We start from the raw sequence: 72,089 nt of genomic DNA on the forward strand, positions 1-72,089 counted from the left end.
AAGTAGATGATGAGGTATCCATGTGATGAAGAAGGATGGTGGTGTGGTAACAATAGCTGCCGGTGGAAACAGCTTAGGATCCGCTCAAGTGGTGCTCTGCACAATGAGATGCAAAGTATGCTACATGCTGAAGAATGCTCATGCAGCAGGTGCCACTTGGACAGTGTCGCTCATGGGAAAATTGTTCACTTGCCCAAGTGCCCTAGTACAAAGATGATGAAATCATGCAATGCAAAGGGTAAGATACAACAGGGGGGAGAAGCCGATATCGAAGACAAAGTGCTGAAGCCTGTAGAATACCAAGAAGGGTAGGAACCCCCTCTCAACCTGGATGTAGATGCTGAAGAAGGAAGAGGAGCCTGATGTCGGTCTTCGTGTGGTGCCAAGAACCATAAGGAATGAAGAGAAGGAGGAAGCATCCCAGCTGGAAGAGCTAGGTAGAAGTCACCGCCATGATAGCATCAAGAGAGATGCTGCATGATCCGCCTCGGGAGGGGAAGCCTCCATGCTGGTAGAAGAGCAAAACTCCAAGGATGATGAAACCATGAAGGAACGGCGCACATCCCAAGTCTCTAGCCCAGGGAGGACTGGGCAAATCTACATGTTAGCCCTGCACTGAAAACAAAACCTGCAAAGAAGATCAAAGTCTGCAATCACAGAGGTCGGTAGTGAGATGCTCCAAAAACAAAACTAAACTAAAATGAAAAGCTAATTGAAGGAACAAGTGCAAAGATGCAAATGTGTATGTGTGTGTGGGTAAATGCAGCGGAAGACTTAAAATGTAGAGACAAAAATCCTATGGGCCCGACTCTAAGAGTGCGAAAAATGAATGCTAGACTGACCTAGGGTATCCGAAAGGACCTAGAAACATGCTAGTCTAAGAAGGTGGCCACCATCGTGTACGTCCAGTAGCAGGGCTCTGCCAAGGGAATGCCTGATGAGGTGGGGAGGAAGGTGAGATAGATGCATGAAGTGCAACGGGATAGGAACCTGCAGACCAATCAACCAATCCTTCAGGAGTAGAGAAGGATGGCGGCTAAGGCTGTCCGGGTGCCACATGTCCAGCAGTCGCTGTGGGGGCTAGAGGAGCAGATGGGGCAGCAGCGGAAGGCTAGCCCCACTGGACTGTAAAGTCGTAGTAATCTGCTGAGGCTTTTTAGGTGGAAGACCTTGGGCCTTGGAGCGACATTCCTCGTCCACATGGCCTGCTCTCTGGCAGTGTGTGCAAAACCGGTTTTTCTTAGGGAGTTGCTGCCAGATAGGTCTTGATTCTTTGGTTCCATCGGAGGAAGAGGAGTCACCCTTTGATTGGCTTGCCTTCGCATCTAGCGAGTTCTTGCCACTGGTGGTTTTCCCTCCCGAAGAAGAAGCAACCAACCCCCTCTGCTCTGAATAAGGCTGTGATGAGGATTTCTTGTGAACTTGATCATGCAGCCTTGCGTAACGCAAGAACTGGCACTCAAACTCGTAGAAGGTTGGCAATCGAGGTTGGGAGATGATGTGTTGAATGAAATTGAAGTATTTTGCAGGCAACTTATTCAAGAAGAATGTAACCTGATCGTCATCTGACTTTGGAGAGCCAATAGTAGCGAACTCGCAAGTAACCGTCTATAGTCAGCCAACTTGACTTTCAGATCATCCCCTTCCTTAAGAGAGAACTCTTGAAGCTCAAAGTCGAGATTGATGCGCTGAGTACGATCACGAGCCGCATAGCGGTCGAGAAGGTGACCCCAACGCTCTGACGCGAGCGGGAAGTGCTGCAACTGAGAGTGAAACTCAGGAAGCAATCCCTGCATCAGCTCAACATTGGCTGTAGCATTGCGGACTCTCCATTGACGGATGTAGTCAGGGTGTGTTAAGAAGACTGCTAGGGTTTGCACTGAACACATAGAGTGTATGACTACGATAGAAACACAAAGACACAAAGGGCAAAACTCAAACCCTAAACTCAAACACAAACAGAAGAAGGGAAAGAGAGAACACAACTCTGAAGTGAATGAATGATGTAAATGAATGTAAGAGTGTACAGTGTGCTCAAGGGCAGAGCAATGTCGGAGTGTGACGTCCATCGAAGACGGATCCCAAGTCTGTGATCACCAGTCGGAGTGTAGGAGTGCTGAATAGTGAATGGCAGCAGGCTGGTCACCAAAACGCAGCAGTCTGGAGGCTGGAAACTGGTAAACGCAGCAATGTACCACCGATCGGGGGCTGGAAACTGTGCACAGTCTGCTGTAAACAGCAGGCTGAATTAGTGTCTGAGAGTGTCAGGACCTGCAATGCTGAAAACGCAGGCTGGCTGACCCTGGAGATGATGGACAGCAGGCTGAACAGTAGTCTGGGACAGTTTGGAGTAGTCACCAGCAGTTGAGAGCTGTCGCCTACAGCAATGGACAGGCTGAAGATGATATGGCTGCAGTCGATGATGGTTGGACAGCAGATGGAGGCGGGCTGCAGGCTGGAAACTGAGCGTCAGCAGCGGCAGAGGGTGTGTGGGCTGGTGTAACCTGCAAAACAAGGATGATTGCTGAATGGGGGTAGCCTATCTATTTATATATGTGGAAGGGCTCCCCAAAAATTAGGGTTTCCACTAAACTTTCTCGAACCGCTCCCCGATTTAGGGTTTCCACTGAAGTCTCTCGAACCGCTCCCCGATTTAGGGTTTCCACTGAAGTCTCTCGAACCGCTCCCCGTTTTAGGGTTTTACTCTAAAAGAGCATTTTTAGTGTGTTTTGGGGCTGTTTAAGAGGCTAATCAGCAAAATGCATATTTTAGCTCAACACCCCCTCTCAGGCCCAAAATTGAGCCGAAAGGTTAGGCCAGCCATTGTGATGTTTATCTACCCCAAGGCGTCCCACCCCAAAGCAGCCAAGGCATCAGACAAAGGGTGCACATCGGTTGCCCAGTGGCCTACCAAGACTACAGAGGCGATGGTTATCTTACCAAGGGAATCCAAGTAGTCACCTCAGAGAGGACATGGCATCGGACAAAGGGTGCACGTCGACTGCCTAGTGGCCTATCAAGCCCTACAAAGGCGGATGGAACCACATTGAACTTTGTGTGTGTTTTTTTTTTTTGGTTGAATAAGTCTGGTAAATTTTATGGAATGCGGTTGATTGAGTAATAGTGACCCAGAAGACGAGAGTAGGGAGGGTACACCCAACACATTACAAAACAGTACAAGCTAACCCATCCACTCAGGGTGTTAATGACGAGGAAAAGTAGGTGATGAGGTATCCATGTAATGAAAAAGGATGGTGGTGTGATAACAACAGCCGTCGGTGGAAACAGCTTAGGATCCGCTCAAGTGGTGCTCTGCACAATGAGATGCAAAGTATGCTACATGCTGAAGAATGCTCATGCAGCAGGTGCCACTTGGACAGTGTCTCTCATGGGGAAATTGTTCACTTGCCCAAGCGCCCTAGTACAAAGATGATGAAATTATGCAATGCAAAGGGTAATGTATAATAGGGGGGAGAAGCCGATGTGGAAGACAAAGTGCTGAAGCCTGTAGAATACCAAGAAGGGTAGGAACCCTCTCTCAACCTGGATGTAGATGCCGAAGAAGGAAGAGGAGCCTGATGTTGGTCTTTGTATGGTGCCGAGAACCATAAGGAATGAAGAGGAGGAGGAAGCATCCCAGTTGGAAAAGCTAGGTAGAAGTCACCGCCATGATAGCATCAAGAGAGATGCTACACGATCCGCCTCAGGAGGGAAAGCCTCCATGCTGGTAGAAGAGCAAAACTCCAAGGATGATGAAACCATGAAGGAACGGCGCACATCCCAAGTTTCTAGCCCAGGTAGGACTGGGCAAACCTGCATGTTAGCCCTACACTGAAAACAAAACCTGCAAAGGACATCAAAGTTTGCAATCATAGAGGTCAGTAGTGAGATGCTCCAAAAACAAAACAAAACTAAAATGAAAAGCTAACTAAAAAAACAAGTGCAAGATGGAAATGTGTATGTGTGTGTGAGTAAATGCAGCGGAAGACTTAAAATGTAGAGATAAAAATCCTATGGGCCCGACTCTAAGAGAGTGAAAAATGAATGTTAGATTGACCTAGGGTATCCGAAAGGATCTAGAGACATGCTAGTCTAAGAAGGTGGCCACCATCGTGTACGTCCAATAGCACGGCTCTGCCAAGGGAACGCCTGACGAGGTGGGGAGGAAGGTGAGATAGATGCATGAAGTGCAACAGGATCGGAACCTACAGACCAATCAACCAGTCCCTCAAGGCTAGTGAAAGAGATGGGGTGCTGAGGCTGTACTCGAGCCACATGTCCTGCAGCAACAACGGGTGCTGAAGGAGCAGATAAAGCAGGAGCAAAAGGGTAGCCCCACTGGACTGTGGAGTCGCAACGGTCTGCTGAGGCTTTTTAGGTGGAAGACCTTGGGCCTTGGAGCGACACTCCTCATCCACATGGCTTGCTCTCTGGCAGTGTGTGCAAAACCAGTTTTTCTTAGGGAGTTGTTGCCAGAGAGGTCTTGATTCTTTGGTTCCATCTGAGGAAGAGGAGTCATCCTTTAATTGGCTTGCCTTCACATCTAGCGAGTTCTTGCCACTGGTGGTTTTCCCTCCTGAAGAAGAGGCAACCAACCCCCTCTGCTCTGAATAAGGCTGTGATGAGGATTTCTTGTGACTTGATCATGCAGCCTCGCGTAACGCACGAACTGGCACTCAAACTCATAGAAGGTTGGCAATCGAGGTTGGGAGATGATGTGTTGAATGAAATTGAAGTATTTTACGGGCAACTTATTCAAGAAGAATGTAACCTGATCATCATCTGACTTTGGAGAGCTAGTAGTGGCGAACTTGGTAAGTAACCGCCTATAGTCAACCAGCTTGACTTTCAGATCATCGCCTTCCTTAAGAGAGAACTCTTGAAGCTCAAAGTCAAGATTGATGCGCTGAGTACGATCACGAGCCGCATAGCGGTCGAGAAGGTGACTCCAACGCTCTGACGCGAGCGGGAAGTGCTGCAACTAAGAGTGAAACTCAGGAAGCAATAACTGCATCAGCTCAACATTGGCTGTAGCATTGCGGACTCTCCATTGACGGATGTAGTCAGGGTGAGCTAGTCGAGGGTCCGGCATAGGCTCTAGACCAATGACGAGATCCCAAAGACCCTGTGACTCAAGCACTTGTTGCATGAAATTCGACCAAGTAGTGAAATTTGACCCGTTAAAATGTGTCGTATCCGTGAAGGCATTCTTGGCCGTTGCAACAGGAGTGGTAGTGCTCGGAGATGGATAGTGTGAAAAAGTGTAGTGGGGGTAGCATGGGGGAGTGGAGTACACTTGGGAATGGGCCCTAGAGTGCCCACCAGGCATGCGGGTAGTGTGCAAGGTGGATCCATAGGTAGGGATGGGCTGACTAGGCATGGGCATGGTAGCCACATGAGGAACCCAAGGAGGTGGGATGGAAACACGGGGAGCAGAAGATGGGAATCCCTGCGTAGGTGTAACCCAAGGAGAGTGTGAAGACTCACCATAAGCTGAGGATGGAAACCCCTGCGTATGAGTGGTCATGGGAGATATGAAGCTGGGGATAGTGAGGGGGATGCCCATCACAGTCGACCCAGGAGTTATGGGTGTGCTCATTTGCTGAAAGGCAAGAGGCACTGTGTTAAAGGGTGGCATTCCCCCTAACGAAGTACTATGGTGCAAAGAGGTAGAGAATGGGGTGGAGAAGGAAAAGGTGCTAGGAGCGGAGATGGAAGATCCAACCCCTAGGGTGTGTGATGAAGATGTGGAGTGTAATCCAAGATTTTGGAAAGATGATGAGAGATGATCAAGGTGTGATATAGAAGAGGGTGGGATGGGAGGGAAGTGAGAAGTGTGTGTGATATGCTCAAATGAAACAGAAGCTGTAGATGTACCTGAATTCCGTCTGCTTCGTGAGCCCCCTCTATTGAAGTTCACATACGCAAAGCCATCCGGATCCTGTCCCTCAAAAAAAGAAACATGCGAGGGTTTTGATTCATGCAACACAAAAGAATTGTACAAACCTGACATTGAACCTCGCTGAGATGATGAAGATGGATCGCCAGACGTTTCGAATGCCGTATGTCCTCCATGATCGGAGAGGTGGCCGGCCTCACCAACCGGTCTGGATGTGGTGGCAAAACTGGTAGAAGGGGTGTAAACATCACCATACTTGTTGCGATAGTACTCCTCAAAGTCCTCCTCTGTCATGTTAGTGAAATCTGGTGAAGGTGGAGTGTCGTCCTCCTCACCGAGTCCATAATGCCATCTCAGGGCCTCCAATGATGGAGAAGCCTGATAAGACATCATAGGAACTGGAGAAGAAGGTGTCTAGGACATTGTGATTCGGTTACGAGTTGTATTGTGTGCCTCGCACAAAGACTAGCTCTCAACAATATCTGCAGGATACTCTTTACAAGAGCATCGGCTCTAATACCATGTTAAGAAGACTGCTAGGGTTTGCACTGAGGGGACACAGAGTGTACAACCAAGACAGAAACACAAAGACACAGACACAGACACAGAGGGCAAAACTCAAACCCTAAACGCAAAACTCAAAACTCAAACACAAAAACTCAAACACAAACAGAAGAAGGGAGAGAGAGAACACAACTCTGAAGTGAATGAATGTTGTAAATGAATGTAAGAGTGTACTGTGTGCTCAAGGGCAGAGCAATGTCGGAGTGTGATGTCCACCGAAGACGGATCCCAAGTCTGTGACCACCAGTCGGAGAGTAGGAGTGCTAAATAGTGAATGGCAACAGGCTGGTCACCAAAACGCAGCAGTCTGGAGGCTGAAAACTGGTAAACGCAGCAGTGTACCACCGATCGGGGGCTGGAAACTGTGCACAGTTTGCTGTAAACAGAAGGCTGAAACAATGTCTGAGAGTGTCAGGGCCTGCAATGCTGAAAACGCAGGCTGGCTGACCCTGGAGATGATGGACAACAGGCTGAACAACAGTCTGGGACAGTTTGGAGCAGTTGCCAACAGCTGAGAGCTGTCGCCTATAGCAATGGACAGGTTGAAGATGATGTGGCTACAGTCGATGATGGCTGGACAGCAGATGGAGGCGGGCTGCAGGCTGGACGCGCCAACAGCAGCAGAGGGTGTGTGGGCTGGTGTAACCTGCAAAACAAGGATGATCACTGAATGGGGGCAGCCTGTCTATTTATAGATGTGGAAGGGCGTCCCAAAAATTAGGGTTTCCACTAAACTTTCTCGAACCGCTCCCCATTTTAGGGTTTCCACTGAACTCTCTCGAACCGCTCCCCGTTTTAGGGTTTTACTCTAAAAAAGCATTTTAGTGTGTTTTGGGGTTGTTTAAGAGGCTAATCAGCAAGTAATGCATATTATAGCTCAATACCCCCCAGTGAGGATCACATCCCTTGCCCCCCCCAGTTCGCGCCCGTGCCAGTATGCGCCCCCAAATCGCGGCCCGTTTTTTTCTTTCGCCTCTTTGTTTCGGACATCTGTCTCCGCCTCTGGCCGCCCACGCGACGAGCCAGCTCGCCCGCTTGGCGCCTCCCCCCTCCTATCTAACCAGGCGTGACAACCCCCCCCTCCCCCCCTCCGTCCGCCCAGGCAAGACTTTCCCCTCTCCCTGCCCAGACATTTCGCTGTCCCCCCCCCCCCTCCAAGGCTACCTTTCGCTCCAATTCTCCCCCCTTTGGCGCGCTCCCCCCATCCCCAACCCCGGACCCATCCGCGGTGGATCAAAAACAACAGTTTCTCTTCCCCCCTCCCCCCTCTCCCCCCCGCCCCCTCTCGCCATTGATCCCCCCACCCTCTAGTTGCTCCCTCTATCTGCAGCAACTCTCCCCCCCTCCCCCCCCCCTCCAGGTAGCACTGCGACGTGATTGGTAGTTCTCTCAAAAGGGACGCACAATGGAAACCTTTGGTTAGACGTCGGCGCACTCTGCGAGTGCCCCCCAGTCAAACACCTTGTGCGCAGTCCTCTCTCACGAGTAGCTCTTAGTCATCCGAGCTAAGGAGCTGCAGCTAATGGAAACAGTGATTTATGGTTAGATAGTAGGACATTCCCTAGCCAAGGCCCAGCTTCGGGAATGGCTTTACTCCACGTTGCGCATTGGCACAACGCAGATCGTGGAGGCGGCTCTATTGGGCCAAGGGATCTTCATGGTCCGGCTCAGCTCAGCGGACACAGCTCACGAGTTGCTCACCAATGCACCATATGCGTCCACGAAAGGGGTCATATACATGGTCCCTTGATACAGTGGCTTTACTATGGAGGCGTTTGCACTCCACAACAGGTTTCTTCGGCACTCAATCACCCTTCTTTTCCTCGGCCTGGTGATTGAGTATCGCCAATTGGTGGAAGACTTTGGACGACTCTTCGGCACTATTCTTCCCGCATCTTTCGCGGATGCAGTGAGAGCAGCAAGAGTCCCAAAGGTACGGATGGTAGTGAAAGAGGTCAAGAATATCCCACAATTCCTAGAGATAAAGGCAAGCAGGCATTCCTTTAGGCAGCAGGTCATTGTGATTGGGCAACTAGGGCAATGCCTGCGCTACCACAATTTTGGGCACCAGGCAGCAGTTTGTATGCGTTTCGATGCCAAGGCGGCTCCGCCGACAGGCCCGTAGGTGAACGCCAACGGCTTCACTTGGGTCCAGAGACGACAGTGTTAGAGATCACAGCGAGGCAGGTCAGGCAGGTGCAGTCGGACTTCTACAGCAGTGTGCAGTCGGACTGCACGGCCGGACTGCCACGTGGCAGTCCGACCTGTGCAGGCAGTCGGCTGCATTAAATGCAGCCGACAGGCAGTTTTCTGGCGCCCTATTTTCCCAGATTTCTGGCTATAAATAGCCGACATCTCCAGCAGTCTCCTACACTTCTCTGCTCACAGATTACAGACCGGTGACACGCGCAGATTCTGTCTCTGTTCGCAGATTTCAGACAGGAGACAGTGCAGACTGCAGCAGACTTCGAGGTGAACAGCAGGTTGCATCGTCGAGGTGGAGACACGCAGTCCAGCGCACTGCACCCGTGTATATATCTGCATATCTTTGTATTCAGCACACTTTATATAGCAGATCTTCATCTCCCACTGTCTCTTTCTCTCTCTTCTCTCTCTGGCAGAATCAACCTGAAGAGGAGTTTCTATCGTGACACAAATTTGCGTTTTTTGCGTTTGAGGGCAGACAGGAGGGCTGCGCCTTGGAACAAGGCTGAAGCGAGTGTGGGCGCACAGGAAAGGAGTCCAGGTGGTGGATTTGCTGCTGTTTACTGCTGTTTGACGCGGAGGAAGTTTGAGTTTTCAGCCTACAAGTGCAGGTTTTGCTTTTTCATCGCCTCCGGCGGGTGAAGAAGTTTCAGGACGCGGAAGAGCCTTAGCAGGCTGAGTTTTCACAGTCAGAGGGGGCTGCTTTTGCGTTTGTGAAGGCATTACAGGTGAAGATGTCTACAGAGATTGACTTGGAGTTCCAGTCGATTATGGACCGGAAGGTGCCTGTCTTATCGGGTCTTCCTGCAGATCAGAAGCTCGACGGCGACAACTACCTCATTTGGCGCGTCATGATGTTGGCCATCCTTGAGCCCTATGATTTGGCGGAGCTTGTACAGGAGGAGATCGACTAGCCCTCGGTAAGAGATGAGTCCAAACTCTCTTCCGATGCTCATGCGGAGTTGGCCAAGGCTCAGTCTCATTGGGACAAATTGAATGCCAGGATTCGTTCCTTTCTTTTTCTATCATCTACTACAGCCGTGATCGCTCACATCAAGCACTTGACGGTGGCTCGGGAGATATGGCTGGAGCTTGATCAGATGTACAATCGAATGACCCTTATGAAGCGGGTTTCTTTGGAGGTACAGATGTGGACCTTGTCCGTAGACAAGTCTTCTTCGCTGCGGGAGCACATTAACAAGCTAAGGCAGCTTCAGATGTAGATTCAGAATGCAGGGAAGCCGATTTCCTCCGAAGACATGGCGATCACACTTTTGTCCCAGTTGCCGCCACGATTCGGTACATTTTACTCTGCCCTTATTGCTTCGGGGCGAGAGTCTACTCTTCGGTGGGAAGAGTTGATTCCTATGGTCTTGGACCAACAGGAACAGTTAAAGAGACAGAATGCTTCCAAGTCGGAGGCGCTGATAGGTCAAGCCTCTCAGAAGAAGGGGAAGGACCAAAAGAAGAAGGGGGATAACAAGTCCAAGAAGGACACCAACAAGAAGGACACCAAGGATTCTGGAGCGGTGGCTGCACTCTCATCAGCTGCATTTCTTCATCTAGCTGTCATTGAGGACACTTCACCGAATGCTTCTGATGCTGCGATGACGGCTCCCCAGGCTCGAGAGTGAATCGTTGATAGTGGTGTCTCCCGGCATATGACTCCTTCATCAGATGGTGTTGCCCAGTTGCGACCCTCGCGTGGGCAGATTCTCATTGGAGATAGCTCTTTAGTATCTATTGCAGGTCGGGGTAAGATGCAGCTTATTCCAGATGGACGAGGTGGTACCCATACCGCAGAGGTTTTGCATGTACCAGGCTTAGGGTACCATCTCCTGTCAGTTCATAAGATTTGCTCCCTTGTCCTTTTGGTGGAGTTTGACAGTACGACGGTGCGAGTCCTTGATCGTGGATCGAGGAAGGTTCTATTATCCGGATATGAGGAGAAGGGCATTTATAAATTGAAGTCTTCCACCGCCCTCTCTACTCTTCTTCTTACCTCTCAGTCACAGTCAGAGTTATGGCATGCTCGGTTTGGTCACCTGAACTATGATTATCTTCGGAGGGCGTCACGTGGACAGCTTGTTCGAGGGTTGCCGGATATAGTGGTGAGCCAGCAGCCATGTGTCTCCTGCATTCGGGGGAAGTAGCATAGGGATGCCATTTCCCACACAGCTTCATGGCGGTCTACTTCACCGATGGAGCTTGTATCTACGGATCTATGTGGCCCAATGAGGAATGAGTCCTTGCGTGGGAGCTCGTACTTCATGCTGATCGTAGATGACTACAGCAGGATGACATGGGCCTATTTTTTGGCATTAAAGTCAGAAGCTTTCTCACACTTCAAGGATTGGCTTCTCTTTGAGGAGAACCGATCGGGCCGGAAGTTGAAGACCTTGCGCTCCGACAAGGGCGGTGAATTTGTTTCTAATGAGTTTGCTTGGTTTTGTGCAGATAAAGGTATTCACTAGGAGTTTGCCAATACCAACACTCCTCAAGAAAATGGCATTCTTGAACGGAAGAACCGCAGTGTGATCGAGATGGCGCGCACCATGATGGAGCACCGACAGACCCCTCAGGTTCTGTGGGCCGAGGCTGTGGCTACTGCAGTCCACATCCTTAATCGATCCCCTACTTCGGCCGTGGAAGGGATGACCCCGTTTGAGGCTTACTTTGGGACGAAGCCAGATGTTTCTTACTTTAGGGTCTTTGGGTGTGATGCCTATGTTCACATTCCCAAGGCTCACCGTGATAAATTTAAAGCAGCTTCCCGCAGACAGGTATTTGTTGGCTACAACTCCCAGTCCCAAGGCTATCGATTGTATGATCCCGTCAAGCGGGATGTGTACACTAGCCGCGATGTGCGGTTTGTGGAGGTTCCGGCTATATCAACGGGTGAGGAGCATCCCGTTCTTGGAGATCCAGGGGAGAGTTGGGCTCCTACTACAGTTCCACTGGAGCCCGTGCCTTTTGATTATGATTCTGGTTCTGACATAGAGTCTACTGTTCCACCGGATGCCCCTGTGGAGTTACCACCGGTGGATATTCCAAAATCTTCTGCTGATGGAGAGAGACGAGGGGAGGTTCGGCCTCCTCCTCGCTGGGCCCGTGACACACTTCGTGATTCAGGGATCGAGGGGGTTCCTGAGGAGTGGGGACCGCAGGATGGTCCGCGGCGGTCACGGCGGCACCAGGCACATTCTATGGAGCTTGTTTGCTCTAACTATTGTTTGATGACCCGTGTTATGCAGGATCGAGAGCCCACCTCCGTGAAGGAGGCTTTACAGTCCGCACCATGGAAGAAAGCTATTGAAGCCGAGTTGGAGGCTATTGAGAGGAATGGCACTTGGTCACTCGTGCCCCGCCCCCCGAATAAGAAGGTGATTGGCGTCAAGTGGGTCTTCAAGACCAAATACCTTAGCGATGGTTCGTTGGATAAGCACAAGGCTCGCCTTGTTGCTAAAGGTTTTGCACAGCGCCCAGGGATTGACTGTCATGATACTTTTGCCCCCACAGCTCGTATGGCGACCATTAGAGTTGTTCTTGCCTTGGCTGGCCATAGGAGATGGCCTGTTTACCAGTTGGATGTGAAGTCGGCCTTCCTCAATGGTGATTTGAAGGAGGAGATCTATGTTGAGCAGCCTCCTGGCTTTGGATCTTCAAATGGGAAAGTCTACAGGTTGAAGAAGGCCTTGTATGGCCTCAAGCAGGCTCCGCGTGCATGGAACGAGAAGATTGATTCATTCCTCCAGTCTCAGTTGGGATATCGGCGTTCCAAGGCCGATCCGCAGCTTTATGTTCACACTTCCGAGGATGGTTGTGTGCTTTTTGTATTATATGTTGATGATTTGATTGTCACAGGTGATGATGCACAGCAGGTCCAAGAGACGAAGTCAGCTTTACATCGGACGTTCGAGATGACGGACTTGGGTCTACTCCATTTCTTTTTGGGCCATGAGATTTATCAGTCTTAGAGGGGGATCTTCATCTCTCAACAGAGATATGTATAGGAGCTCTTGGTGTCTTTTGAGATGGAGGATTGTCGGGCCCTTTCTACTTCTATGGATCCGAACTGGAAGGCCACTTCCCATTTAGCTTCTCCTATGGCGGATGCTTCCCGCTATCGTCAGTTGATTGGGTCCTTGATTTGGCTTCTCAACACTAGGGTTGATCTTTGTTTTGCTGTTGGGCTCTTGGCAGGGTTCATGAGTGAACCTAAGACGGTGCATTGGCAGGCTGCTCAGAGGATACTTCGGTATTTGAGGGGGACGTTTGATTTAGGGATTCATTACCCCGCAGGGACAGATGGTTCAGATCTTGTACTTGCAGGTTGGAGCGACTCGGATTGGGCCGGTGATGTGGACCACAGGCGGTCTACTACAAGTTACTGTTTTACCTTGGGTGCAGGTGTTATCTCATGGAGTAGCAAGAAGCAGCCCACGGTAGCCCTTTCGTCTACTGAGGCGGAGTATCGGGCCGCCTCTTCCACCACATGTGAGGCTGTGTGGCTTCGGAGATTATTGGAGGAGCTTGGGTGCCCCCAGACTCGTCCTACTTTGCTGCAATGTGACAATGAGAGTTGCATTGCCTTGGCACGGAACCCTGTTTTTCATGCCAGGACGAAGCACATAGAGATCCAGTACCACTTCATCAGAGAGAAGCTTCTGGATGAGACCATCACTATGGAGTACTGCAAGACGGAGGACAATCTTGCGGATTTGTTTACGAAGGCACTTCCCCAGGCTCTACTTCGGAGACATTCCAGATCCCTCAGGCTTCTGCCCTGCCCAGGCTCTGAGAGGGGGTGTTAGAGATCACAGCCAGGCAGGTCAGGCAGGTGCAGTCGGACTTCTACAGCAGTGTGCAGTCGGACTGCACAGTCGGACTGCCACGTGGCAGTCCGACCTGTGCAGGCAGTCGGCTGCATTTAATGCAGCCGACAGGCAGTTTTCTGGCGCCCTATTTTCCCAGATTTCTGGCTATAAATAGCCGACATCTCCAGCAGTCTCCTACACTTCTCTGCTCGCAGATTACAGACCAGTGACACACGCAGATTCCGTCTCTGTTCGTAGATTTCAGACAGGAGACAGTGCAGACTGCAGCGGACTTCGAGGTGAACAGCAGGTTGCATCGTCGAGGTGGAGACACGCAGTCCAGCGCACTGCGCCCGTGTATATATCTGCATATCTTTGTATTCAGCACACTTTATACAGCAGATCTTCATCTTCCACTGTCTCTTTCTCTCTCTTCTCTCTCTGCGTTCTCTCTCTCTCAGTCCTACGCTTCCGCACCGCTGCACTCTGACAGACAGAGGGGGAGACGGCAAGGGGGGGGCGCAGCCAGCTCATTAGACCTAGCCTCGTTAGCAGGGTACATGCAAGCGTGTGACGCCCCCTCAGCAGAGCACTCCACAGCCCCCCCCCCCCCCAATCCGTTCCACCCGGCAGGACCGTAGCCCTCCACATCCTCCACCCGTGCCACAGACCGCCCCGCCTGAGTCCCCTCACCCACCCACTTGCCATGCATCTCCGTGCATCCCATGATCCTCTTTCCCCCCACCACCCCCCGTGATCCGCACCCGGCTCAGGTGACCCCCCCCCAGACCCACCCCCCCTCCTCCCACAGGGGGTGATGAGCCACACACACCTACCTCCTCCACGTACTAGCAGTCTTCCCCCTCCTACACAGCCACCAGCTCATCCGCCCTTGCCACCCGCCATACTTTCCCGAGACAGGCACAGTTGTTGCCACAAGAGTTCTTCCGCAGTGGCCCATGGTTCTACTTGAGAGTTGCGAAGCGCGGAGAGTTCCCACTACCTCTAGAGGTGGGGATCTTCGTGGTTCGTAAGTCAAGGAGGGACAAGGTCCACCTACTAGCACCACTGAATGGACCAAACTACGCCTTTTTTCTTCAGGCCTCTCACTTAGGGGAATGGACGACCACACATTGAGGAGTTGAAGAGTCAGGTGGCGGATCACATCTCCCAGTGGATGGGAGATGAAGGATTAGCATTGTTTGCACAAAAGTGGCATGGTTGCATGATGGACATTAACTGGTGGGCTGGTGCCGAGGTCCCACACTTGAGCATTATCTTTAGAGCCCCCCCACAGTGGAGAGCTCCAAGGGACGTGATCGAGTGGCCCCCGGCACAAGCGGCCCATTTCTACCAGTGTACAGAGTCGCGCTTCTCAGCATGGCTGATAGATGCACTAATAGTGCCACCTGGTGCATCTATCACCCCTATTGTTCGGCCAAGGGCCACCATGGGGGACTGGAGTTCAGCGTCCAGACCGGCAGCAAAGTGCACTTGCATGCCTCATAGTCTCTCCTCCTCATCAGCAGCATCCACATCGAAAGATGCCTCTTCAGTCAGTCACAGGTTTCCCCATGAGCTTACACCTTGCATCTTGGAATGTGAATAGTCTCCACTACAGTGGGACACGTGGTTCCAAGAAGTTGATTGTTCGGTAGGAGGTGCACCCTGCCCTTGTTGGACGAATTGACATCTTGCTTCTACAGGAGCACAAGCTCACCCCCACCCAGGCCTAGCGGGTTGGGAAGGTACTTCCGAGCAGCTCGCACAATTACTGGGAGCACGCCATAGGTGCCCACGACAGAAATGGAGGCGTATGCACCTCTATTGGCTCGAGTCTCACCGCCTGTGTACGAGATCACAGGACGATAGTGGCAGGAAGGGTTCTATGGATCAGACTGGATATTGGGGACTCGTGCATTGGAGTCCTCGATGTCTATGCCCCTACGGAGGTTAGGGCATACAGCAGGTTCTGGGTGATCGCAGATGGACTCCCAGAGGTGGACTCCTAGATCCTTGGAGGAGATTTCAACAACCTGGAGGCTTTGGAGGACCAACAGGGTAGAGGCAAAAACTAATAGGGCATGGCTGGGGAAGAGCTGGAGGCATGAGAGGTCTTTTTGCTTGCAGTCGGAGCACGTGATGCGTGGAGAGATCTTGCCTTCCACAGGAGGGAGAGGTCTTTGGACTTCTCTTGGGGATACAGGCGACTAGGTGGAGTCTTGTTGGAGCGGCTGGATAGGTTTTATGTGGGAGAGTGGGGCGGCTCTCATGGAGGCCAGATTGAGCGGTTGGTAGGCACCACGTTGTCCGATCATTGCCCGGTTCTCTTGACACTTGACCCCCCAGCATGCCCTAGACACGATCCTGTCGAATCCCTGACTCGATCTATAGGAGGGAGGAGGTGACGAGACAGATAGAGCATATTTGGACCAAAGAGTGGGACAGGAGGGACCGGATAGTAGAGGAGGTTGCAGAGGTCCTAGCCGAGTCGAGCAGAATCTGCCAAGAGGCAGCCATACAGAGCAGGCAGTAGCGCTGGGAGGAGGAGAGAGCACTCCGGTAGGACCTTGTAGCCACGCATAGATTATTGCAGGAGGCACCAGGGGATCCCACCCTCCTGTTAGAGATCACAGCTTGATCAGGGGCAGCAGGGCAGGTACAGCCAGTACGGTGGGTGGCAGCAGTGCAGTCGGACAGGGAGTCGGACTGCACAGTCGGACTGCCACGTGGCAGTCCGACCAGTGCAGTCAGTCGGCTGCATCCGACAGGCTATTTTCTGGCACCCTATTTTTTGGCAGATTCTGGCTATAAATAGCTGACATACCCAGCAGTCTCCCACACTTCTCTGCTCGCAGATTACAGACCGGTGACACGCGCAGATTCCGTCTCTGTTCGCAGATTTCAGACAGCAGACAGTGCAGACTGCAGCGGACTTCGAGGTGAACAGCAGGTTGCATCGTCGAGGTGAAGACACGCAGTCCAGCGCACTGCGCCCGTGTATATATCTGCATATCTTTGTATTCGGCACACTTTATATAGCAGATCTTCATCTTCCACTGTCTCTTCTCTCTCTGCGTTCTCTCTCTCTCAGTCCTACGCTTCCGCACCGCTGCACTCTGACATGGTATCAGAGCAGTGTTAGAGGGCTGACTGAGCGCAGAATCAACCTGAAGAGGAGTTTCCATCGCGACACAAATTTGCGTTTTTTGCGTTTAAGGGCAGACAGGAGGGCTGCGCCTTGGAACAAGGCTGAAGCGAGTGTGGGCGCGCAGGAAAGGAGTCCAGGTGGTGGATTTGCTGCTGTTTACTGCTGTTTGACGCGGAGGAAGTTTGAGTTTTCAGCCTACAAGTGTAGATTTTGCTTTTTCATCGCCTCCGGCGGGTGAAGAAGGTTCAGGACGCGGAAGAGCCTTAGCAGGCTGAGTTTTCACAGTCAGAGGGGGCTGCTTTTGCGTTTGTGAAGGCATTACAGGTGAAGATGTCTATAAAGATTGACTTGGAGTTCTAGTCGATTATGGACCGGAAGGTGCCTGTCTTACCGGCTCTTCCTGCAGATCAGAAGCTCGACGGCGACAACTACCGCATTTGGTGCGTCATGATGTTGGCCATCCTTGAGTCCTATGATTTGGCGGAGCTGGTACAGGAGGAGATCGACCGGCCCTCGGTAAGAGATGAGTCCAAACTCTCTTCCGATGCTCGTGCGGAGTTGGCTAAGGCTCAGTCTCATTGGGACAAACTGAATACCAGGATTCGTTCCTTTCTTTTTCTATCATGTACTACAGCCATGATCGCTCACATCGAGCACTTGACAGTGGCTCGGGAGATATGGCTGGAGCTTGATCAAATGTACAATCGAATGACCCTTATGAAGCGGGTTTCTTTGGAGGTACAGATGCGGACCTTGTCCGTAAACAAGTCTTCTTCGCTGCGGGAGCACGTTAACAAGCTAAGGCAGCTTCAGATGCAGGTTCAGAATGCGGGGAAGCCGATTTCCTCCAAAGGCCGTAAAACACTATTCATCAGCTTCATAAAGGTAGCTGGTGCATTAGTGAGGCCAAAAGGCATCACCAAAAAATCATAATGCCCGTATCTAGTACGAAATGCTGTCTTGGGAACATCTCGTGCCTTAATTCTTACTTGGTGATAGCCTGATCTTAAATCTATCTTTGTGAAGAATTTTGCCCCTTGTAATTGATCAAAAAGATCTTCCATTCTGGGCATAGGAAATTTATTCTTCACCGTTATTTTATTAAGTGCTCTATAGTCGACACAAAGTCGCATAGAACTATCGTTTTTCTTTACTAATAAAATTGGCGAAGCCCAAGGTGAATAACTGGGTTGAATAAACCCTTTATCAAGGTAATCCTTAATTTGTCTTTCAACTTCTTGGTGCTGCGTTTCACTTAACTTATAAGGTGGTTTAGAAATAGGGTGAGTATCCTTATTTGTGTCAATTGGGTGATTTATATCACCCCTATCTGGTGGAAGGCCGCTTGGTAAATCAGAAGGAAATGCATCTTTAAATTCATCTAACAAACTACTTAATTCATTATTTACATTCAACTCACAAACATAAGAAATTTATTGCTTTATATTACAGAAAGTAAAAAGTGTTTTGTACAGGAAGAGACCATAACATGTATACCTGACAAACTTCCTTCTTTATCAGCTTCTGAACCTCAGTAGAACACATCAAAGGATTATCAGATACTTCATGTTCATCTTGAATAACAAAAGTCTTACCATCCCTTTCAAATTCCAATGTATTATGATGGTAACTATGTTTTAAGGATGGTTCCAATCCCCATAGCCACTCCCTCCCTAGAGCAATATCAGCTCTTTCCATGTTCATAATTTGGAAATCAAGTTTATCTTTATATCCTTGAATCTCAATTTCCAAATTGGATACCATTGTATCCCATATTTTATTATCTTGACCTTGCATCATATGAACAACATATTGATGCCCACTCTTTTGTTGGGGAAGTTGCAATTTTTTGACAAGTGCATAATTTATAAAATTATGTGTAGCAGAGTCATCAATCATGACTCTAACCCTCTTTCCAGCTATCAATCCATGCATAATTCATGAACTTGAAATACAAAAATTATGGTAGTATGTTCCCATGAATAAAATTGGTTTATTGATAACCTTTTATATGTATAAACTCGCATAAAACTAAAGACAATAGACTTGAGGCATAATTTTTTGGATTTAATTAAAAAATCAACAATTTTTATCGTATGAATTTCGTATTTTAATATTTATCATAGAAGAATAAATTACATTATATGTTTTAAATAATACAATTTTAAATACACTATAAACAAATGATAAATGTTTTCACTATTTCTTTTTCTATCTAAACATAATGAATAAAGTTTAAAAATAGCTATATAAGTAAAAATATGTATTAGAAATTCAACAAAATTATAGGTTATTTATAATACCTAAAAATTGAAATGGATGTTTTACTAACAATAGTATAGTAACCTTATGCGTGTATATAAGTTAGATGATTATTTTTTGCATGATTTGTGCTCTATTTTGCCATGTTTTGCAACGGTAAACCCTACCCTTTTCCGATTCGATTTCCTAGTCCTAGCCTATGCTAAATACAACAAGAATCGAAAGCAAAAAACTGAAAATGATTTCTCCATGTTTTCCAATCATCAAACAAACAAAATAACCCAAAATACTTACTTGCTTCGAAGATCAAAAAACCCAACTTCCTACCTATCTCAAGCTCCGGTTCGGGGATGAATCCCTTACTTCGATGCTCGATATGAGGCGCGCAAGTGCTCAAGCTTGAATCCGTTGGTCCCGGCAACGGAACCAAAATGTGGGAGCTTTCGCTCAACCGCCAAAACCCACGGACCGCTTATTGTTTCAAGCGTTCCAAGCGAGCTCTAATGGCTATCTCTCACCTAGCCGACGCGTCGTCAATCCTACGAGTGTAGTGAGCTTACCTTGATGCCGAAATGAGTTGCTTCCTCTCTCGCACACACCGGTAGCTCCACGATCCTAGATGCTAGCTCAAGCATCCTCAAGACTTCTCCATCTCCAAGCTCCATCCTCCATAGCCGCACACGCAAGAAAAGAGAAGAGAAGAGAAAGGGAGATGGTGAAGAGCTTCACCCTCTTGATTCCTCACTCCCATACACTCACTCCCTCACACTCTCACACTCCCTCTCTCAAGAGCATACACAAGCAAGGAGGAGAGAAGAAAAGAAGAAAAAGAGAACTCTTGTTAGTCACACACCAAAGAATGAGCTCTCATTCACTTTTTGGATTTTATATACAAAACCCTAAATTCCCATGGGCACCCATCTCTTTTTTACATAACCGGCCGTTGTGGCAAGGTCTTTTCTCTATTTTCCTCTTCTAGCCTTATGCCTCTAGCCTACATCCATCTAATATTTTATATTTGGCACAGGAGGGAGCCTGGCGCTCTTTTACAAGAGTTTTTAGAGCTTTTTGAGGCGCCTTTCATTTAAAATTGCGCTTTTTGCCCCAGCTTAGCTTTAGAGGCCGCCTGCATGTCTTTGCTCTTTTCCCCTCTTTTATCCACTTTTTCCTTTCTTTTTCCGCCATCTTTCTCCGCCATCTCGACTTAGGTTAACAGTAGGATAGGGATCTTGTGACCCGTAATGGCCTAGAATTCCATATCCATCTCAGAAGACATCCTATTCAGCTTCAAATAGACTCGCGCATGCTAGATAGTGCCCCTTTGGCTCCGAAAACATAGCTATCTAGGACTTCTTTGCCCATATGAAGAGGAAACTTTAACACTAGAGGCGATAAAGACTCATATCTGCTCCAAAGAGCTCAAAACAGTCTTTTCCACACTTTGATAGTTGTTCCTGCCACATAAACACCAAATAAGTCTCCTAGCATACATCTCCACTCACTCCAAACATTTGTTGATGCGCAGCCCTCTTGCTTGCACTCATACACTGAACGCAGTCTTTGTGTCACACTGAATCTTCCTCTTCACGTATTTTCCACACTTTGATAGTTGTTCCTGCCACACAAACAGCAAATAAGTCTCCTAGCATACATCTCCACTCACTCCAAACATTTGTTGATGCACAGCCCTCTTGCTTGCTCTTATACACTGAAAACACAGCCTTTGTGTCACACTGAATCTTCCTCTTCACGTCTGTTCACTTCTGATCAGCACCTTGACAGCTTTGTATCATGTTAGAGTGCAGCAATGCAATAGCAGGTGCATGGGCTGATCATAAGAACTGAACACAGAGAGGAGAGAGAGCAGAGACAGAGAACTCTGAGAAGATGAATGCTGAACGAGTGACTAAAGTTGGAGCACAAAAGGACAAGAAGCTGTGTAACATATGCACTCAGCCCAAGGCCTCACACTCTGAAGTACAAGACTGGCAAAGTCTGAATGACTGGTGACCAAAAAGGGTCAGCCTATTTATAGGCTGAAAAGGGAGGAGGAAATGGTGCAGGCCAGCCTGCAGTGATGGCTGAATGGGGCAGGTCAGTTAGACTGGCACAGTCCAACCTGCCCTGGTCCAACTGCCAAGTGCTGCCCGCTGCCCGCTGCTCTGCGAACCTGTCCACCTGCCCACACACATGCCTGCCTGCCCGGAACTGCTGGTACCTGCCCATGTTGCCCTGCCTGCCCAAGATAAATGTATGTAATCTGCTTTTGAAATTGCAGTCTCAATTGCAATGTGTGCTACATTACAACCATAGTTTTCTTATACATGAATCAAATGTCAAACGCAAACACATATGAAAAGATACGAGTATGATTCAGACCCTGGACCTAAATCATATGTGACTCTCGTTTTTAAACATATTTTAACAAATTATGAGAAAAATACTGAACTTACAAGCATATTCAAAACAACTTAAAGATAAATCATAATAGATAACATGTGTTAGTTTCAAAATAAAAAGATATATGTCCAAACTCTAGAGAACAAAAGCGCACAATGCACAAAACTCAAATTAGAATATTGAAGTCTAAGTCAATATAATAACTACCATCAAGCCAACAAGACAATTGTAGATACTAGAGACATGCCAACTATATAGTAGGTACTAGGTAATCGAAAATAAAGGTTGAAAACTCAAAAGAAACATCCAAAAGTAAATTGTAGCCTATAACAAGGCTATAGGCTACAATCTATGGGTACTAGACATTAGTAACTAGCAATAGTCATTGATCTACTTATCATCTTCATCATTCTCAAAAGTGCAATTTTCATCCCCTTTCTTCTCCTCCTCACCATCATCATCATCATTCCACTAATGCGGACCAAGAGAGCTCGACCCAGGAATATCACTAGTGCTTACCCCCGTGTGATAGTGAGACTACAATGTCCTCTTCCTTCTCTCAATGCAAGTAATCTCTCATCATCTTTCTCCTTGTTGAGTGTGTCCAATGAACCTCCTCCATCTTTTCATAGCCTTGTTCCTTAATCTTGTTAATGAGACAAAGGTTTGTATGAATGTATACAAGCTACTCTGTATATTTTGAATTAACTTATTCCTTCTCTTTGTTTGAATAAGTGAAAATGTACTCCAATTCCTCTCACAAGGGGAGACAAAAGACCCTTATGAAAGTATTCTTGTTGCCAATTGCTACAATTTGGGTATGCATGCCCCAAATGTCTCCCACCATTCAACACCTAGATACATTCGTTTCTATCTCTTGCAATGGGCCAAGCAAATATACTTAATTCTAACTTGTACATGTGAAGATCATCACATAAAATACCTTACATATCCATATCATACGATGTCATCCACTGTTCATGCACCTCTTTGTTACTATTAGGATTTTTTACTCTCCAAATAGAATGCAATACAAAGGCTGTACAGCATGTAAAGGTGAATGCATCATATCCCATCTGTCCACACGAAGCTCTTTAACCTCTTGCAACCTAGCATATCCCACTCCTTTCAAGCATTCCATTTTATCTATCATTCGATCTGTTATATAAGAAGTGGCTCCTTCTCTATCAACAAGACAGGATTTTAAGAATGGGTGCACAAATCCTCACCAATCATCTTGACATCATTCCAAAAGTATGCTCCCAAAACAATGTTGACCACTTCCATTCCCTTCATTGTACATGAAGCTTTCTTTCTTCTCCAAGCTTCACTAACAACCATGTAACACAAGCCATTGTAGTATCTCTCATCCAACAAAATCAGCAACATGATAAACATGTAATCAAAGTGCATAGTTGATTGCTTCAATAATTATTTTTTGTTGAATTGGTGATACAATGCCAATATTATTTGCTTATGCGTAAACAAAAATGATAAACTTTGTTTACTTTAGCAAGCACAAGGACAATCCATGAAAGCATCCCCATATCTTCTAAAGATCTAAGTAATGACGTATATATCTCATGAAAAGGATGTTAGATCACTCTTGCTTAATCAAATCACCAACCCTAAAGACAATTAGATACATTATCCTTACATACCTGCACCACATAATCTGGCCCAATATCAAGAATTACATCTTTTAAGATGCCAAAAATAAACTCTCCGGACTTATATTCTTCATTTGTATCAATAGCTTTTAAAAAAACTGAATCATAAATGGATGTATCCATGATATTTATAATAGACCTGTGACTTGCATCTAACCATGCATCACAAACAATACCGCTTTCCAAAATGGGATCTCTTTGCATAAAAGAATCGACAAAAAGCAATGTCCACCTCCATTCGTCCTTGAATATCTCATGCTTTTGCCAAAGCACCCTTTGATTTTGCCACTTTTTTCTTTTTGCTCGCATGCTTATAAGAGATACCCAGGCTACCCAACACTTGCATCTACATTGCCAGTGTCACGGATATGAGAAGCATCTCCTAAATCTGACACACATGCATCAATTTTTACCATGGAGTCTTGCACCCCAACACCCACATGCAATTTACAACATGCATCCTTTGCACTTTGTGGTGCTGCATCGCACTTCTCCACACCAAGACCTATCAAACCCAAAATGTGTGCCCTTATGCATAGCAGGCCACCATCGCTAGTGTGTCCCCACCTTGACACAAATTTAATGTAGACATGACATGTTAGTGTCAGATGAAGACATTGAACAATAAAAGCTTGCTGCCTTTTGATTACAACAAAGCCCTAGTTCCCAAATTCAAAACTTCAGCTTTGAGAGAGAGAGGGAAGCTTTAGCTTTAACAGTGCAGGCTGATTGCACTGCACACTGCAGTCTTTGAAGGCTGAGAGAGAGAGAGAGAGAGAGAGAGAGAGAGAGAGAGAGACTTCAGACTTCAGCTTCCAGCCTTTAGATGTGAACAGTGAGTGTGCAAGCTGAATACATCGTGCTGCTCAAAGGCTGAGAGAGAGAGAGATCTTACCCAGTGGTCAAAAAGTTTGGGACACCAGTGTTTCCAAGCAGGCAACTGTTTTCGCTACAGTTTGTGGACTTCATGCAGAAATTTTCAGTCGTTTTCAGTCAGAGAAGGTGATTTCCATGCTGCCTGCAATCACAAACCAGTAAAGGAGTAAAAGTGACCTGGAATTGATGCTTTTGTTTAATTTCCCCAAATCAAGTCTGAAATGTGTCTTTCAGATCTCTGTTTTTCAGACATCTACAAACGTCTCAAAAAATTTTGGATCCGTCTGAAAACAACTATGATTACAACAGAATGTAGCACCTAGCAATCTCAAACTTATGTACTAGGCCACAGAAGTTGCCACCATCAAACAAGTCACAAACCTTTTCAGATGTACAACTTACAATAATGATGATTTCAAGCATAATTAATTAAAATTTAATTGCACTGAACACCAAAAATTGCTACAATGCTTTGAATTGCCAGATTTTGTATTTACAAACTCATAAGAACCTGGTTGGTTTTCCTCAAGAACCAAAACCAAGTCCAAATTTGGCACATATCCTTGAGCCATCAGGTATAAATTCAGGGTTTCTAACATAATCAATGTACATTTACTCTCACTATCATTCAAAACAAACTCATGCAGTTTTTTGCTCACCTCTACTAATGCCCTTGCAGGTTGTTTCTTTACCCCCATGGATCTTCTGATCACATCTATGCTGTTTGCATCACTCTGTTTGCCTGCACTTGTACAAACATCTGCCATCAACATGTATGATGCAGCATCTTCTTCATTAAGCTCAATAAGTTGCTGGAAGCATGTCAACCTTGCCATAGATTTTACATGCACTAAGCAGAGCTGTTAAGACTTCCTTGGATGAAAAACATAGCATTGCTTCGGCAAACCTCTCTGCCTCCAACAAATTGCCAGATCGCGCAAGCATATCAATCATACAAGTTAAATGATCCAGAGTTGGTTCAATTCCATGTTCTATCATTGCTTTGAAGTACTCCTGGCCCTTGATTACCAGACTGGCATGGCTGCATGCAGCAAGCAGGCATGTGAATATAATAGGATCAGGCTTTATACCCTGCTCTTGCATTGCCTCAAAACAATGTATGGCCATTTCAGCCTCATGGTTCTCAGCATAGGCCTTTAACATTGCACCCCATGATACAACGTCTCTATTCATCAGATTGTCAAAAACTTGTTGTCCTTCCACAAGTGAGCCACATTTTCCATACATGTCTATCAGTGAGTTGCCCACAAAAGGATCATTTTCTAATCCCAATTTTCTGACCTCAGTATGTATTTTTTGGCCTGTTTCTAAGGCACCTTCATTGCCACAAGCTTTCAAGCAACGGACAAATGTAAATGTGTCTGTTGTCACACCAGTGAGCAGCATCTGTTTGGACCTATTTAATACTTCTTTGTCATGCCCACAGTCAGCATATCCTGAAATCAAAGAAGCCCAAGAGGCAGCATCTCGAACTAACAGCTTGTCAAACACACATTGTGCATCTGCAAGCAAATAACACTCACTATACATATCCACCAGTGCATTGCCCAAACATAGCTCTTTGTCAAATCCTTTTTTCAGTAGTACCGTATGAATTTGCTGCCCTGTTTCTATAGATCCTGTGCTGCTACAAGCTTTCAAGCTAGCAACAAAAGTGGCAATGTTTGCATGCACACCCTCAATCTTCATTTGATGAAAACAGTTCAGTGCATCCTCTCCAAGCCCTTGTTCAAGGTAACCTGCAATCAATGTATTCCATGATACTGCATCTTGAACTGGCAGTGCATTAGTCACTTTGCATGCTTCAGCCAGACAACCACATTTGGCAAACATGACTGACATTGTGCTGCCAATATGCAAGTGTCTATCCAGCCCCTTCTTCGTAATATCTGCACACAAGTGCCAACTTTGTTCTGAAACTCCAATAACAGCAGAAGCTTTCAAGCAACAAGCAAATGTGACATCATCTGGCGATATGCCCTTGAGCTGCATCTGCTCAAAACATTTTAGTGCTTCCTCTCCAAACCCATGTTCAGCATACCCAGCTATCAAAACATTCCAGGAGACTGCATGCTGTAGAGGCAGATCATCAAAAATTGTGTGCGCTTCTAAAAGCAATCCACATTTTCCATACATACTCACAAGTGCAGTACCTATAGAAACATCATTTTCCAGTCCTTTTGAAAGAATCTCAATATGGAAGCTTTTGCCTGTTTCACAAGCTTGCAAGCTTCCACAAGCTTTCAAGCAGCAAAGAAATGTGACAACAGACGAAGGCATACCTTTCACCTGCATTTCTTCTGCACATTTAAGCACCTCTTCAGCACATCCATGCTCTACATATCCTGACATCACTGCAGCCCATGAAACCACATCTCGAACTGCCATCCCCTGAAAAACTTCCCATGCTTCTGGCAGCGAGCCAGATTTAGCATACATATCAACCAATGCATTTCCCACTTGAACCTCTCTTTCCAGGTCTCCTTTAATCAATTCGGCATGCACTTGCCTGCCAGTTTCTAATGCCCTTGTGCTACCACAAGCTTTCAAGGTGCAAGTAAATGTTTTAGCATTTGGAGGGATGCCATCCTGGTACATTTGTTTAAAAAAGTTCAATGCTTCATCACCAAGTCCACTTTCTGCATATGCTGAAAGCAATGCAGTCCATGTTACTACATTTCGCACAGGCAGCTGTCTGAACACATAGTGTGCATCAGTAAGCAAGCCACATTTACCAAACATATCAACAATAGTACTCCCAACAAAAAGATCTGTTTCTAGACCTTGTTTGATCACATCGGCAAATAATAGCTGGCCTTTTTCTGTAGCTACTATCATGGCACAAGCTTTCAAACTGCAAACAATAGACACAGCATCTGGAGTAAAACCATCTAGTCGCATCCGATCAAAATAGTCCAATGCTTGCTTGCCAAGCCCAAACTCTGTACAGCCTGAAATCAATGCATTCCATGAAATAGCATCTCGGGCAGGAAGGTTGTTGAATACTTGGCAAGCTTCTGCAGACATGCCACATTTGGCATACATATCAACCAAAGTGTTACAAACAAAGAGATTGCTGTCACAGCCCCATTTCACAATCTCGGCATGTACGGCTTGACCCCTTGCAAGGGCTTCACAGGTGGAACAGGCTCCAAGAAGGGCCACAAACGTATAATCGCTGGGATATACAGCATCCTCCAGCATTTTGTGGTAAAGATGGAATGCCTGCACAAATTCCCTGCAGCCGACATAGCCAGATATGAGGGAGCTCCAAGAGACCTCATTCCTAAAGTCGAGTGCATCAAAGACCTGCTGTGCATCTGGTAAGCTTCCACAGTCCACCAACGTTGGGACAAGGTAGTTGCCGAGAGTCCGGTGTGAATGGAGGTGGTGCTGCCGCATGTAGGCCAGCAATTTCAGAGCCTGTGGCAACTTCTTGTGCTGCCTGCACTTCTGAATGAGACGGACCAGGTTCTCGACGGCAGGCTGGTGCGCCATGCCCTCTCCTACCTGTAAAGGTCAGCATCTAGCTTCTATTGTTTTTCCTGGCCCTTCCTCTTCCTCTTATTGATCTTGTTATGCTCCTTCTGCTGCTCTCTTCTCCCCTGCGAATGCAGACCAGCAGTCCCGTTATGCGGCGCCTTACAATGTATGGGCTAGGACGTTTCCACAAACGGTACAAGGCCTCTCAACGAAGAATTTAAGAGGGAAATAAATGCCTATATATTAAGGTTTTTGTACTAAAATTCTTCAAAATTTAAAGGTTTCCTTGCCTTTAACTTTAGCTTTAGAGGTAAACTAGGCACTCCACACTCCGTGCCTAGTCTCCTCTTGGTGCTTTGCGCCAGGGCTGATGCTGCATGGCAACTTATGTTTGGTGCTTTTTATCAAAATTTTTTGAACATATTTTATTCTCTCTTAAAGTATTTCTATTTTCTCTATTTTTCTATATTTTTCCCTTATCTCTTTGCAAATGTGTACACACACACACACACTCTCTCTCTCTCTCTCTCTTCCACATCTTAATTTTATACACACATATATATATATATCGCAAAAAGAGGGATGGCGACAATGATGAAATTTTATTTTAAAAAGTTGTGCATCATGAAAAGGAAGAAAAAGCGGATGGGACACACGCATGAGATTTTTTTTAAAATACCCGCGGAGAGGGGGCTTCACGCCATGTGGTGGCTTGGACAAGCAAGGCGAGAGGGGTTCCCTGCATGCCATGTGATGCCTCCCCCCCCAAAAACAACCTTTCGTTATTAATAATAGTATAAGATTATGTATTAATGTATTTTATAATGCATTATTATAACACACACACACACACCATTATGTATGTAATACATCACTCTATATATGTGTATACTTATTAATACATTAATTTATGTATGTATAATAGGTAAATGCATATGTATATATTTGTTATTACATTGATTTATGTATGTAATATATATATTAATATTATATTTATTCATGTCTTAATGCATGCCTTACATGGCAATAGTCGTCCGCCGCCCCCTTCCCCTCCCCCCTTATTAGTTAAGATGGTATGGATCCAAGTTGCTGGTAGACATGAAGCTCTTGATGATGCATAGACTTTTAGGATCTCTCTCTCTTTCTCTTGAAAGGGAAGTGGAACCCAGGAGGAAGAAGCTTGGCAGTGAAAGTTATGGCGGATGGAGAGCAAGAGCCAAGAGAGAGAGACTCGAAGGTGGGAACTCCAACAACCACAATGTGTGGCCAGCCTTCCTTTATTCAAACTGTCACTAAAAGAATAAACAATTAAGTGACTGTGACAAGCGCCCGCCACCTGCAGTGTGCAGAGGCGGCTACTATCAATGTAGTAATATAAGGGCGGCTAGACGAAGACACCTTTACCCCCAACAACCTCCCACTTAAAGGCGAATCTGCCCCAGTGAGAGAGAAAAAAGAAAAGATAGTACAACATATACACATGTACAACAAGATGAGGAAAAATATGTCATCTCATCCAATGCCTATCAATCTCCTGAGAGAGGCAAAGCGCTCGGTAGTGAGGCTCTTCGTGAGTAAGCCTGCAGGATTCTGCTCAGTCGGAATCTTGACAAGGTCAACATACATGTCCTCAACAACCTCGCGAATGAAGTGATATCTCACCTCAATATATTTCGTCTTTGCATAGAAGACTGGATTCTTGGCCAACTGAATGGCACTCATAGAATTCGAATGCAGTGTAGGCATAGCATCTGTCATACCAAGGTCAACAATTAAACGGTCTAACCAGATAGCCTCATTGCAAGCCTCTGTGGTTGCAATATACTCGACCTTTGTAGCAAAAAGGGCCGTACACTTCTGCACCCTGGACATCCAAGAGATAGCCCCTCCAACATAAGTGAACACATAGCCAGAAGTGGACTTCCTACTATCTACATGTCCTACATAATCAGAGTTAGTGTGCCCCACGACTCCTGTATCCTGGCTGCCATAACAAAGACACATATCTAATGTGCCCTTCAGGTACCTCATGATACCCTTCACGGCATCCCAATGTTTCTTGCCATGTGTAGCCATATAGCGTGCCATAACCCCAACTGCAAAAGCAATATCTGGACGGATGGCTATCATGGCATACATAAGACCACCCACGGCTAATGCATAGGGAATCTTGGCCCCACGTGACTGACAGGGCATGGGTCCACATACATCTGAGTGCACAAGAGCCAAGGGCTCACCCATGCGCTTCTTACTAGACTTTTTATGTGTATTTCTAGTCTACTTGTCATACAAACAATGATCACAAGAATCAAAATGTAAAGAGTCAAAAGGCAGAAGATACTGCAAAGCACGGAGCATTTTCATTCATTTAAGAGACATATACCCCAAATGAGTAGCCAAAGGGATACATGGGGAATAGAACCCATAGACAAAGCATGATCCAATGTAGCTTCAGATACAAGTAAGGGATAGAGGCTGCCAAACTTGGCACCTCGTGCAAGCATAAGCCAGCCACAAGTAATCTTTCATACAGAGTCTCCAAAAGACACAAAATACCCTGCATCATCAAGATGTCCAACTGGCATAAGGCTGCGAGTCAACGCAGGTGCATGGCATACATAATGCAAAACAAAAGAACTGCCAGAAGGAAACTGTAGCCTAACATCTCCAATGCCCACAATGTCAAGAGACTTGTCATTACCAAGACTCACAGAACGAGACATGGTACGATTGGTATGAAACCAATCTCTATAGGGTATCACATGAAAGGACACATCAAAATTCAAGAGCCAGCACTGCGCATACATAGAATGTATCTTAGAAGCCTATAAGGCATCGCATGAAGAAGTTGCAAGTATGTAATCATCATCTAAATCAGGGGCCTGCATGACATTAACCTCTTCTATCTTCACACTGGACTTTGCAAGTACAATACTGCGCTCAGAAGACTTTTCCTACACTTTTTCTTTTTCCTTTTCCTTGCGCTTATCATCGCGTATTTTATGGCACTGCGACCTAATATGTCCTGCTTTCCCACAATAATGACAAGTAAGATCAGACTTCCATCCGCGGGACTTACTGCGACCACGTGACTTGGACCTGGATTTCTGAGCCCTGCCCTTATGATCATTACCATGCCTGCCATGTCTGCCACCTCTAACGGTCAATGCATGTGAAGAGCGGGAAGCATCATTGTTTCTCCTGTTGATTTCCTCAGTTAATAAAGTACTCTCAATATCTTTGATTTTCAACCCATCAAGCTTGTTCGTGCATATGGCAATACGGAAGACATCCCATGATTCAGGCAAGGTGTCGAGCAGAAACGAGTGCAAGTTGTCTTTGAACTCAATACCCTGTGACAACAGACTCTTCATGATAGCATGAAACTGACTTGGTGCACAGATCGGTCGCCGTATGCGCGCGTAGTGAGCGTCAGAAGGTCCCCAAGAACAAAAGAACTCTACTTTTTACACAAAAACCAATGAAGAAAGCTTGCACGACATGAACAAGAGACCAATTGGGTGCAATCTCCCCCCATGCCTTATGTGAGCGCTCCACAAAGCATGTATTTTATATATTATTCATCTTCAAGCTCAAGAAATAGCCCAATTTACAAAATAGCACGCTTTAGCTTTTGTGTTTGCTTTTGTGCCACTAAAGAATTAAAGCTATTGGGCGCCCAAGAAGTCAAGCGGCACCCAAATACAATATCCAATACAAATATTTAAATTGTACGCCCATGCACATACAAAAATAATAAATGAATATTAAGCGCTTTAATAAATAAGCGTGACAAAATATAAGCGCCATGCCTGATATACACGCCCATAAAAAATTGATGATAATTTGAATACACGCTATCCTCCAATGCTTTTCAATGCCACCGTTGCTTGCTCTACACATCAACTGAAGCATTCACAATTGTTAGAAAAATAATACAATTAAACCGACAAAAGTGCATACCTAGCAATCTTCAGCCTACAAAAATAAATTGGTTAGAAATCAATCCTAACCTTAATTTATTACGAGTACGCACTCTAAACTCATAAACGTTTATTAATTTAAATATGTATTTTGTGGAATCACCTGCTATGGAATCACCCATGTACACATAAAATTAACAAAACACCCGAAAAGGATAGGCGTCCCCATCGACTTTTCGCACAAAGAATCCACTTTGTGTATGAGCCCCGGTAATAACAATTTTACGGAATCCACCGCAAAACCTCACGGAATCCACCGTGGAATATGCCTCCTGGCATCATACCCTCGGGGAGGGATAGCAATTGTCCTCAATTGCTATTAGCTCAATGTGGAGCTAGCAGTGTGGAAAAAGCACTTAGGTCTCTAGCGTGCATCCATTGGGCCTCTTCAATAGGATGATTTTTAAACTTGACTAAATATCTAGAATATCTACGGCCAGTTTTAGTGGTCATAAAATCAGTATCTATAATAGTTTCAGGCTCAAGGATTTCAGTTTCATCATCTAGCAAAGGAGGGTTTTCATAGACAGGGTGTACATGTAGTTGGCCTCTAAAAGGTCGTAATAAATTGATATGGAAGGTGTTGTGGATTTTCCAATGTTGTGGTAGTTCTAGTTTAAATGCATTGTCATTGATTTTGTGTATGATCTTGAATGGTCCATAAAATCTAGGTGCTAATTTGACAACGGGGTGTTTATTTACACTTTGTAATCTTCGTTTTTCAATTCGTAACCAAACATAATCATCAACTTTAAAACTCATAGTCTATCTTTTCTTATTTGCTTATTTTGTGTATGATTACTGGGCTTTGGCAATCATATCTTTAACTTCATCAAAAATAGTAGCATGCATGTTAGCAATATCATCAGCAGTTTGAATTTTGTTTGATAATGATGCAACAGGTGTAGGCAATCGATATCCATAAATAACTTCAAATGGTGCTTTCTTTGTAGCTGTATGTGGTGTGTTATTATATGTAAACTAAAGTAAATGTAGATTTGTATCCCATGTGTGTGGTTTTGAAATGGTGTAAGCACGCAAAAGATCTAAAATAGTACTGTTAGTAGTTTTTGTTTGATCATTTGTTTCAAGATGAAATGTAGATAAAAAATCAATCTTTGTTCCTAAGTTAGCAAACAAAGTAATCCAAAAATTATTACAAAATCTAGAATCACGATAAAAAATAATAACTTTTGATAAACCATGGTTAGTGAAAACAGTTTTCAAAAACAATTGAGCTGCTTGAGATGCAGTTAAAGTTTTCTTACATAGAATAAAATATTCTTGTTTGCTAAACCTGTCTACAACAGTCCAAATCATATCATGGTTAGCTTTAGTGTTAGGTAGACCAGTGATAAAATCGATTGAAATCTGTTCCCATGGTCGTGATGGAATGGATAATGGCATTAGTAAACCCTATTGTTTACCATGGTGTCTTTTAACTCGTTGAAAAATTAGGCATTCAGATACAAAGTTAGATACATCAGTGTTCATATATGGCCAATAAAAATCTTCAATCAATGTACGCAAAGTAGATATAATTCCTCTATGACCTTGATATGGAGGATAATGAATTTCATGCAAAACAAATGATCGAAACGGAACTCACACATAATCTTTTTTCATAAAACATGAATCCATTAGTGTAAGACAGTGAATCAATAAGAATCCAATTATTTGCAACTAGTTTATTCGAATGAGCTTGAAAAGTAGGATCTTGGTGATAAGTATCTTTCATAGGAATAAGGGAATCAAATGATATCACAGAAATATTTTGAATTGTCAGTCTTCTACTCAAAGCATCATCAACAACATTCTCTTTTCCAGGTTGATATTGTATAAGGGGATGAAAACTTTGAATAAAAGTGGCCCATTTAATGTGTCGCTCAGATATTTGTGGTCGACTAAGGAGATGTCTAATGCTTTGTTGGTCAGTTTTGATCATGAATTCAGATCCCATTAAATAATGTTTCCATAGACGTAAGGCTTGTACCACGGCTAGCAATTCTTTATCGTAGGTAGAATATTTAAGTTCAAATGGTTTGAGTTTGCAACTAGAGTAGGCTATGGGATGAGAATCTTGCATAAGGACTGCTCCTATTCCAGATTCACTAGCATCAGTAACTACTAAAAAAAATTGTCTATTGAAGTCAGATAATTGTAATACAAGAGCATGAGTTAAAGCATGTTTCAGCAAATCAAAGGACTTTTGTTGATTGTCAGACCAGTTATACACAATACCCTTCTTTAAAAGTTTTGTCAAAGGTAATGCAAGTAATGAGAAATTCCTCACAATTTTTCTGTAAAAGCTAGCAAGACCTAGAAAAGAACGTAATTCATGCGCATTTTTGGGTATGGGCCAATTTAAAATTACTTCTATCTTTTTAGGGTCGACTTTAATACCTTCTGATGAAATAATATGTCCTAGATATTCAATTTCTGTTTGGAAGAATTCACTCTTTTTGAGATTAGCATATAATTAATTGTCTTTTAACAACTTAAAAACTAAAGACAATGTCATAATGCTCATTCTCATTTTTACTGAAAACTAATATGTCATCAAAGAAAACAATGACACAATATTGATGTTTCAGAATATGTGATTTATCATACGACTGAATGTGGCTAGTGCATTAGTTAAACCAAAAGGCATAACTAGAAATTCATAGTATCCAAATTGTGTTCTAAATGCAGTTTTGAATATATCAGATTTGTCCAATCTTACTTGATGATATCCAGATTTAAGATCTATCTTAATGAATATGGCAGATCCTTGTAGTTTATCCATAAGATCATCTACCCTAGGAATCAGATATCTATTCTTAACAGTAATTTTATTCAGGGCACATGCGATAAGTATTATTATTTTTTCACTAATAAAACAGGTGCACAAAATGGAGAACTACTAGGTCGAATTAATTCTCTGTTAAGCAATTCTTCTATTTGATTTTGAATTTCTTTCTGTTCAATTTGGTTATGTCTATATGGTGCTTTACATGGTGTTGTGTTACAGGAATTAAATCTATCTTATGATCTTCAGGACGTGAAGGTGGTAATCCAGATGGTAAATCAGTAGCAAAAAAATCTTGAAATTGGGCAAGAAATTGTGTATATCTAGGATGCATCTGTTTTTCTTTAGCTTGAATTTCATTCACCCATATTAAATAGGATTTGCTACTTTTACGTAATGCACGTTTAGCTTGAGTATGAGTAAGTAATGGAAAATTATTGGAAGCGTGCATACCATGCAGTGTGATTTGTTTTCCTTGAAAATAAATTTTAATTAAATGCGTAGAATAATCTATATTAGGATTGTATTGATGATGCCAAGGCATTCCTAAGATAACGTCACTAGACTGCAAAGATACAACTAAGAAATTTCTTCGTTCAGTATAATCACCAATTTTAATTTCTAAATTATGCACCTCTTGTATTCCATTATATCTCGTATCTAAGAATGTAGCCTTAATGCGATAATGTGTAGAAACAGTTTGTAAATTCAATTCTTTGACTAATTTTGCAGAAATAAAGTCATGTGTGCTCTCATCATCATGTAAAATAGTCTTTTCTTTACCATGCACAAAACATTTCATTGTTAATAAAGAATGGGGAGTTTGCATATCTGGCAAAGTATCCGAAGTAGTACCAACGTCGTCATCGTCTTCCGTAAAGTTCGGCATTTCCTCACATTCTTCATCTTCTATTGCTTCCAGATAATTGATATGGACAGATGGCTTTTTGGATTGACAATTGACTGCTAGATGTCCAGGTTGATGACATTTGTAATAAACTATGGGTTTTGCTTTGGATACATTATTGGTAATTGCAGGAAGTTTAGGAATGTTGGTATTTGACTGTGAGGATGGCTTAGGGTTTGGATTTGTGTTTGATGGCAAAACAGGTGGTCGTGTCCAAGATTTACAGAATGAAGATGGAAGAAAACGACTTTGATTGAATCTTCGAAAATTTAAATTGAATTGTTTGGAACCATAGTTACTATTAGTTGGAAATTATTGTGGTCGCTTGTCTTGTCTGCGAATTTTGTCTTCAGTGTCATAGGCCAAGGAAATTGTATCTTCAAGAGTTGTTGGCTTGAACATATTGACTTCCGCATAGAAATGTCCAAGTAGGCCAAACATAAACTTGCGTTTATGAGTTGTTTCAGGTACATCTTCGAGCATACGTAGTTGCAATAGAGCATTCCAGAAACGTTCAGTGTATTGGAAAATAGGTTCGCGATCCCTTTGTTGTAGAAGATCCCATTGCTTGTTGTCCAAAAGAAATTTTTGCAGAATTTCCTTCCTCCCCAATTCCACGAAAACTTGCGGACCACAGTCCACCATAAAGATCCTCGGTCAACTAAATGGTTAGTGACACATTTAATTTTGTCTTTCTCAACATATGTTTCTTCATGGAAGTAGTCATCAAATTGACTAATAAAAGCAAGTATAGTCTTTCCATCGCGTGATCCATTGAAAGTACGAAATTTGAAGTTTCTTTTACTTATCTTTCTTTGCGAATGGATTGGGCTTCAAGTGTTGCATCGATGGTACGTCGTATAAGATCTTCAAGTTGCGATCCATCTTGGTCGGTGGTAGATCGTTGTAAATTGGCCAATTGAGCTTGCAAAGCTTGTCGTGCTCTTCGTTCTTCTTGAAGATGCATCATAATCAAATCCAACTTTTGCTCCATTGTTGGTTCGGATTAATCACCTTCAACCATAAAATCGTCCATGTTTTGATCGGTCATCCTGCAAAATTCTAAAAGACCTCACACACTCGAAATCTTGTTAGCGGGATGAGCGTAGCTCAAAGGCGGGTTTACAAGGCTTGTATATATTTTATTTGGCTTTTGTAGTATCTCTCCTTTACGATTGCGGAATTCAATATCGCAATCGTCTTCCAAGAAAATAGTATTACGTATAGACTGCGTATAAATTGCGTATAGTCTGTGTGTGAACTTCTGTTTTTGCTGAAACTGGTTCAGCAAGACTGCAAGTGTGAACAAGGATTTCTTGAGAGTAGTAAATTGAGTCGTGTGTATTGCTGAATATGAACTGCCTCTTAAGTAGTTATTGAAGAAGACTTTAGTGACTTTGGTGACTTAAGGAATTAGAAGAGCTTAGAGTTTAAAGCTTAGTTGACTAAGCGTGATTTTCATGGACCTCAGGAGCTTTTCGGCAGAATTGTCGGCAGCCACTACATACTCCCACCGCCGTTTGATGAATTTAAGTTATAAAGTTTCTTATTAAGCTTCTTTTGAAGCTTACTAAGCTTAAATAATAAGCTTGAAGAGTTATGACTAAGATTTCTTATCTGTTCTTCATGACTTGATGAACAAGCTTTGCCGCCGGTCCTTCGCCTACAGAGGCTGGTCTCTCATGATCAGAGGGTACAAAAGGGGGTTCTTGATTGCCAGGAACACGCTGGTATCGACCGTTTGCCACGAGACGGACTGTAGAACTCGATTGTTCCAGGAGCTTCGCCTTCGCGCGAGATGGCAAGCGATTGGAAACGGTCGATCTTAGCTTCGCTCTGATACCACTGGTGCACAGATTGGTCACCGTATGCGCGCGTAGTGAGCGTCAGAAGGTCCCCAAGAATAAAAGAACTCTACTTTTTACACAAAAACCAATGAAGAAAGCTTGTATGACATGAACAAGAGACCAATTGGGTGCAATCTCCCCCCATGCCTTGTGTGAGTGCTCCACAAAGCATGTATTTTATATATTATTCATTTTCAAGCTAAAAAAATAGCCCAATTTATAAAATAGCACGCTTTAGCTTTTGTGTTTGCTTTTGTGCCACTAAAGAATTAAAGCTATTGGGCGCCCAAGAAGTCAGACGGTACCCAAATACAATGTCCAATACAAATATTTAAATCGTGCGCCCATGCGCATACAAAAATAATAAATGAATATCAAGCACTTTAATAAATAAGCGTGACAAAATATAGGCGCCATGCCTAATATACGCGCCCATAAAAAATTGATGATAATTTGAATACACGCTATCCTCCAATGCTTTTTAATGCCACCGCTGCTTGCTCTACACATCAACTGAAGCATTCACAATTGTTAGAAAAATAATACAATTAAACCGACAAAAGTGAATACCTAGCAGTCTTCAACTACAAAAATAAATTGGTTAGAAATCAATCCTAACCTTAATTTATTACGAGTGCACACTCTAAACTCATAAACATTTATTAATTTAAATATGTATTTTGCGAAATCACCCGCTATGGAATCACCCATGTATACATAAAATTAACAAAATGCCCGAAAAGGATAGGCGTCCCCATCGACTTTTCGCACAAAGAATCCACTTTGTGTATGAGCCCCGATAATAATAATTTTACGGAATCCACCGCAAAACCTCACGGAATCCACCATGGCACGGAATCCATCGTGGAATATGCCTCCTGGCATCACGACTGAAATGAGATGAAAGGGAAGTCCTCTCCTTCATGCGAAGGTCCATTAATTGCTTCAGCCAATACATCTGTGACGCAAGATGGACTGCGCATAAAGTTTAGAATCTTCTCCCATAAATCCCATGCGCTTTGATTTCTCATCTTCAACAACATTATGATGGACCTCTTCTGAGAGTAACAAAATAATGGTAGACTTGCTAGCTCATCAACTTCCATCCAAACATCATCCATATCCTCAAGTTTAATATCCTTGAAACGTAAGGGTTTAATCTGCAACTTCTGCACCAAGACCTGCCATATTTGGGACTTCCAATACCCATAGTTAGTACCATCCAACTTGGCAATGTTAAAGAGAGTTGTGTCTTTCAGATGACCAGCCATACTGTTCCAAATCAATGCAAAAAAAATTTTGCAGGTTGCTGTAAGTAGCAGAAAATGCACTAAAACCACTGCTAAAACTGGTTGAAAGAGTGGATTTCACCAAGAGAAGCACTTGTCCACCAAATATGACCAAGATAACATCAAATAGTAAGCATTACCCTCATAGAAGTGCTCAAAATTTACAGATTTCAGCTTGCTATGATAAATGACATTAGTATGTAAAACTGTCCCAAAATGAAGCAATTATTGATACATATGTCATTGCAACTGCCAGGTAGCAAGATACATCCAACAGTGAGTGTCCAGGGGCAAGAAGGTATCAAGAATTTTCAAACCAATCACTTGTCAGAGGCAAGAGACATCTCATAGGTCTAGAAGTCATGCATGTAATGGGTCTCGGGGTAAGAGAAGAGACCAAGCACAAGCACAACTGATAGAGCAAGAAGCTCAATGCATAACCATCCAAGATGCATACAAAACTGACAAACCTGTGACAAAGATAGGTGCCTGCCCCAATAGGCGTATCAAATCAACCCACTATAGACTAACTGCAGACATAAAGCTCTCAAGAGTGCAAATGCATGTAACTGTCCCACAAGCTCAAGCTCAAGTGTAAATAAGCCTCTATGTACATCCGAATATACCAAGAGGCTCCCATTAGAAGTGTAAATAAGACTCTATGTACATTCGAATATACCAAGAGGCTCCCATAGAAGTAAAGTCAGATGCAAAGAGAGCAAGCGATGCTCTAATACATCGAATACATAGCATTAGACATGCCAAATCCCAATAGGGTACATCTGGAGCATAAATCCCAAGCTATCTCAGACCCATAAAGCATAAGCCGGAAAGCATTCAAAGAGCATGTAAGTGACAACCAAATGTAATGCCTAGTAGATCTAAAATGCTCAAATACATCTGAAGATGAAGCTCCAAGTAACTGTCAAGCATGGGCAAACCAAGTGGCATCCATATCTGACCAAAGCATAAATGCAAGAAGCCTAAATGTCAAGAAGTGACAATAGGCATAAACCGGTCCAAAGCATGCCAACGGAAGCCAAATGCCAGTGAAGAATGACCAAGTCAGAGCCTAATCCAAGCTCTCAAAAGCATTCCGAAACCAAGAAGAAGCATTTGACAACCTCCAAATACATTGGTATGATCATTCAAACCTCCTGGAGGGGAGCTACGGAGCTCTACCCCGAGACCTACGGACCACTTATTGATCAAGCGTTTCAAGCCGAGCGGCCATGGCTACCTCTCACATAGCCAATGCCCAATGCCTACCTTACAGGTGTAGTGAGCTTACCTTGATGCTCGATCGAGTTCCCTCCTCTCTCTTGCACTCCGATAGCTCCACGATCCTTGTGGCAAGCTCAAGCAACCTCAAGCCCTCTCCATTAAGCTCCATCCTCCATAGCCGCGCGAGAAAAGAGAAGACAAGAGAAAAAGAGAAGATGAAGAGAGAAGATGGGGAGCTTCTTCTCCACGATCCCTCACTCTCACACACTCACTCCCTCACACTCCCTCAATCTCTCACTCAAGCACAGAAGGCAAGAAACAAGAGAAGAAGAAGAAGAAGCTTTGGCCACACACACAAGAATGAGCTTCTCATTTACTTTTGAACTTTATATGCATGCCCTACTTTTTGGGCGGTCATCTCCACTTTTTACATGGTCGGCCATTAGCCTAAGCCCTCTTTTCCTATTTTCCACCATTCTAACTTGTCCCATTCCCAACTAATGCATACAATTTGCACAGGAGTGAGCCAGACACTCTTTTACAAGGATTCAGAAGCACCTTCATATTTAATGGCGTGCTTTTACTCTTTTCTTTTCTCGAGGCGACACTGAGGCCTTCTGGAGAGGTCATCATTCAAATTTTCAGGGTCTGACCTCCATCCGGGGGCGCCTTTTCCTTCCTTTGTCCTGTGCCCTTTCGGTTATCTCCTTCTTCCATTTTTTCCGCACCTTTGCTCCATTTTTCGATCCTCTGTGCTGCGGTAAACACCTCCAGCAAGCACCTCGTATCCATGAACCAATGCATACACCAAGTAAATGAACTTCAACCCACTGTATTATAGCAAGCGATTTACTATTAAATGAAGCTCAAATGGTGCTCAAATTTGCTCCAAATCAGTCCCAAAGCATAGACATAGCATCCCATAACATCCGGGCATCATCGAGTATCAATAGGCATCAAACGGGCAATGCCAAGAAGCATCAAATAGTAAATATCAAGTGCTGCTCTATTTTGACAGTCCTAGGACTGTGTATACAACAAGGGTTGAAGGGGGAAGCACTCAAATTGCACCAAGAGCCAAGCCTTGATGCTAGGGAGTCAAACAAGGATCAGGAGGTTGCCAAGAGTGCTGGGAAGCCGACGAAGAGCAGGGAAATGTGGGGAGCAGGTCAGCCTAGCACCCTAAAAATGCATCGAAATTTGTGATGGTTGTTCCTGGGAGCTGGGGGGTCTTCAACAGGCCTCGAGGGCACTTGGCAATGTCAAGGGGGCTCCAATGGGCCCGAGAAGAAGCCGATGAAGGTTCAGAAGCTCGGGGAGGAGGCGGGAGATCAAACCATACCTGTAAATGAAGGTGCCATTGAAGCTCCGGTTGAAGCTCTTCAAATCCAGGCTGAAGAGAATACCGAGCAAGCTCCAATGCCTTTGCTTTGATACTAGTTGAAAGGGAAGTGGAACCCAGGAGGAAGAAGCTTGGCGGTGAGAGCTATGGCGGATGGAGAGCAAGAGCCAAGAGAGAGAGAGACTTAAAAGTAGGAACTCCAACAACCACAATGTGTGGCCGGGCCTTCCTTTATTCAAACTGTCACTAAAAGAATAAAGAATAAGTGACTGTGATGGGCGCCCGCCACCTGCAGTGTGCAGTGGCGGGTACTGTTAGTGTAGTAATACACAGACGGCTAGGCGGAGGCGCCTTTACCCCCAACATCTCTCTCTCTCTCTCCCTTTTTCCTCTCCTTTCTAATATCCATTTCTCTCTCTCCCCTTTCTCATCATTTTTACTCTCTCTCTCTCTCTCTCTCTCTCTCTCTCTATACACACACACACATACCACTTCTCCCTCCCTCTCTCTTTTGCTCTGCAAAGGCAGTAGGGAGGGGGGATGTATAGCTAGCGGTGCATGGGAGTAGTGGAGGTGGTACACACACACACACACACACTTCTTCTTCCTCCCTCTCTCTTTTGCTCTGCAAAGGTAGTGGGGAGGGGGGATGTATAGCTAGCGGTGCATGAGAGTAGTGGAGGTGGTAGAGGTGGGGAGATTGAGGGGTGGTGGAGGATGCAAATGGTGGGGAGGAGGGGAGTACGCTAAGTTGATAGGGTCTGTGAGAGAGAGAGAGAGAGAGTGTGTGTGTGTGTGTGTGTGCAAGTCTTGTAGAAGTATGGACACCAGAAGATCTATAGGTATGTGAGAAGCCTTACATGGCAAGAGAACTAAAGAGACGATGGAAAGGTGGATTGAAGCTCCAAACCTGGAGGGATGATAGGCATATAGATTGGTATGGGGTTGGTGGCAGTTCAAATGGATTGCAGCTCGAACAGTGAAAGAGGATGAACTAAGTGGATTATAGCATTGCACGACCAGGGCCCACCAATGACTAACCTACAATTGGCATGTAGCCTGACCAACCTTTAGTCCTGCATAGGGGAACGTGGGGAGCTACCACGTGGTACCCATCCCCCATCGCTCGTTAACTAATAGTAAGAAAGATATATATTTATATAATAATGTAATGTTAATATTATATAATATAAATATTATATATATTTTTATTTATATATTAAAATAGTATTTATTTCTATATTAATATTATATATATATATATATATATATATATTAACACATGAATAGTATATTATCGCATGTTAATAATATTACAATGTATTATATGTATGTGTGTGTACACATATATAACACATATAACACTTAACATAAATATATTTATAATATAATGTTTAAGGTATATATAAATATTAATAATAAAATATATTGTATAGTGATATATTACATGATATAATATTATATTATGTTATAACTCTGTGTGTGTGTGTGTGTGTATGTGTGAGTGAGTGACATATTATATTAAGAAAATGTAATAACAATTGAAGGCCAATGGCCTACCCTCAGCAGCATTCAACCTGGCCTATTAGGCTATTCGTAGTCCAAAAGAAAAGAAAGAAAAAATCCAATTGTAATAGCCTTTTTAGCATTGCGAAAGGCTTACTCGGTCGAATCATGACACTCAATCAATTCACAGCCATTATGTGGCCCCTTTTTTAAATAAAAACTAGCGTTCCAAAGCAGCTTCACTGCCTCGAAACGGCAAGCAAAGTTGCCATGCGATACTTTACTCAACAATCCATTTCTCATCTTTCTCTCTCCTCTTTTCCCTCTCTATTTCTAATTTTTTTCTTCACTCTCTCAGATCCCTATGTCTAATTTTCTCTCTCTCTCTCTCTCTCTCTCTCTCTCTCTTTGCCTTCTATTTTAGTTTATTTTTTCTCCTCTCCTGGTTCTTTCTCTCTCTCTCTCTCATTTTTTCTCTCCCTACTTTATCTTTCCTCTCTCTATAATTCTCTCTTCTTCTTCTTTTCTCTCTCTCCTTTTCTTCTCTCCCAGCTTTTCTTTTCTCTGTCTCTCTCCCCCTTTTCTTCTCTGCCTCTCTTTTTCTTTTTTCTTTTTCTCCCTCTCTCTCTCAAATTTTATATTTTCTCTCTCTATAATTCTCTTTCTCTTTGTTCCCCCTCTCTCTCCTCTTCTTTCTTTTTCACTCTCTTTGTATCTTTCTCTCTTCTCTCCCCCCTATTTTCTCTCTTTCAAATTATATATTTCCTCTTTGTCTCTCTCTCAAGATTAAAAACTATATTAAAAAATGTTTAATTTTAAAAAGACTATTCTCTTTGCTCTTTGCCTCCCTCTCTCTGTCTTTCTCTTTTTTCCTCTTTTTTTATTCATTTTTCTTATTCTTCTATCTCCCTCTCAAAGTGTGTGAAAAACTATGTCCAAAAAATTATTAATTAAAATGAAAATTTAAATTAAAAAGTTTAATCTAACTTTGAGAGTGAGAGAGAGAGAACCTAGGCCCTACACATGAGAGAGAGAGGGGGGAGGGGAAGGAAGAAAAAGGTTTAATTTAAAAAAGACTATTCTCTTTCATCTCTGTCTTTTTCTCTTTCTTCTTTTTTTATCCTTCTTTTCTCTCTCTCCTTTAAATTTAAAAAATATTTTGAAAATTTTTAAATAAAAGAAAAGTTTAAATTAAAAAGTTTAACCTAACTGTGTGTGTGTGTGTGTGTGTGTGTCTGTGTGTGTGAACCTAGGCCCTACACATGAGAGAGAAAGGGGGGGAGGAATTTAATTAAAAAGGGGAGGGGGAAAAGAAAGAGAGAGATTATACATGAGAGGGGAGGGGATTTTAATTTGAGAGAGAGAGAGAGAGAGAGAGAGAGAGAGAGAGAGAGAGAGAGAGAGAGAGAGAGAGAGAGAGAGAGAGAGAGCCCAGACCCTGCAATGAGACAGAGAAAGGGAGAGGGGTGGGGCTTTTAATTAAAAAGGAGAGGGGAAGAGAAAAGGAGAGATTACACGTGAGAGAAAGGGGAGGGGAAGGGGTTTTAATTAAAAAAAGGAGGTTTGAAAAAGGTTGTAAGTTCGGGAAGGCCTTTGGAGGTTCGGGGCAATGGCCTACAACCAAAATAATATAGTAATAAGATTTTAAAAAATCCCATTACGACCTTCAAACTACCTAAGCTAGGCGGAATGGCCTATATAAATAAAAAATAAAAGTGAAAAATGGACAAATACAAGCCTTATTGGCCTATGTTAGACCTTATGGCCTTGTGCAATGTTGTCCTTACTTCTGTAATTACATCGACCGACTAAACTTGGGTGGCCACAGGTTCTCCAATCTTCTTGTATCATTTCTTTTTATACTCTCCAGGGTCACTTGCGATTTGGTGGTTGTGCTTACGTGATAGATGTCGGAGGGAGGGCATTTGCAGCGGGATGTGCATGCCCGAGGTGACACATGGCAACAAATGTAACGTGAGCAAGAGGGTGCCTCCGGCTGACACGTATCCCCCTTCCCAACCTTTAAGTAATATTAAGAAAAGATTTCGAAATTTAGATGGGATTACACTAAACATGGGTTTTTCTGAACAGTGAAGTTGAAATTAGCCTAAGAGCCCCGCCCCCGGAGCGACAACATCCCCACTGTCACTAAGGCCGAGGCTAGGAGCCTCATTGCACCAGGAATACAAAGTCCAATGTTCACCAAAAATCTTTTCAAATAGTAATACAAAAACTTCAAATGAGAAAATTGTTGGGATCCTTGAGTTTTTTTTAATACGTGGTAAACTTTCCATTAGAATGATGTAAAAAGATATTTATAACATAAAGTTATGCATCCAGGCCCTAGGCCAAAGCAGCAAGTTTCTTACAAAAGAGTCAAAAAACCCAGTGGGTAATTCTAAACTTTCCCAAGAAAGCAAGAAGCTGGTACTTTAAATGCATTAAGTCTTCAACTAGGGAAGATCTTCTTCTTGCTCGAAAAATAGCAGAGTTTCTACGTGACCATTTGTGCTTCAAAGCTATTGCTCTAACGGTGTACAACACAAGCGTAGTATTATCACTGCCTCCATAGCCACCAAAAAGTGTTGTTTTCATTGAGAGTGCTTCTTTCAAATTAGCTACTTTTAGCCACTATTTGAATGCAATTCCATACTAGCTTGACACTTGGGCAGTCCCAAAAGAGATGTAGGACTGCCTCTTATTTGCACTTGCAACATACACCGTGAGGGGGAATCTTTAGCATCTTACTTAGTCAAGCTCTCACAAGAAACTTGTTTAGAGCTAGCCTCCACAATAGGGTATTTAACTTATTTGACTTCATTGCTTTCCAAGCGTGTTTCAAATGCCGTCTCCATGTTGCCATTTTAGGAGAAGGGAAAGTGCTTTTTCTAAAAGAGGCTCAAGTCTACATGGCCACTTGGGCTAACAAGCCTTTCACTTGAATGGTCTTCTTGAGCACCCATGCACTTGTTCTTGACTCTATCAATGACTAGAGACTTTAGAAGATGCATTTCTATAAGCTTGCTAGGGGGAGGAAAGCCATGTTTGAGGTGAGACATCAGACTCAAGAGCCATTGTAGTTCTTGATCAGTAAGCCTATATTGATACTGAACTAGATGCATATCCTTCTAGGATATGGTGCCTTCATCCTCAACGTCTGCCCAAGTTCTTAGTCCTTTCTATGCCATCCTCTTAGCCAACTTGGGCTTTTCATGGATTGGAGCCATGGGGGGGATCATATGGGAAAGGGGATAGCCACATACTCAAAAGCAAGGAGACATCTCCTCTCATTTGTGGGTCAGGAGCCCATTTCATCTACCTTACACTATAGAGTTCCAAACTTGGGCTAAATTTTGTGCTACCCATGATTGTGGGATCTTAATTCTGAGATCTCCCCCTATGACTTCATACCAGCAGACACCATGCCATATGCTTCCACACTCACTTTTTTGAGCCACTCCCTTATTAGAGTTGCCCATGGTTGGTCCACACCAATCCTTTTCAATGTCTGCTAGTAGTGGGAAGGGGTGCTGCCTATCTTGTCCTCTCTCTTCCACAAAAATTCCTTGAACATGCGATCAATCTGTTCCCATGAGGATGTATAAAAGGGCAACATGGATGCCATAAAAACAGTGAGTGAAGGAAGGATAATCTTTACTGCTACTAGTCTTCCTACCAAAGTAAGCTAAACTTTGTGTCATTTTTCCATTTTGGATTGTATCTTAGCTTTAAATCACATGAACCGCTGGTTGGGTGTCAGCCCCACACCAATAGGGCATCCAAGTTACCTTATGATCTCTCCACACTCAACCAATCTGAAGTCGTAAGCAAGCAGCCACGGACTAGGTTGATTGTAAGTGAATGACAACAACTTAGTCTTTGCTGTGCTAACTTTAGATGCTAACAACACTGCAAATTCCTGGTACAAATCCATTAGGTTATCAATCAAGCTCTTCTCTGCCGCGCGATTCTAGCATTGTCGTTAGCAAAGAATTGTGCCACCATCTGTGTACCAGTAGGAAGGGGAAGTCCTTTGATGGTTCTAGCAGCTATCTTTCCATCCACATGTCTTAGCAAGGGGTCAATGACTAGGGAAAAGAGGAGGGGTGTGTGGGGGGCACCTTGCCTTATGGACCTGCGTAGCGGAAAGGGGTAGGAAACCATTCCATTCACCATAGTTGATTCAGTAGCATTCCTGAAACATCTCACTCTACCCATGCAGTTGCTCACATGGTGATGTTGTCTCTCCTGCCCTCAAATTTGTGGGTGAGATTAGTGGGCTCATGGTTGAGAGTTCCTCAATCTCTTTCTCAACTATAGGTTCAACATCTTCAAGGTGAGTGTGCGCTTCTTTTATCCACTCCTTGACCTTATCTGCAATCTTCAATTATGTTGGTTGGGGTCAGGGCACTCTCCAATCTTAGCGCTTCCCTTCTCTCTTGTCTTAGGAGTGGATATTTTTGCTTCGGCATCCGTAACTTGCTTACCTTTGGTTAATTGGTCTCACTCTCGGTTTCAAGAGTTATTTTTGCCTCAGTTCTCTTTTTCCTCCATCTTGATTCTTCTTCCCTATGGAGAATGTGTCCAAGTTGCTAGGCCGAGGTAGTGAGATACCAGCTTGCTTCGTTTGAGCTCGTATCATGACTTTTAGGGGAATAGGTGTGGCATCATTGTCATGCGACTTGACACAAAAGAGCTGAAATGGCACAAATGGTACAATTGCGGAGCTAGTGGAGGGCTTTTGCCTAAGGCAATCAACAAATATATGTGTAACTTCGCATTCAAGGCACCTCAAATCAGCCTTCTCTCTATTTGCTTGCTCATTTTCAGGGCAACAAGATGAGATATGCCCAAGACGACCACATATTCAACATGTTATGGGTCCCTGGTTCTGAGTTCCTCCTAGGTCTCTACCTTTTCCTCTGCCTAAGGCAATGACCAACATGGGTCTATAGTCCATCAATATTGGATTGCCTTCTTCATCGTAAGAAACATAAGGATTCAAATAATAATATTTTTCTAGATGTTCCTCCACAAAGTGCACTGGAGCTTCGCTTGGTGGATGGGTAACAATAGGTGCAAGAGGTCTAGGGATCCTTTTAGGATTGATATCTGTCCTTGGCACAGCTGGCTTTGAATCATTGGGTGCAAGGAGTGCCAAAGGGGCTCCCCTTCCAAAATATGATTGTCTAACCCCTGGACAGTATGGGTGCGTGTAAGGTTGTTGGTAAGGCAACCGTCTTGGCAACTGACAATGCATGGTCATGCCCGAATCTTCCACAATTGGCACAAGGCCTTGATTTGGGATCGGGCCATTCAGATGGTAGGTGATTTCCTCCACAGTGTACACACTGCACATGGGATCGCATAGTTCTTTGTATTGACTATTGTAGTCTAGCCAGCTCCACACTTAAAGATCGGCTAAAGCTTGGGTCTAGTCAATACTTTTTCCTCTCTCCTATTAATTGGAGACTACTCATTCACTAGTTGCTACAACTCTCTCAATGTTCCTAATTGTATTGCTACTCTACTGCACTGTCTGAGATCTTTTCTCCCTAAGCAAGTCGTCTGCTCGTATGGCTTCCTCAAAGACTCTCACGAGCATGTCCCTCTGTATGTTCGAGTTGCTTGCCAGGGCCTTATATAGTTCTTTGTTGCAGATCCTGTTAATGAACCTAGTAGAGACTGCTCTCTCATTGGGTCGCTCAGTTATAGGTATCCTCTTATAGAGACTCCTTACATGGGTAACGTAGTCTCGTATGTCCTCTTTGTCTTTCTGACTAACATTCATTAGCTTAACAATGAGGTTATCGAAGTATCTTGCCTCTGAGAATCTCTTGATGAAGAGACCCTTCAGCTCGGTGAATTCATTACATTCAACGTTATCTAGACCGGTAAACTAAGTCCCTCCCTTGTCTCTTAGGCATAAATCGAATGCTTGTGGTCATTGAATGGGGTCTGTGAGATTATTAGCCTCACACACCTACTTAAACTGCTCGACAAAGCTGTAGGGGTCATTCCCTACCTAGTATTTATCAACTTGGTTCGCAATTATGGGTATTTTTGTTTGGCTCCTGGCATTTGGGGTAACTCCTAGCCTGACTGGCAATGATGCCGCTAAGGCTGCCCCACTCTACTTAGCGCTAGTTGTATCTAGTAATCTCTTAGTGAGTAGCTCGCTTAGTGTAAGATCGGCTTCCAAAACTCTCTCTATATTGGCATTGCCTCCCATTCTATTCCTACGTGATATGGCTAGGATCCTATGAACCTTATTGAGCTCCCTCTTATGAGCAACCTCTGAGCGCTTTGCTCCTAACTATAACTTGCCCTCCTTGCCAGTCTTCTCTCTTCCTCAAGGTCAACTACAATGTCTGCTATCGATTTTCCATGGTGTGCTATCCTTGTTTGCTGATCGTATTGTGTAACAAGTCACCGGATGTCATCGGGGTAGTCAGCCACACTAAGGTTAAGGTCAAGGTCTAGGCTATTCTCATTCGAGATGGTGCCTGCCATAGTAGTTGCCTCTTGACCCACTAGTGCATCTATGATGTCAATTAAGTTGGCTAGGGATGTATCCCTAATCTTGGTGAGCCTTTCCTTCGCTTGGCAATGTGATGGTTCGGTCCTCTTTGTGTCTTTGTCCTTGGTTTTCTGGTTCTCTTGTCTAGTTCTTGGGGTTGTACTCCTATTGGTGGGATTACTTTTAGGTTAACTCCCCTAATGTGTTCCTTGTTCATCCACCCATTCATAATTGTGCAACACTTATACTCTAGCAATGCATTGTGATATGAATTGTGCAAAATCAAGCTTTCCGGTTTCCATACATGCTTACATGTCTACAATGTGGAGTGTGACCTTTAATGGAGCCAACTGCTCCAATCTGTTTCCTGCTCTTGATGTCATTAGAAGAAGGGGTTTTGATTACTCCTAACCGGTTGAGCTTGAGTTCTCTACGGGTTGCTACTATAGGTGGTCTATTGGGCGTCTAGCCCAATGAGTCAGCTTGGGTCTCTAATCAGTTATTAGCAACGGCCAAAGTTTGGGTCTTTTGATTCCCCACGAATTGCTAGGTTGAAGTTTCTTTTTTTTCTAGGTGCAAACAATTCTATGGATTCGTTTATGAGTTCGAACTCTAGCCTGGTCACTTGTCAATTGGGCTACCCTAGCTAGCCCCTAAAAGGTTGAAAAACTCAGTCAGACAAGGTTCTGGTTACTTGGTCCAAGTCCCAAACTCGAACATTCGAGCGGTCTTCTGGCTCGAATGAGGACGAGGGGTACTTGTCCGAGTTTTCGAGGGTGGCTGTCCGAATATCAATGGTTGGCTATTCAAAACCAAGTTGTTTCATATCCAAGTGTAGCTGAGTTGTCTGAGTGGACACTTAAGTGGCTCAGATGTCTAAGCCCATCGACCATCCGAGGCTTGTAGTCGTCATTCGGGTAGTGTTGAATGGTATAAATATGCTTTCATTTCACTTAATGCATGTTAATCAATGCTACCACGATTTTAAAACAACACAACAGATAGCAACAGGGATCCCAATCATACTTGGTAGGGCTAAATGCGTCAAACCAAGGATCGTAGGCAATGCAGTGTGCGCACCTATAACTCTATGCCTCTTCTCACAAGCTCTCTCTCTCTCTCAATCTCACTAAATGCAAATGAGCTCTCTCTCCCCCTTGTTCCACCTTTTGTGTTCTCTCTTTCTCTGCTTACCTATGTTTTTTTCTTCTCAGACATGCAAAATCTAATACCTTTCTTCCCCTATTTCCATGTTTCCATGTTTCTAGGTTATCTAAAGATTCGTCTTTTCCTTATTTTTTCCTATTTTCCAAACTCAAATTTGATACAAAACACACAACCCCCATTCTAACCAATGCATAGAAAGCTTCATATACCTAAAGTAATCCGCAAAAGAGATCAAACGGCCTCCAACTCCCTTGCTTCATACCTAAAACCAAGTGCCATTTTAGAATTGAACTCCTACTTCATCGCTCGATTTAAAGCATGCAAGCACTCAAAGCTTGAATCCATTGGTCCTGGCAACAACAAAACTAAAATGTGTGAGCTTCTCGCTCAACCACCAAGACCCATGGATCGCTCATTGCTTCAAGCATGTCAAGCCGAGTGCAATGGCTACCTCTCACATAGTTGTACGTGCTCTCACACCTACTAGTGTAGTGAGCTTACCTCCATGCTCGATCAGTTACCTCCTCCTTCAAGCACTCCAGTAGCTCCATGATCCAAGATGCAACCTCAAGCATGCTTGATCCTCAAGCTCCAAACTCCATGCTTCATTGTTGTGCGTGAGACAAGAGAATAGAAGAGAATAAGAAAAAGAAGAGAGGAGAAGATGGAGAGCTTCTCCACCACGGTCCCTCACCCTCACACACTCACTACCTCACTTCCTCTCTCAACACAAGCTCAAGCAAGCAAGAACAAGAAGAAGAAGAAAAGAGGAGGAGAACTAGTTTTGGCCACACACAAGAATGATATTCTCCATTTCCTTTTTGCCTTTTTATACATGCCCTCCTCCTCTTTCGGGTGCCCATCCCTTTTTACATGACCAACCGTTTTGGCCAAGGTCTTCTTTCCTTATTTCTTTCCTCTTTTCATGGTTCTTTTCCCATGCTCGTCTACATTTACAAATTGTACAGGAGGGAGCCTGGTGCTCTTTTACAAAATGAAATATAATGCGCCCAACACTTTCTTTGCTAGAATATTTGGTGCACTCATTATTGTACACTTCCTTTTGTATTAAGGCTTTTCCAACATTTTTCTGAGCTTGCCTTTCTTTTTCACTTTTCTCACCTTGGGTTGTCTTCCATTTCCGACTTTTTAGATCTTCCATTTTCAACTTTTTGGGGCCTTTCTGTCTTGGGCTTTCTTTTGGGCTGTAACAATTGGCTCAATGATTGTAAGACAACACTTTGAAAAGTGAAGAATAGATTTATAAACCCTATGGTACAACATTCACAAGCTAGATATATCATCGTTGTAACAAATTACCTAGCCAAGTGGGTGGAGGCTAGAGCTACATACAAAAACAATGCAATAATAACTGTCAAATTTTTATGGGGGTAAGTGATCTCTCAGTTTGGGTGCCCAATTGAGATTGTAAACACATAGGGCATACACTTCATTAATGAGGTGATCGCACATCTATTGATCACATTCATGATTATACACAGAAAATCCTCACCCTATTATCCACAAGCCAATGGCCAAGATGAAGTCACCAATAAACTAATGCAATTATGCTTGTTGAGTTTTTCATTTTCAAGTTTGTGAGTAGCTGTGCAAGAAAGATGGGAAGGTTGGGAGGCTTGGACTAGCCGCTTGATGGAATTGGAACGATTATTAAAAACTTGATAATTAGCAATACACACCCTCATCTGCGAAAAAGCATGACTAAAGGCCTAGTTTGACAAACATGTCAAATAATGAAATTTTAAAAAGAGCAACCTTATGCTATTGTACTCCATTTAAGGGGCACAAGCAAAAAATGAAATTTAGAGGTCTAGGTCTATTCTGCGTGCAGGCTATTAGCAGAACTAGCAATGTTAAACTAGAGGCAAAGGCTTAGGATTCTTTAATGGAAACCAAAAAGAAAATCTACCAACACATCCTCTACATAAAGGCCCAATGGCACTACCACCCAATGCTATAGAGGCAGCTAGAATCACCGAACTCAACCCTGAGCATGCGGCTTACTTGAGTATCACCCCAACTATAAGGGCATCTTGCCATGTCACTATCTTGATCGATGAAGGTGCTGATTGTAATATCCTAACATATAATGATTGGATAGTACTCAAGAAACCACCACTCATACCAATGATGGCAAAAATAAATCCATATGGGAGGCCTCCTTATCCATTATTAGGAAAATGTAAGATCACCTTGATCGTCGAGACTAAAAGTCTACCCACCATCTTCTACGTGATGCCTAACATCGAAGGAGTTGGTGATGAGGTAATATTGGGACATCCATTTAAAGAAATCACCAAGTGTTAAGTTGACCTCACACTACAACATATCAATTTGAAGTTACCCAATGTCAATATCACCACAACTTTCAGCAAGGTACTGACACCTCAATGGAGAAGGCAATACCATTGATGTTCCCTACACACCCCAATTCACCCCTCGAAAAGAGTAATGATGTTGTCCTCAACAAATTTCTCAAATCTCTAATAGACCATGATAGACCAGCCAGTCATGTACATCCATCCAATATGAACCATCAACAGTGGGTATAGACACCAAATAGGTAAAGGCAATGTGCTCACTCACATGTATGTCCCCAGCACATAACAACCCTTAACCAAGTATTGTGATAAGGCAAATGATATACCCCAAATCTAACTTAATGGGTTCCTAAAGCTTTGCTCTCAGAGCACAATGCTACTATGTTGGCAACAAGCTCATCTAGTTGTTGAAACTCATGTACAAAACTATCTTGATATTCCCATACATAAAATCATGGGACACCAAGCCTCCACAACCAAGGAAACAAGGACGATGACCACCTCTACCTAATCATGGCCCTCAACAAGCCTACAAAATGAAAGAATCACAAGCACTACTTTTCAATCCTGTAGGAAACCCAACATCTGAATGCCGGCAACTAACTTGCAAAGGATCACAGTCTACTGAGTTGTTGGAACCACATAGACTAGTTATCCCCACCTGCGAGGAAATGCTAAAGACCGATAGAATTGTGCCCCAATCTCATCCACAAAACCAAAACCACCCATTGGATGGTAGGATCCCATTTGTAGATAAAAGCACCCTTAATTCAATGTCTACAACAAGCCAAATTCAAACATTCACACTGCTCGATCAAATCAACCCACAAAAAGCTAGATGTCACTCTTGGCATCCGACCTTCTTATGAGAGGTAGTCTCTCTTGGAACTAGCTGCCAGCATGGCTGCTGTGGATACTAACGATGACATAGTCACATGTATTCAGCAGCTCGGTAGCACATTCACTCTATTCGTTCGTGGTTACTATAAATGCTTAACCTAGGCCTCCTCGATGACAACATTGTAGATGATATGAGGTTCCTACTATGCTCATGGCAAGAATATGAACTCATCTTCACCAAGGTTTTTTCAATCCAAGGAGCTTATTGCAAATTAGGTTTCATGAGAACAGACCTTGAAAGGTGAACAGAGAAGCTCGAGTGAGAGCACAAGTAAGCAAAAGCATCGGATGTGTGAGTTATGGCGGATGGAGCAAGAGAGAGACTCAAGATGTGGAAACTCCAAGAGCCACGATGTGTAACTAGTCTCCCTAAAGAATGGAGTGATAGTGATGGGCTCGTGCCACCTGCAATGTATATAGGTGTGTGGGCATTGTCAGTGTAGTGAATATATTGGCAGCATAGGCACATACACCTTTACCCCCAACAACCTCCCACTTAAAGGCAAATATTCCCCTAGTGAGAAGAAAATAAGAAAAAAGTGACAAAGTACAAATGTACATAAAGTAGAATAGGATGAGGAAAGATGTCATCTCATCCAATGCCCATTAGATAGTTTATAAAGCACCAATATAGTTCTACTCTCTCATTAGGGCATTGAGGGCAAGATAGTTCCTCCTCTGTCTTGGAGACCTTTTTATGTGTAGAGTTTGGGCATGTGCTCAAAATAACTGAGGTCAAGATAGTTTCTGCTCTATCTTGGAGTTCATTTTGAGAGTGGAGCTTAGCCTTGCACTTAAGCCTAGCATTGAGGGCAAGATAGCTTAGAGAACACTAATATAGTTCTAATCTCTCATCAGGATCTCCTTGAGATAGATCTTTGATTACTCTTGATTTTTGATCTATTGTATAAGGATACAAATTTAGGAGATGGGAGTTCTTTTTAAGAATTCACACTTTCTAATTCAATGTAGTCTAAATGTATGGGAGTCAAATAATGTGCCATCTCTTCCCTACAAATCAAGTTTTCATTTTGATTCCTTCCCACAAGGTCTAGTCTTTGTAAGGCTCTATGTTTCTCTAGTCCTCTATTAGATGGATGTCAAGACACCTTTCTTACATGGGGACTTACATGATGATATTTATATGCAACAGTCTAAGGGCTTTGAGAAAAAAGACAAGGAACACCTAGTATGCAAGTTGAGAAAGAGCCTTTATGGCCTTAAGCATGCACCTTGGGAATGGTACCACAAGTTCGATGCTTTCATGCATTTACAAGGGTATACCCATAGAAGGCCTATGATGGAAACCTTATGATTTTGGTACTCTATATGGATGATCTATTGATTGCTTGAGTGCTCGTGATGAGTTAGATGCCTTGAAACGTTAGCTCAAGAAGAGCTTTAAGATGAAGGACATGGAATATGCCTCGCATATTCTTGAGATGTGCATCATGCGCGACCGCTCTAAGGGGCTCCTTACTTGTCGTAGAAGGACTACATCCAAAAGGTTCATATGCAAGATGTTAAGCCTATTGGCTATCCTTTACATTCTCATGTGAAGGTTAGTCAAGCCAATTTTCTGTCTGATGAGGAAAAGGCCGAGATGGCCAAGATCCCTTATGCATCCGTAGTGGGTAGTTTGATGTATGCCATGAAACCCACTCGTCTTGACATAGCATTTGTAGTGGGAGTTATGGCATGCTATGTGGCTACATCTAGCAGGCGGCATTGAGATGCCGTAAAGAGGTACCTTATAAACACTGTAGATATGTGTATATATTATACTGGCCAGGATATAGGAATTGTGGGGTACACTAACTTTGATTATGTAAGACATGTAGATAGTGGAAAGTCCATCTCTAGCTATGCTTCACTTATGTTGGAGGTGTTGTTTATTGGATGTCCAGGGTGTAGAAATGCATGGCCCTATCTACTAAAGAGACAGAGTATGTTGTAGCCATTGAGGTTTGCAAGGAGGCTCTCTAGTTAGGCCATCCATTGACCTTGGTATTATTGATGTGGTCCTTACACTACATTGGGATTCTATGAGTGTTATTCAATTGGCCAAGAATATAGTATTTCATGCAAAGACAAAGCACATTGAAGTGCATTACTACTTTATCAGAGAGGTCATTGTTTGAGAACAAGTCTATCAAGCTTGTCAAGATCTCAACCAACCCAAATCCTATAAATTTGCTCACTAAAAGTCTCTTAGTGGAGCACTTTGCCTTCCTTACGAACTATAACATAATCCATGGAGGGTACAAGTGATCAGGCTGACATCTATCTTTAGTAGAACATCTCAACAAGTTGTGGGGTCTGTACGTCCTATCTAATACCATGGTCCTAGGCCACTAGAGCATGAACTACTACATGCTATCTATTTGGTTGTACAAAAAAAAAAGGCTACTTATGCATTTTCTCCTCATGGAAAACAATATCATGGCTGCTGCAGATGATCTTCTAAGCTTGTGGATCTCGTAAGTAATACCCCATCTTACTTGCATCTCCATAACCAAGAAAGTTGCATTTCACAAACTTAGGATCTAGCTTATTGCACTTGTGAACATGGCAGAAATTCTCACAACCAAAGATATGCAAATGAATACATGATGGAGGTTTTCTAAATGATACCTTCTCTGTAACCTAATAGTCAAGAGCAGTGCATTGGGATCAATTAATCAAATGTATGACAGTAGTAAAATCCAAAAGTGTTGCAATAAGCCTACTTGCCTAATCATGCTATGGACTTACTCTTGAATCATCCTATTCATACACTCAACCATACCATTTTGGGGTGGGGTGTATAGGGCCATCAACTAATGCTTAATACCCCTCTCATCACAAAATTGCTCAAAGGATTTAGATATATACTCACCCCCATTGCCAGATTGTAGGCTTAATATCCCTTTCATCACAAAATTTCTCAATGGCTTTAGATACATACTCACCCCCATTGTTAGATTGTAGGTATTTCAACCTATACCCAAACTAGTTCTCAACAAAAGCATGCTAATGTTGAAACATAGGCAAGACTTTTAACTTCTACTTTATGGAGTATGCCCATGTCTTATGTGAGTAATCATCATTAAAAGTAATGAAATACTTCATGCCACCCAACGACTTGCAGGGTATAGACCTACAAACATTAAAATGAACAAGAGCCAAAGCTCACCCATGTGCATAATGCCACACCTTATGCGAGCTACATGATTGCTTGCCATAAAGACTATTATCACAAGAATCAAAACATTTATACTCAAGGGCCAAAAGATATTGCAAACAGGTAAGCATTTTCATTCTCTTTAATGACATGTGCCCAAGGAAATGATGCCATAACGATACATGTGGTACTATAGCCACTACCAAAACATGGTCCTAGACCTAGATACAAGGGATAAAGCATACCACACACCACCTCATGCTAGGACAAGATTCCCACATGTAATCTTCCATGAGGTATCACCAAAAGATACAACATAACCTGCATCATTCAATTGTCCAACAAAAAGTAGGCTTTTAGTCAAAGCTGCAACATGATATACATCATGCAAAGTAAACATATCGCTTGAAGCAAACTGTAGCCAAACATCTCCAATATCAGCTTAAATATCCATTGCCAAGTCAGTATCCAATCTAATAGATTATGTTATGTTGCAATAGGAGTGGAATCAATCTTGATGAGGGGTAACATGAAATGAAGCCCTTGCATCAATCAGCCAACATTGGATATAGGTGTACAAGGCATCAGTCAGCTATGAAACTTCAAGAGAAGAAGGTATAAGTATATAATCATCATTAGAATAATCCTGCATGGCATTAATCTCTTCAATCTTGACATTGAACTTGCTAGGGACAATGTTATGATCATCATTATGTTTATGCACTTTGTCATTTCCCTTTCCTTATGCTTGTTATCACACATTTTATGGCACTGTGGCCGAATGTGACCCTACTTCCCACAATAATGAAAAGTCAATGCATACTTACACGGCCATGGGACTTATTGCAAGACTGTCCACGTGACTGAGAATAAGATTGCTAAGAGTCTCTCCCATGGCAGTCATTACCACTCTTATCATTATTGCCTCTGACTGTCAAAGCATGAGAACTATAAGAAGCATCAATATTCTTTTTGTTAACCTCTTCATTCAAGAGTGCACCCTCTATATCCTGTAATTTCATCCCATCAACAAGCATATTTGCACACATAGTAGTACGGAATGTGTCCCATGTCTCAAGCAATGTAACTAGCAAGAACAAGAGAGAAAGATTATCCATCCCATACGAAGACAAGTAACTGAAAATAGAATAAACTCATTTAAGTGGTTGGATATGAAAGTCCCCTCCTTTATACGAAGGTCCATGAGTTTCTTCAACCAATACATTTAAGAGGTAGGGCTCTACTTGTCATAGACGAATCTTATCCCATAACTCCCAGGTGGTTTGCCCTTCAGAGACAATATTATAGAAAACCTTCTTAGAGAGTGAAAATGATCGTAGATTTACATAACGAATCCAACTCAACCCAATCCTTTGCATTAAAGTGTTCGGGCTTTACATCCTTATGTCCCAATGGTTTAGTCTACAATTTTTGCACCAGAACTTGCTAGATTTGGGCCTTCCAATAGTTGTAGTTTGTGCCATCCAACTTGTTAGTGTTGAAGATAACATAATCATTCGACCCACCACCCATAATGCAAAAAATGAAAGCATGGTCCAAGACAAATAGACTATTGTAAATGACAGCAAAACAAGCCAAACAAGACAGTGTCTAAATAGGTGAAATCGACAAAGAGTAGGGTTGTTCACTAACTACCAGTAAATGACGGTCAAGTCAAAGCATCCATCCTCATAAATGATGCATGAAATCACAATTATAGCATGCTAAAAATAATGACAATAGTAAATCCAAAGCCAGGTGTGAGTAATCAACTAACAGAATCCAATCTGCAACTGCTAGGTGTATTCTACAAGAAGCAGGGTTTGGATGAATCACTAGTATTCACTGAGCATGCAACCAGTACCGAGAAACTCAATGAAAGATACATCCAATAGGCATAACTTTCATGTATATTGTAGATCTTAAAGATAATAGAAGAGAATTGCCAGATATACAGCTGACTAAGTAAGTGTAAAGAGGCTCAATACATAGTCAAAAAAGATGAATACATTACTTATAACAACTTGACAGAGATAGGTACCAGGCTTAGTGCAAAGATCAAATCAGCCCACTAGGCAACAACTACATTCAAAGAGCATCTGAAGAGCATAGACATAATTCAATCGAGTACCACAATCCCACTGAAGTAAGCTCAACTAGATAAACCCAAAGCTCTACTCAAATGCAAAGCTAAGTAGCTCAAGTGATTCCCACTGGAACAAAATCAAATGCCAACTAGGCAAGACAAGGGTAATAGATCATAAACATGACATTTGAACATCCAAGATACATGAAGCATAAACCAGGAGCATAAAACCTAATAGAATCTTCAAGCATGTAATTATGTAAGCCACTAAAGCAACCAAGGCCAAAATCAAATGCCAACTAGCCAAGACAAGGCTAATAGATCATAAACATGACATTTGAAAATCCAAGATACATGAAGCATAAACCAGGAGCATAAAACCTAATAGAATCTTCAAGCCTGTAATTATGTAAGCCACTAAAGCAACCAAGGTATGTATCCATAGCCAAGATGAATGCCACCAAGCTCAAAGTCAAAGCTCAAAAGCTTTCAATAGCGTATTTGAGTGTAGACCATCAATGGCATATGTCAAGACATCGTACTTAAATGGCATTTAAGAGCAACATGCATAAACTTCCTTGTGTAAATGCTTGCTATCCTATTATTACAATACTCAAATGATAGTGAAAATCAAGTTACTTTGATCCCAACCAAAAGCATTCCAAGTCATCAACATAACATCCCCCAATGATTCAGCATCAATGTACGTGAATACAACCATTAGTAGAGTAATATGGGAGCCACGATCTTTAAGAAACATTGTTTTAGATTTGTTACAGCAAATGTGTTATTCATATATAGTAATAACAAAGGTTGGGAGCTCCAAATGGTATCCAAGACTTACAATGTTGATGTCAAGGACCTAATAGAAGATTGCCAAAGTAGCTTGGAGCTCATAGGAGCTAGAGGTGGTGGCAAATTTGATCAAAGAGTGGGCAGCAGTAGCATGTACAAATAATGCTACTACTGTTATCCCTAATGTTGGCCTCATTGAAGTAAATAGAATTGGGGTGTGCACTTAGAAGTGCTTAGGGAAGCCTATGCAAGGCTTGGAAGAAGCCCACAAAGCAAGGAAGGAGTGGAAGTGACAAACTTTACCTCTTCAGGCTGAAGCTTTCAAATCTAGGCTGAGACAAATGTTGGGTGAAGTTCCTCAATCTCAGCTCTAATAACAGTTGAAGGGAGAAACTTGGGTGAAAGCACAAGCAAGAGGAAACACCAAAGGTATGAGCTATGGTGGATGGAGCAAGAGAGCAAGAGAGAGAGACTCGAGATGTGGAAACTCCAATAGTCACAATGAGTGAGTAGCCTTCTTTATTCTATTAGTCACTAAAAGAATAAAGAATGAATTGATAGTGATGGGCATTTGCCATCTGTAGTGTACAAGTGTGCAAGTATTGTCAATGTAGTGAATACATGGGTAGCATAGACACATGTGCCGTTATCCCCAACAAAAGAAAGATTAATCACCTCCTTCAAATGAAGTTATGTTGAGACCACACCTTATGAACTTGCCAACCTTGATTGTCTTGCACATATTGACTCCCTATTCTTGCAGCATTGGTTTACTCTATGAGTGCAATGGAAAAGAGTCAATGTCAAATCATGACCAATGTAGAGTAGTGGCATGCCATTAAGATGTTAGAGTATGATCCTATTTATGTTTCCCCCACATTGTTTCTGGTACTTGCTCTCAATCGTAAACATGTATTAAAAGATAATGTGATGGTGCATTTGTACATAGGTCCTTACCGAGGAAGAGCTTCATATTGGTGGTCAAATTGGTTTAAAGGACCTCCTTATGTTCTAATCTATATTACCCATATAGGTATCTGTCCATAGGATATGGACCATTACGCTACCATAGAATACAATCCACACTTCTATGAGTTTCTGCAAACCCCTCCATAATGTGAATACAATCATTTGTGTAAATTTCACATAAACTTTGCATCATAATATGTGAATTGAGCATTTTTTGAATCATTTTTTGACTTTTCTGATATGAAAAATTTTCCTTATGTGAGACGCAAAGCTTTAAGGAAAAATTTTTAATTTTCTTTGTGTTTGTGTGAGGTGTGAAGCTTTTCTCTGCAAGTTCTACATATACATTTCATTCTTAACAAATTTAGTACTTCTTGAAAACTCACCAAATAAAGAAACAAAGTCGTAGCTTTTTGATTCACCAAGATGTTGTTAGACCTTGAGTATGGCAGGATAAGCAGAGAAAGCCGCACTTGAAAGGATGACCAAGTCCCTGACACTATTTTTCAAAGGAGAACAATCAGACTACAATTTGAGTATACAAGTTAAAGAATATTGTCACTTGAAGTACAAACATATCCACAACCTAAAAGAAGTGACTACCAAAAATCCAAATGCCAAAGAAGTATTAGACAAGTGTGAATTGCACAAGTACATGTAGAAATTTGAAGGGGAACTAAATTATGTGTAGTGCACAGAATTTCTCACAACCTATGATCCTAACAATGAGTGACAACCATGGACGGGAATACATGGAGATCCCTCTTAATCCAATGGCGGTGCACAAAGCTTTGGGCCTACCAAATAAGCAAGAGAGGTGACCAAAGAGAAATGTCTATATGCAATGCTAGGGATGGACAAGAAGAAGGTTTTCACCAATGGTGGCATTAGCCTAGAGGATATTCTAGATCCCTCAATAAAAAAACAATCTAAACTTATACACGTCCTATTCTCTGGAAACATGTACAACTCTCTAATGAGTAGGATCTAGGTTGCAATGCTAGAAAGTATGGCTGCTTGCGCAATGGATAACAAAAACCGCAATGCCTATATCTCATAATAACCATCCATGATGCGGCAAAGGCATTGAGCCCTGGTGCACAAGAGTTTGAGAAATCAGGACCCATGTCAACAATAAGTAGAGAGGCAAAAAGGAAGAAGGCAACAACCAAGGTCACTTTAGTGGGATTCGATGGGGTACTAACAGCCATTATAAAAGAAGTCACCAAATAATCACATCTAGGAGCAAAACCATTAGCACAAGAATCACAAGGCATAGCAATGCACGAGGTTTCATCCACCTACAGTGAAACAGTAGAAGCTCCAAACCAAGAAAGCACCTAGTAAAAGAGTTGCAACTACTGAAGCCCACTTGATAAGCTCAGTTGAAGAACAAAAAGCAACTCAACCAAGGCCCATAATAGCTTATATTCAAGCTCAAGACATGGCACTAGAGCAACCACCTAAGTTGAGGAGCAAGAGGTTCCAAGATCTGCAGTATAGGAGACTAGAAACCTAGCAATAGCAATAGAAGCCACAATCCATATCCATGAGAAGAAAAGAAGGGAAAAAATTCATCATTAAGGTGTCATCAGCTAAACAAGAGAAATGCATGATGGAAGAGGAGAAAGAACTCAAAAAAGTGAAAAAAACTTCAAAAAGGAAGGGAAAGGCATGAATGCAAAAACAATAGGAGGAGGACGAGGAGCACCTTTGAAAGCAAGAGCAAGAAGACATAATCCTAGCAATTAGAAGATTAGTGGAGCAACCCTCAAGAGTAGAAGAGCTGGCTCTAATGGACCTCAACCTCTCGAAGGGTCTTCAAAGGCAAGTGCTAGTGCAACAGGACCTGCAACTAAGCCACAAATCATCTTGGATGAAGGTAAGGTTCCACTAGAAACACTTTCCCCTTCACTTGTAGCCATAGCATCACCCATCCTAGTCCCCACGACAGATGATTTAGACTGGAGAGCATGGTCTATTACCTTACTACACAAGTCATTGCTCTCTCAAAGGTGAGATTAGAAGAAGCCACAGCCATTGTTATCAAACGACTGGCAATTGCAGATGTGGACTGTGGTTAGAAGGCGCCTAAAATACCGAGCAGAAGGGTCCTTAGCTACTTTGCCCACAACCTCCCTAAGCCCCAACGCAAGGTTTTGAAGAGCTATTAAAAGAGCTAAAAGAGCAAAGGGATCAGTTGGATGAGGAGAGGAAGATTGCATTGGAAGCTTTAGAAAAGGAAAAGAGAGCCCATGCCACTTATTACTCATAATAGAAAACAAGAGAGATTTTTAGTCTAAAGAGAGAACTAGTTGCAATGAGGGAAGGCAATGACAAGGAAAAAATATATAAAGAGTTGCATGGACAATGTGAAGTAGAAAGAGAAAACCACGTACAACTCAAAGGTCAATATACCCAAGCCATGAAAGATAAAGCTAAGTTAGAAGCAGAATTGGAGGGGATGAAGTAGGTTTAGGGATAGCAAATAAGAGAGATGGAGGCAAAGTAAGCCAAACTGGAGACCCAGTAAAAGACCCAATAGCTAGTGGAGTTGGAAAATGAGATAGAAAAATCCACACATAACTATACACAACTCCAAAAGCACCTAGACCGTGAAGTGCAACAGAAACCCCTTGCCCAAACTTGGCAAGAACAACAAACTATGCTAGAGATCCTTGCAAAATGGCAAAACCAAGGGCTAGAGATAGCAAAGGAAAAGGTGAGTTAGTGGGAAGAAAAAAATGTGGACATATTGCAAAACATGGCCACCTATTTAGCACAAGCAGAACATGAAAGAAGCCTGGCAGTAGAAAGAGCTAAGGCAATTGAAAGAGTGATGCTGGTTTAGTAGTAGGGCTTCATCAACACACTAGTTGAGGTGTGGAAGCCATGTGAGAACAACACAATGGACAATCTCAAGAAGAAGCTACAACTCACTAGGCAAGCACTCAAGCACAGTCTGGAGGTGACAATTCCCTAGTGAGAGTACAACATAACAAAGAAGAACAAGTGCAAAGGCTGAGGGAAATGGGGCTCTCCACATAAGAATTGAAGATGATTGGAATAGCCACCATAGAAGAACTTGCCTAAACCATGGAAATACCACCATTATCACCCCTTGCACTTGAGACAGATTGGGAACAAGAAGAACATGAAGAGTCACAATAACCACAACTAGAGACCACCACAAAAACAGAAAGGGCGCTCACCCCTCCACGAAACATTATGGAAGCCATGCAAAGAATAAGAGAATGAGTGGAAAAAAGTAGAAGGAAGCTTACTACCAATACTCAACTAGTGACAAGCATACCCTTTTCACAGAGAGGGGAGCACTTATTGATCAATTGAGATAGAGAGCTCATCATTGGAAACACTAGGAGGCTTAGGAATCACCTATGCAATATGCTTTTAAATTTTTATGTAAGCTCAAAAAGATGTTTCCTTTGACAATTGTGCAAAAGATAATTCATGTGTCATTAAGGCTAGGGAAAAGATGGTTGGAGCAAAAAATTTAGGAACCTGGATTGTGGCAATGTGAATCAATAGATTATTGGCATGACAAGATGTTTGAGGTGCCACGAACTATGAAAGGTTACGAGTCTCAACCTACTTGGAGAATGAACGTCCTGGATAACAACATGGAAGCATGGGTGGCCTTCTACAGCTCACTACCATCTAAAAGAGGGAACCTCGCTTACATGCCTTATCCTAGGCGACATGGAGTTGACTATAACTTTGCAAGGCATGGCAAGTAATACGACTTCCCTTTGATATAAAATGTCAATGTAGAAAGACTAGAAGACAACCTCAAGTTCTGAGAGAAGGACTTGATCCCTTCCTTCAAACAATTCGTAGAGGATTTCTCTTCATGTTTTGACCCTGGTCTCATCATTACCACATGCAATCATTTAAGATTGTTTCTCCAACTACTCAACCAAAAGAAGGTGGTGGAAGAGGAGGGTTTATGGCTATCGGATGATGCAAGCATGTGGATTCTTGCTCCACGCATATCAATGGTATTTCGAAGAGTTGATTATGTTCCTTACTAGGACCTCCAATGTTAGCATGAACATATACTTGAGTGAAGTTAGTGTTACATCTAGTTTCTTGGGGCTCTTAGTCAACAATTGATCTTCTTGTTACCCTATCTTTTCTAAGTTCTCCTTGATAGATTGTTTGATGGGCTTAGACTTCAAATGCTCTGGAACACATGCTTGAGCAAGTGAAGTTAGTGTTACATCCAATTTCTTGGGGCTCTTAGTCACCAATTGATCTTCTATATCTAGATTCTTAGGGCTCTGAGTCTCACCAATTGATCTTCTAATTCCCCTAGCTTTTCTAAGTTCTCCTTGATATATTACTTGATGGGCTTAGACTTCAGAGCTTCTAGCGAAGAACAACAAAACTTGTGAATCAATGAACTCACAAGGCCCTTTGGGCTAGAGTTCATATCCTTTTGAGATAGAAGCACTAGAAGATTGTTCCTCAATAGGAGTTACAATTTTTGTTGTAGCCAAGGGTTGTGACTATGTGGTTTCCACCTTGGAATTAGTAGTAACTTGTGATTCAATGGATCGGTCAATCTTGGTGGTCAAGGATGTACGTGCACTTCGATCCTTAAACTAATTGGAAGTAATCTCGATCTTGTGATTTCTAGATTTATTTTTGACAATGTTGTTAAAAGAAAGTATTTAATCATTTGATGTTTGCTTAACTTCCCCTTATGCATCCTTTTTCTTTAATTGAGTAACTACATGAGACTACTGTTGGATTTTTTATTTCAATGGTGACAAGGTTCTTTATTTTTGGGATACTTCGAATTTTTGAATGGACCAATAAGTATCTCATGCAGTTACTTGTTGACACTTGACGGCTCTATTGCATCCTTCTTTAGACTTTCTCCTTTAGCTTGAGTAGTGTCATATAGGGAGTGGCTGCTTGGTATGTCCCTCCTTTAGTTGATGGCCTCTTAGACACCATAGGTTCCTTGTGTGGATTAGCAATTGCGTAGAAGCAATTGCTCTTTCCAAATTGTGGGTTCGTGTGTCACAAGAACTAGGCTTTCATTTTCTCACTTGTTTGTTTTTGTCTCCTCAAGTATCTTGGTCCTTGACCTAAATTTGCATTTTGATCTCTTTCTTTTTCTCTTTGATTGTGATGGGACATGGGTTGTGGTTAGTGGAGGTGGCTATATGGAAGGTTTGGGCAACCAAATCCAGTACTTTCCCACATAAAATTGTTGAGCACACAACAATACTTTGGGAACTCATTGCAACTTTGTGTTAATTCTCCATCAACACTTCCAACTGTGTACCTTGGGTCTCCTCTTCCCTCTAGATGCAATACTTTTCTTGATAGATTTAAATATATCTCCTCTTCCCTCTAGATGCAATACTTTTCCTGATAGATTTAAAGCTATTATTATTGCAAAATCAACCACATGGTGAATCTAGAACCTAAAAATTAAAATAGAGCACATAAAATATTAAATAGAGACAATGTTACTATCCTCCATCATATAATATTGATTTACATAGTTATTTACATTCATATCATATATATATATAATCTCCAAGAAAATATAAACATAAATCAAGATACAAAGTTTTATGTATCAACAAATTTCATGTTATAGTTGCTACAAATAATTCTATGTGCCAGATCATGATTTTTTTACATCATCATTGTGTCTGAAATGTGCCAAAACCTCCAAAATGACTCTGAAAGGTTTGAATTTCAACTTTAGGTGAGGGAGAAACTTTTTTCCTATTCTATTGGTTCCTAGAAGCTTGGGTGTTTACTTTGGGTCTAGGATTATAAAGACGTAGTAGTTTTCCCTTGTGCTCATGTGCCTTTAGTTCTTCAAAAATCTCTCGCCATCCTCAATAGGATTTTGTTTTGACTTAAAGACATGTGTCTTTCCCTTTCTAGTGCTACATAGTCCACTTTGCATTGAGTTGAGCACTTGAAAGGTCTTCAAAGTAGGACTTCCTTCCCCATATCCTCTTGATTTGGAAGCACATAGAAAATGATGGGTATACTTTCAATCTTTACATCCATGAGAAATTTACATCTGCCTAGGAGAAAATAGGGTGAATCTCCATATGGTTTGACAACTACATTTGTAGGAACAAGTTCAAGTTGTCAATCCCCAGATTCATACTTCATAAGTCAAAATGTTGTAATCCAAACCTTCATCAATGAAAGCATCAATGATGAGCTCTTTCTTGGCAATTAGTTTAAGCCTACAATACACCAAAGGTATTAGCTCTTCATCATCCAAGTCAGTGCCATGGATCAGTGCTTCACCTCGTTGGATCCCTCACTCTCTCCGAATCTCATAATCTCCCATATAACTCCAAAATCAAATCTATTACCATTGGTGGGAAGAAAAAGGAGAAGAAATGCAAGAAGAAGACAAGACATAGAGCTTCACTTTCCCTCAGTCCCTCACTCTCAATAATGGAGACAAGATGATAGAATAAAAGAAGTAAATGGAAGGCTTCAATAGTTGCATTAACAGAGCTTTTGTAACGTGGATGTATCAAAAGGGTAAATATAACTAAGATCTCACATCCTTAATAGACCAAGTTTACGATTAAGGTTAGGTCACTTCTCTAGAATGGCATCCCATTTGTGTTTTAGGATTTGTACCCCCTTTGCATTTTAGAGTTTTCACAACTGTGAATTAGGGTTTGCTTCCTCTTTTGGCCCACATTGTGGACTCTAAGCTAGTCCTTCCTTCTTGAAACATGCTTGTACCTTAGCCTAATTAAATATATCCTATGCTATTCCAATTACATATTCATGTATGCAACTTATATAATAGTTGCGGGTGCGACAAATACAACTATGAGATATAATACAATGTGCACAAGTGTAGTAAGCCTAGCTCTCACAAAAAATAATATAGCCATGGCAATAATATGCTAAAGCACTCAAAAAATAATATCATTTTAAAAATAATTCTAGCACTTGCACTTTGATTATATTTGACTTTCATTGACTCTATCTTTGATTGCAAACTTCTACATCTACTATTAATATACACTTCCATATAATTCAACCATAAAATTCAAGTAAACTCATTTTTTATGGAAGTTGCTAAGTAAGGTGTGGGAACCTTAGGTAATAAGAAGAATAAAGTTAAGCAAGTCTTGTTAATTGTAAAGAAGAAGATGCTCCCAAGACATGTGAAAGTACATGTTTAGTCATGGCCTATAAACATTCTCAGTATATGCCATTGATCAACCCACTTCAACTTCCTCTTGAATACTTGGCCTCCTAGTACTTTATGATCCACTTAATCTCCCTTTTTTCTTGATTATAAAATCAAATGCTTTAAATAAAATCTACATACCACACTATAACCCCTCAATAGCCATATGTCCTCCTACCCAAGATGAAGGTGATGTTCTAGCATGCAGACTTGCCCAAGCACCTTTGTTCATATAAGACATGTGCCCTATCAATTTTATGCCTTCCTTCCTAAATGATCTTCATGTAGATGACCCCCTATTTCTGCTATCCTTCAACATCATCAAAATCTCTCCATTGCTAATGTTGCAATCACCCAAACAAAGGAGCTATCCCCCAAGAGTCATTCACCAAGCCATCCCTAAGTCCCCAATCCAATTTTGGAGGTCCTCCTCTTCTTTCAACGGTCACCATCCTTCCTCATTCCTCAGCTTTTCCTTCCTTCTTTACCACCTTCCAAAACCTTCCTCTTTACATGCTTTTCTTTTTTCATTTTTTATGTTTTTAAAGATAATCCTTTTCCACCTATTCGCATGCTTTACTACACATGAGCACATACATGCAAAAAGACAATGACTTTTCACATGCTTTCAATTGACAAGCACTAAGTATATGCCCATGCACACATTTATATGCACGAGCTCGATGTATATGTATATCCATATACTCACATGCCTATATACTACTAAGTTGCACATAAACCACATGAATATTCACACTTGCACAATCTGTCACATGCATATATGTATTCATAAAATATTTAAATCAAAAGACTCATACTAAAATACAATAAGAACAAGCATTCTCAATACTTTTTAAGCAGTTCAAAACAATTATAATAGGCCTATCACTAAATCCTCGAGGAAAATAAAAACGATACTTATAATATTCTCTCCCTAAAAGTAATGATTGATAGTATCTATTCTATATATTATTTGGAGGTTTTCCTTGGGGATACTAAACCAACCAAAAGGATCCCAAGCCCATGTGGCATAAGGAGGAGAAGTTTAGTATTTAATAAATGAAGAGGGCTTTTTCTTGAAGGGTGAGTGGAGGTTATATTTATTTTCTATCATCTATGGCTCCTCAATTGAATACATGTACATACACACATACTCACTCTTTTTATTGAATGCACACACAATCAATCTCTCTCTCTCTCTCTCTCTCTCTCTCTCTCTCTCTCTCTCTCTCAATTGAACATAGGATATGATCATGGCAAGGGAAATGATAAGTATTTGAAAAACTACACACACACACACACACACACACACACACACACACATATGATACTTCAATGGTTGAAAACATTCACAAAAGCACATGTACCATAAAAAAAGAGTTGCTTTTTTTCTTAATTGAACATATGGGATGAGACAATGATTTTAATCATGCAATATATACATGCTCTAGGACCACACATAAATGTACTATAGAAAATACATAAATAATACTTGCACACATACACATATATAATTCACACATGTAAACTGTTGAGAGATTCAAGCTCATCCACTTCTATCTTAACCCCAACATGACAGAGCAATGTTGCTTAGTTATCACTAGCATGTGTGTGTGTCCTAAATAAGTCAGGCAAATTAGGAGATGATACACAACATAGCATTAAAAATAAGGGTGTGGTTCCCTTGGTCATTCATGATGGGTAGAAGAAAAGTATGCATGATGTAATGCATGTGCCCTCTATTACAAAGAATTTGTTATCAATGTGACAGATGACATAGCAGAACTTGCAAGTTCGCTTCAATAAGCATGGCTATTTTTTAGAGGAGTTTGGCAATGGCTGGAAGCTCATTACTTGAGGCAATAGACATGGTCGGATGTTCACATTGGATGCTACATTGCCTCAACTGTAATCGGCCATGTTTGCACATGGTCAAGGCACTGTTAGAGATCTTGAAATATGGCACAAAAGGATTGAGCATGTAGATATTTAGTAGTTGCAAACTATGCAAAGAAAGCAGCTAGTCATAGGTTTACCAAAGTTTGCATACATTGAGATAAGTCATGTCTGTGATGCCTATTAGTTCAGCAAACAATCTCACTTTCCATTTGTAAAACATGTTTGGAATAGCTCAACGCCACTATATTTGATACACTCTAAGGTTTGTGGATGGCTAATGAATCTCTTGGAGGATCCAAGTATTATGCGACATTTATAGATTATTTCAGTAGGTATACCTGGGTGTCTATCTTGAAACACAAAGATGAGGTGTTTGTTGGTCTTAAGGATTTCAAGAGGCAAGTTGAAAAGGAGTTTGATTGCTTTATCTCATGTTTGAGATTTAACAGTGGTGGTACAAGCTTTGGGAAAAGACATTGATCACAAGCTACTTGGTATTGCATTTCTCAAGTATGAAAATAAAGCATTCAAGACATGGAGTTTATAGCTTTACTTCCTTCAAGCTTCTACAAATAGATGGGAGATAACAGTTATGGTGCACTAGTAGTACGATTTGTTGCCTTATAAACCTAAGAGCAACATTGGCATGGTTTGGCTTTAAGTAGCTTGGACACCTTCAGATGGATACTTCTTTTGAGCAAGCAAATCTTTACTAATCAGCTTGTCCAATGTTAAAGCCCTTGTACCTTAGTAGTTGTAAGTCATACTGTTGTGCCCTATTGTTTAGCCTATTATTCAAGTTGCCTTGATGCTTTGAAAACACTCTACTAATGTTGTCATAGTTCCCCCCCCCCCCCCGCCCCCCCAAAAAAAAAAACACTTGACTTGTTACTATTCAAGAAACTTTTAAAACTTGTTATAAAGACAGATTAGCAACACCTTTGAAAGAAGCCATCAGACTATCGAGACAAAATCTGTAAAAGGGACATATTCTTCATACTTTGATAGGAGACTCAAGGTTCCTAACATTGCTGCTATATCCCTAGTTGGCTTGTCATTTACATCAAAATCGTGATTCTCTTTATTCAACTGCAATGATGCAGTTGCAGGCTTTTTCTTTGCAACTGCATGTAGCCGCATTTCCTCAATTCTCTTTGCATCACTCCACATGCCAGCATTGGCATATATGTCAGCTATAATCAAGTAAACAGCAGCAGTTTCTTGACTTACCAAGACAAGCTGTTGAAAACACTTCAAGCCAAGTTCTACATCCCCATGAATTCTACAAGCAGTAATAAGAGCCCTTAAACTTCCCTCAGATGGAAGGCATTGCATGGCTTCAGCAAATCTCATTGCCTCATGCACCTGCCCTGATCGTGCAAGAAGATCAACTATGCAGATATAGTGATCCACTGTTGGTTGAAGCTCATACTTTTCTTTCATTTCCTCAAAATACTGCTGCCCTTGTGAGACAAGGCTAGCATGGGAGCAAGCAGCAAGAAGACATGCAAATGTGGTGCCATTGGGTTTCACACCCTGCTTTTGCATGTCCTCAAAGCACTGAACAGCCATGTTCCCTTCATGGTATTCACCATATCCTTTTATCAGAGTGTTCCATGATACAACATCTTGAGTGGACAACTTATCAAATATTACTTGTCCTTCTGCAAGGGACCCACACTTCGCATACATGTCTACTAATGTATTCCCCACAGAAACTTCTTTGTCCAGTCCTTTCCTGATAACCTCAACATGTACATCATGGCCAATTTCTACAGACCCTACAATGCTGCATGCTTTCAAGATGCAAATATATGTAACAGCACCTGGACTTAAATGCTCTAGTTGCATCTGTTCAAGACAGCACACTGTTTCACCAACAAGCCCATGTTCAGCATATCCTGCTATCAGAGCATTCCATGTAACTATGTCACGAGCAGGAAGCTTATCCACTACATAGCAAGCTTCTGCAAGGAAGCCACACTTTCCATACATGTCTACCATAGCGCTGCCAATGAAAGGACCTCCTTCTAATCCTCTTTTAACTATGTCTGCATGTATCCCTAGACCTGCTTCTACTGCTCTTACAATACTGCAAGCTTTCAAGCAACATGGGTAGGTGCGATCATCTGGAGGCACACCCTCCAGCTGCATCCTTTTGAAACAACTCAGAGCTTGTTCACCTTGTCCACACTCTGCATACCCTGATATCAATGCATTCCAGGATATGGCATCTCGAATAGGAAGTTTGACACACACTTTATGTGCCTCTTCGAGCAAACCACATTTTGCATACATGTCAACGATCGTGCTCCCAACAAAGGTATCTTTCTCCAACCCTCTTCTGATTATCTGTGCAACAAGCTCATGGCCTTTTCTGATGGCTCCTCGGCTGCCACAAACTTTCAAGCTGGAAGCCAATGCAACATCTCCTGGGCACATGCTTTCTCTCTGCATCAGCTCTAAACACCTGAGGGTTGCTTCCACAAGCCCACATTCTGCATATCCAGCAATCAGTGCATTCCAGGAGACTCTGTCACGAATGTGCAGCTTGTCAAAAACATGCTGCGCTTCTGCATGGCACCCCATTTTGCCGTACATAACCACAAGTGTATTGCCGATGAAAAGGTCCGTGCTGAGGCCATGGATGACAATGTCGGAATGCAGAATTCGGTCTCTCTCAGGGTCATCAAGCATGGTGCAAGCCTTAAGCAGAGCGACAAAGGTGTAGTTGTTGGGCGGCACGTGGTCTTCTTTCATCCTATTATAGAGATGAAAGGCATGCTGAG

At 42.6% G+C, this 72,089-nt stretch overlaps 2 protein-coding genes across 2 annotated transcripts in view; both read right to left on the minus strand.

Moving 5' to 3' along the window:
- Positions 1-23,530: 23,530 nt before the first annotated feature.
- On the minus strand, positions 23,531-27,564 carry LOC148035028 (pentatricopeptide repeat-containing protein At4g18520, chloroplastic-like). Its single transcript, XM_087679922.1, has one exon. It carries the CDS (start codon positions 27,361-27,363, stop codon positions 24,646-24,648), a length of 2,718 nt encoding a protein of 905 aa, XP_087536048.1. The 5' UTR covers positions 27,364-27,564; the 3' UTR covers positions 23,531-24,645.
- A 42,690-nt stretch (positions 27,565-70,254) lies between these two features.
- Positions 70,255-72,089, minus strand: part of LOC148035029 (pentatricopeptide repeat-containing protein At5g16860-like) — a 2,109-nt gene continuing 274 nt past the window's right edge. Inside the window, exon 1 of the mRNA XM_087680767.1 lies at positions 70,255-72,089. This exon is cut by the window's right edge and continues 274 nt beyond it. Within this exon, the coding sequence (XP_087536893.1) occupies positions 70,255-72,089 (1,835 nt within the window).

This window comes from Lygodium microphyllum, chromosome 6, assembly GCF_053477565.2.
Source record: "Lygodium microphyllum isolate KBCC chromosome 6, Lygodium_microphyllum_v1.1.10, whole genome shotgun sequence".
In the NCBI taxonomy this organism is placed as follows: Eukaryota; Viridiplantae; Streptophyta; class Polypodiopsida; order Schizaeales; family Lygodiaceae; genus Lygodium; species Lygodium microphyllum.

What these genes read in the sequence shown, in the direction of transcription:
- LOC148035028 (XM_087679922.1), bottom strand. Translation starts at nt 27,363, where the DNA reads ATGGCGCACCAGCCTGCCGTCGAGAACCTGGTCCGTCTCATTCAGAAG.